The sequence below is a fragment of the Amblyomma maculatum genome, chromosome 3, assembly GCF_055883805.1.
Source record: "Amblyomma maculatum isolate TAMU_Amacu chromosome 3, ASM5588380v1, whole genome shotgun sequence".
Lineage (NCBI taxonomy): Eukaryota > Metazoa > Arthropoda > Arachnida > Ixodida > Ixodidae > Amblyomma > Amblyomma maculatum.
Genome location: NC_139346.1, coordinates 146420406 through 146492494, shown reverse-complemented (window position 1 = coordinate 146492494; position 72089 = coordinate 146420406). Strand labels below are relative to the sequence as shown.

General features: G+C 44.8%; 1 protein-coding gene across 1 annotated transcript; it reads right to left on the bottom strand.

Annotated features, from left to right (window-relative positions):
- Positions 1-33114: 33114 nt before the first annotated feature.
- LOC146196340 (uncharacterized) lies at positions 33115-57531 on the bottom strand. Its single transcript, XM_084596963.1, has 2 exons — positions 57451-57531; positions 33115-33588 (listed from the first exon to the last, which is right to left on the bottom strand). The coding sequence occupies exons 1-2, from the start codon at positions 57529-57531 to the stop codon at positions 33115-33117; spliced, it is 555 nt and encodes a 184-aa protein (XP_084453089.1).
- Positions 57532-72089: the final 14558 nt, after the last annotated feature.

Genomic DNA, 72089 nt, shown 5'->3' with positions numbered 1-72089 from the left:
TTTGGATTGTAGCCATTCTCCCTCTATCGAGCTACTATCGAAGCGAGCTGGTGTCAAGGCTTAGTCTCAGATCTTCGCCAGACGTCGTGGACACAATCACCGAACTGGAAATAGCACTGGACAAACAGCGTGTTGTTCCTTGTTTTGTGAAAGGTGCAGCAGTAGTAAGTGCGATCTTTAGCGACAAACACAGCCACAACTCCCTTTACGCAAAACTCTTATCTGCATACAAAGGAAGAATGAAGGGAATGTCCATGATGACTGAAAGCGCGGACTTCTGCTTGTCTATGGCCCAAGAAGGACAATGTGCCTGCATCATGGTAAAGCGTGCACCCTGCATCGCAAGGAAGTACGGACAATACCTCGTGGAATCAAGAGAGCCTTTTCACCAGATGTCGTTCACTACACCTGTCCACAAGAACTACCGGTTTTTACGAGAATACCACACTTTAATCCGCAGGATTGTTGAATCCTCATTACTGCAGCCGACCGAAACGAGGCTACGTATCGATTGCGAGAGGGAAGCAGCCAAGCTTCAAGGTTCAAGCGAGCAATTCGATGAATCTACTGAGCTAAACAATTTCTTTCTGCTATTCGTAGCTTTGTTAGGCATGTGTATTGTCGTTTTCTTTTTAGAGCTAAAGTATTAAAGCACGTACAGGCTTTATAGCTGATATCGTGTTACTAACTTGTGTTAGTGAACAGCCTGCATGTGTGAATACAGAAATGTGAAGCTTGTTTTGTCACTGTGTAAGACAACGTGCTACTTAACTTCTTTTCTTCCGCAAAACAACAATCCTTGTCAGCTTGTCAGCGAGATACCCTAGCGAAAACAATCCATAATTAGTGTTCACAACTTACTGTTTATCCCATTTGCACAGAGCGCACGTAATATGGCCCTCGGTCAACGCTTTTTCACATCCGATCATGTTCTCTGTTCATATCGGTAAACCACGTTCTACATTGAAGACCATCAATCATTTCTTTTTCAAGTAGCAGTAGTCCTTCAGTGAAAGTATGTATTGTGTGCACTATCGCTTACAACTTCATTCGTCATTGCCTTTTATCTGCGGTGATATTAAGCTTAACCTAGACCCATAAATTTATAAACCACGTTGAGGATATGGCAGAATAATCACAAGATCTCTGTAAAAGTCCGCTTTCAGAGACCTCTTCACAGAACTACTGGGTACACATGATCATTTCAGTCGATCCCATGCCGTTAGATGATCTCATGCCGTCCGCTAGTCGTGTCCGACTTCAAACAATTTTTATGTTCTGTGTTCATAATCGCTAAGGCAAGAAACTATGTTTCGGCCAAGCGGCACACTGCCCGCCCAAAATAATGCTGCCGTTTTTAAACAGGGATTTTGTCGCCTAATGAGTATTGGAACGAACAGCAATTTCAGATACGGAACGCATACCTAACGCCTACCTGTGAGCCGGTCTGTGCAACACAGATATCTCCTTGTTATCTTCAACCTGTTATTGCCTAAGCTGGCCTTCCCCTTATTTAGAAATACAGCAAATTTGTACCCATAGCGAAAGCTGATAATTCATTATTACGTTCGTCTTATAGGCCGGTATATTTATTGTATACATCTTCAATCAATCAATCAGTAAAACCCCCGCCGGGGTGGTGCAGTGGTTAGGGCACTTGACTACTGTGCCCAAGCAAGCGGGATTGAATCCCGGCCTCGGCGACCGCTTTTCAGTGCGGACGAGCAGCAACGTGCCCGTGTGCTGTGCGATATCAGTGCACGTTAAAGAACCCCAAGTGGCCGTAACTTCAGGAGTCCTTAACTACGGCGTCTCTCATAGCTTTAGTCGCTTTGAGGCGTTAAACCCCACAAACCAATCCAAATCAATCAGTCAGTAAATCAAATGGGTCTTTTACTTAAGCACGTGGCTGAACACTTTTTCAATCATATCTTGCCGTTTCTGAAAAAGGGCCAAATTACAGCCAGTAGGCAACACGAGTTTAGAAGAGGACATTCAGCTTTAGCGGCACTTCGAAGCTAGTTTACGTCTTCTAAGCATAGGGAAGTTTCATAGCGACATTGACATTCTATTTCTTTATTTCACAATATTCGCTCATCGAGTGTCACACCCTGAGCTTCAATAAAAACTGAAACCTCTGCAAAGAAATATTTTCCTAATTTTCTGTATTGATGCTTATGTTTCTGGTCGATGCCAGTATGTCGAAATTGAAGACATGTTCTCTACCCCTGCGCCTAAGTCGGCCGCGCAAAAGGGATCTGTTATTGACCCTTCGTTCTTTTTAATATTTATTAATGACATAGCTCACAGCCTGTCCGTGAAGGTAAAATTTTACACAAATGAATTTATAGGTCTTTAAGCCCATAATACAAGGAGCCTTGCTTTTATAGGCGATGCTTTAGGAAATATTGTGATCTGATGTCAAAACTGTGCAATAACAATACACAAAATAAATCAAATGTGTAAAGAGTAACAAGGAAGCAGCAATTGCCATTAACCCCTTTCTACTCCGCAGGTAATAACGCTCTAGAAAGGGCAAACATCCCTGATTCTTTATGCATACATATCACATAAGATTTAAGCTACAATTAGCATACGTGAGAAGTTGCGAAGGTAACGGCCAGAAAACCTGTTCACTGGAAAAAAGGTTGAAACAAGGTTCTCAACAAGAAACATTATTGACAATAAAATTTTAGCCCATATTTTTCTAGTATGCTGATCAATTACTTGCCACCCATCTACTCAAGGCAACCCAAACCAGCAGAAACCGGCCCAAAAGAAAGCTGCGATACTGGTATACAGTTCTCCTTCCTTGTGCATCTCCACGAATGTTCCGGTAAAATATGCGGGACAGAAAGCGCCGCCAACGTGGTGAGACATTGTTCCTGCATTTGCAGAAAACATTACACCTGTTAAGCAAGAACTCCTGTAAGTAGAGCCAGTATAACCACCCCAGCTGTTTCGTAATAGAAAATTCCAAGTTTCTTTGCCGTACGGAAGCCTTCACAACCGCAATTTTTCCTAAGACGTTACATTAGTGGAATCGGCTACTAGTCAGTGTTGTACGATAGCCAAACTGAAATATCCGAAAACTCATTTAGATACAATCTTCTCTCTGCTGTTTTCTTATCCGCGAGTGCATTTACTCTGCTGTTGATTTTAATTTTTACCCATAGGCATGTTGTACCTTGATATGCTTCTGCATTTATCCCCTGTGTTGTGTTCCATGCCTCCTACTCCCGCTTAATGCCTAATCTTGAGGCTAGCAATACTGTATAAAAGAAGCACAAATAAAGTATTTGCCTAATAAATAACCCTTGTTCGTCTACAAATTTTTTTCGTTTATTATTTTTCAATTTTGCACCCTTAAGGTCTTTGTGGTCATAAGGTTGCTTTTTGTGCAGGCAGAGAAATCACTTTGCTAGTATTCATGATCTGTGCAGCTCATTTCCATCACAGAAAAGGTTTTTTCCTGGCCACCTAGCGCATAACAGCCTGCCTAAGGCATGCTGTTCGCAAAATAAAAATGTATCTCCTCTTTTTATTTGCACTGTCATTTCTTCAGTACAGCAACATGAAACGCTCTAACATGTAAAATTACTTCTGTGGTTTTATTTGACCAGCCCTGAGTCCTTTTAGTGTAAACCAAAAAAAAAGCTTTCTGAATTGTGAGCGTTTTTGTTTTTTGTTTTTTCTATTTACAACTTAGGCCATCTGAATTTCGCTTAGCTTAGTGTTGGCTTAGTAGAGGCAGATCATTCTGGCATTTTTCAATTCGCAGTTTTCGCTTGGGTCACTGCCTTTATTTCCTAGCGGCGCAGCGAATCGTTGGCAAAGCTTGGCCTTGAAACGCTTAATCTGACTCTTCCAGGTGGTCGTTTCGGCCCGACTTTGTTAGGAGCAGGCCGCACCGGAGTTGGAGAAAAGCAAAGTCAAAGGAGGTCCAGGCGGTATTAAAGACAGTGCTGAAAATTTCATAAAGGATATAGTTGTCCTTATATTACTGGCTCCAGAAGGCAGTGTAGTAAATGTAGTTCTTATTAGGTGCAAGTAACACTTTTACGAAACTACGTTATAGCAATTAAGATAATGGAGATTCATTTTAACAAAAGTATACAGTAATAACAACCAAAATGGATGTTTTAAAAGAGAAAATCAATCAAACAATTCACAGCTTCTCTTGTTATGCTTTCTCACCATCGTTCGTTTTCATCCTTGTCTACACCCATGCAACACAGCAGTGCAAACAATCACCCACTCTCATCATTAGTGCAAGTTTATTGGCTTTGGCGCATTTAGAAAAAGACACATCATTCCGTCATCAGAGCTCTACGTAGTTATTTACTTGTAATCAAATAAATGTAATTACTTATATTTTCGAGGAACGATTTATTTAAAATAATTACTCTTCCAAACAACAGCGTTCCGAATAATTCAATTACTTTTCCTTTGTGATTGCTTACATTTAATCAATTACTTGTTCTCATAATGTAGGATTTGCCAATTTTGAAGTTTTCGAATATGAATCCAATGCGAATATGGTATACAATGCCCCGAATATCGAAATGAGCATTTTGATCAGTCATAAAAAACTCGAAATTGGAAATATACAACTTTGTGCGCCTTATTTGTCTTCCAATTCACGTGATATGTGATTTAAAACTAATCTAAAATTGCACAGTTACACCCCACTGAAATGGCAAGCGCATAAATTACGCAGAATTTGCTTTACCACATTTTGGTGCAGAATATAGCACATGAAAACAGGTGGAGCTCCTAAATCACTACTGAATGCAAAAAGCTTAATTCAACTTTCAAGGAGTGAGAGGTGGCGCTACAGTCACCGAGATTTTCTCAACGTGCTCCCATCGGCAGCGTCATCTTCACATGATTTGCAGTGATTTCTGACGATTTTCACCAAAATTCCTGCACGAACTGCTTCGTGAAGTTCCAAGGAGTTCGTGGATACCCAATTTTGAGGCAGGCTATCATTTCTGAAGAATCTACAAGTACTTTTCTGCCACGTCAATGCCGCCGCCGAACTAAGCCTAGGCGTGCACGCCAGGCGCTAGGGTCTCCGCCGACGCGGCAGCTGCGCGCCGGCCCAGGAAAGCGCTAGCTCGGCGAGACGCCACCCGCTCTTCGCACCGGGCGCGACACGAAGAGAATGGCAAATTCTACCGATGAAATGGATAGCTCTGTGGAGGATTTACCAGCAGCGTCGATTACTTCTGCAATAGCTAATAGCCAAGAAGACGAGACGGGCTTGAAATTGGTGACCAGCCAGAAAACGATGAAGATCGAACGCGCCCAACCTACTGCGCAACTTTCACAGCAAGCACAACATACAAGCGACGGGCAGGTGAGCTCTTCTCGCACGCCTCCTAACATTATGAGCGGATGATAAGAACCTCACGCAGGCTACCCCTGCCGCAAGACATCAAGATAGTGCTTCGCCAAAAGCGCAGGCTGAATGTACAAAACATCGGACCTACCTTAATAAGCAATGCCCTCTGGCAGCAGTTAACCTTGATCCACAGCAGGCCACGGAGGAAATAATACGTCCCAATTTTGCGCAGTATATCGTTGTGGTGAGCACGCCCTTTCGATAAAATGCAGACAAGTATGCGGACTTAACGGCTATCCGAATAGCCTGAAAAGAGTACGCAGTCAGCGCTTACGAAACTGCCCCAAGCGACACATGCAAAGGGGTAATCAGACACATCGACACTGCCGACGATCACAGGACTATTGAAAGAAACATTGTGAATGACCGCAACACCTTGGCACTAGCGGCGAAAAGAATCAAGAACACAGGATCAGTTATGATTGTGTTTGATGGTCTTCTCGTCCCAAACTTCGTTAGGTATGGATCCACACTGGTATCCAGCTACTTATATCGCAGACAAGTCGACATATGCTAGGTATGCGGCAAACTCGGACATCGTTCGGACGTTTGCCCCGAGCCGGCCTCCACCGAACTCAGAGATTGCGGATTTCCTAACCGTACCTCTTCCCACGTGTGCGATCCGAAATGCAGGCTTTACGGGGCTTGCACGTGACGGCGGACAAGGTGTGTAGGAAACACTATCTCATTCCATACGTAGTACCCGCACGACTAAACGAGCGTGACTGGAGCAACAAGAGCAAATATAACTAGTCGAAGAAGAAAAGCAGCACGCGGCACGACACCGATTAAGTCCATGACGCCGAAACGCGGCCCCTCTCGCTCTCAATAGAAGAGGGCACACATCCGATGACAAACAGGAGTCGTTCTCAGGGGCGCTTCGGTATAAAGGACAACGAAGGCTATGGCACGGGGGCGGACAAGGTAAGAGACGCTACGACACTAACGCCAAAGTCGCGCAACTCAGATAAAGAGCGAATAGGTATGTTAGAATAACTAAGAGGGTTAAAAGCCGCGTAAACTAAGTTAACACTACAAATAACTGCAATGGGTAAAGCGAACAGCAGTAAATAATCGCGCGCACCGGAGCCATCAACCGCTATCGAAATTCCCCAACTCGTAGAGACGAAGAAAAATCGAAGAATGCCCGCCTCCTAAGAAGCGCGCTTTAACGCCTTCGCGAATCACGAAGGACGCCATGGACGCCATGAACGAGAATATGAGGGTAATGCACGAGAGCATGGGGCGAATGAACGAGAAAATGCACATATTTAGCATACGAGCACAGAAAATGAAAATGTATCTAAACAATACGGTAGTATCGCCAATGGCGAGGAAGAGTTCACAACACATCGGTGCGCAAGGCCCACCTCGCGATGGTCTCACTGCAAGCAAAGGGTGCTACAACGACCAACATGGCAGTGCCGAATAAGACACGAAGTCTCCGCGTCTGGCAATGGAACTGCAGGGGGATCGCCTCAAAAAAGGCGGTCCTCTTGCAGATGGTCAAATCAGAAACCAGGAAGCCACACGTCATCATTCTACAAGAAGCACTCACAACCGAACTGCCCATCACGGGCTATCAAACAGAAACGAGCAAGGCAGAGGCATCGCTTTACTGATTGGAAAAAAGATCTCGTAAATTCGGCAAGAGATCCGCCACACAGCTTGCTATCTAGAACACCTCACGATCGAGACCATACCGAACGACCACGTTGGAGAAAAGCAAAGCATCTTGCTTACTAAACAATACAACAGCCCTAAACATACGAGGCAAGGTTTTTAGCACAATTCTGGCCAAGATTGCACACATGGCCAAAGATAGTCTGCTGATTGTAGGTGGAGATATTAATGCCCCACACCAGGCTCGGGGCTACGCGTATCCCTCTAGCAATCAAAGTCGTCTTCTCACGACAACCTCCTGTCTCGCTTTCACGCTGATCACAGACCCGGAGACCGCAGCCAGATGTGGCACTTCCACAAGGTGAGACACTACACCAGACCTTACTTTCGTCTGGGACCTAAAGAAATGCGCCTGGCACAACTCGGGCATAGACCTTGACAGTGACCACTATATTCTCCAAATTGAGGCAGATATACCGGGAACGAGGCAGAGGAAGCACAAACTTATCGATTGGGACATATTTCGTGCAATACGGGTGCAGCCATCCAACACATCAGGAGCAACCACACAGCACACGATAATGACCTCGACCGAACAGCTCAAAGCAGACATCGCAGCCACGGAACGAACGATTACCATGGAGGGTAGAGAGAATGGACAGCTGGCTAGCGAGTCTTCTCGAAGCTAAACATTCCATTCTAGCCAGGTGGAAGGGTCAACGTCTTAACACAAGACTACGAAGGAAACTTGCCGAACTCAACAAGACCATTGAGCAATGAGTGGTCCTCTCCCGACAACAATGGGACGAAGTCTGTAACTCCCTCAACGGGCAAATACGCAGAGGACGTTGATAGGGACTCATAAAACGCCTCCTCGACGAACACGGAACAAAGTCCAAAACTGTGCAACGGATCAGACGAAGTAAATTAGTACACCGCGCGAAGCAAACCAGTACTGACGAAGCCCTTGTGGATGACCTTGCCAAACTGTACTTACCACTTCAATCGGGGCTGCCCAGTACCTTTCAAAGAAGAACAATGACGGTGCCCCAAACTCAGAGCTTGATAGTGACTTCACAAGAAAGCGAAGTACGAGTCGCAATTCTCGAACTCAACAGTAACTCTGCATCAGGCCCCGAGGGTATCACAAGTCGGACCCTGACACTACACTGGTGCCGACACCACCATTGCGTTACACGACAGGGATGGAAATTGCATACCTACGGTTGATAAAATACGAATTCTAGGATTAATCATCTAAAGCAACAGGTCCAACTGAGCGATGCTGGACAGCATCATAATCAAGATTGCAAACGCGATCCCGATGTTTCGGCTCATCATGAATTGGCACAGGAGACTGAGCGAGGACAACGCCATTAAAATGGTCCACGCTTTTGTGCTTTGTCACATCACATACGCGGCTGCAATTCTAAACTGGAAAAAAAGAACATTAGAGAAGGCTTGAAGTACACATACGCCGAGCTATCAAGACAGCGTTGGGGTTCCCCTATAATTCCTCTACTGAACTACTCTTACAGCTGGGAGTGCACTATACCCTTGCCGAAATCATTGAGGCACAACACACGGCACAAATTGCACGCCTATCAAGCACCAAAGCGGGCAGAAATATTCTCGTCAAGCTAGGCCTGAACACCATAGCAGAAAGGGACAATTTCTTGCAGTTACCTAAAGTCATGAGAGAAGCAATCAAAGTGTCCCCCTCCCCAAGAAACATACACCATATCCACAATCAAGGAAGAAGACTCGCCTGCGCCAAAGCCCTCGCTGCGGACGCGGCAGTGTTTCCTGACCAGACAGCTTTTGTGGATACAGCCAACATACCAGGAAAGCATGCCTACTCGGTAGCAGTAGTCGATGGACACGGGCGTACGCTCAACTCACTTACACTTACACCAAGAAGCCAGAGGTAGCTGAACAAGCAGCGCGATAGCACTACAGTCCAGCCCACTTATAACCAACTTGATCGTCACGCGGGATTTGTTCGTTGTATCCAAAGATCGTAGTTAGTGGACCACCTATAATACGGGCAAAAAGAACAAGCGAGACGAAAGTTAACTGTATTTTTGAAATGAGACCGTGATGCATGTCTGCTTCTTCAAAGCTGATCGCATCACTGCCGTTTCTAGTTTTTCCAGCGCGGTAATATGTTCATCGCCAAGGCCTCTGCTGCGCACGAGTTCCTTAAGCGACGCGATGTAACTGATCGCGGTTGAAGCGTTCACAGCAACCGGCGGTAGAGCAGCATCTTCGTCATCGTCCTCGTCGGTCTCTGGGCAGTCAAGAAGGGCTCGCACTTCACGCACAATAGCTTCGTCAGTGCATGGCTCCTCAATGTCGGCGTCGTCATCAGCAGAAACGAAATCTCCCCAGGTAACGTCAGGTCCGGCCAGCTGCGTGTCAACTACGCGTTGCCACAAGTTCTCGTGCGACCGGCCTCCTTCCGGTGTGTGATCTATGGCGTCCTCGGTGCCTGGGCCCGTAAAACCCGCCTTGCGGAAGCAATTTGCTATGCACTCCGCGGTTTGCTATGCACTCCTATAATTATTGGGCAGAAGAATAAAGTATATTACCACGGCCTCGGAAAGCAACAGCAATTGATGATAGGTCGCGAGGTGTCAGAAGTGACAAGGGGCTATGTCTACTCAGGACTGGTACTAACCAAAATCCGGGCCACGATAAGAAAATAGCTAGAAGAGAGAAATTTCCTGGTATGGAGACATTTGGCAAGTATTCTGATTTGAATCCAATATAGCAGTTACATCACGTCGGTTCTCACCTTTGGGGATGAAGTGTAGATGCTAATGATAAGGGTTCTGCTTAATTTGAGGACCACCCGAGCGCCAATAAATGGAAGATACTCAATGTAACATATGGAGACAAACAGGCAGCGAGCAGAGTGGATCAAGGACAGAACGCGAATTACTTACATTTGCATCACAGTCAAGGAGAAGAAATGAATTTGGGCTGTGCGTGTAATGCGAAGGCAAAATAAATAACCGAATATCACTAAGAGGCACAAATAGACCAATCCCGCCGCACGATTTCATGTTCCCGCCGATGCCACGCTGCATGCCGGTGCACGGAAAATTTTTTGTGTAAACGCTTTTGAAGTATTGTTTTTTCTCCGCTCTTTAACATTTCACGAGGGTTTAACAGTATGGCAACAAAACAAAATAAAGAAATAAAGTGAAATTGGACACTAGACACAACTGCATTTTTACTACCACTGAAGAGTTTGGGCATTTACATATCAAAGATATTGTAGTCGCAAAACGAAGTTAGTAACAATATAGCGACCCCCCCCCCCCCCCTATATCAACGCAAAAAAATATTGCATTTTTGCTATTTTTCAGTGGTCGACTTCCCAGCAGCGTCTGGCTGCAGAAACACCATGGTTCAAGGCTAACATGATAATGATATTCGCATATCATCAAAGACATTGTAGTCGCAAAAGGAGGTCAGTAACAATATAGCGATATAACAATCTAGCCGCAAAAAGAAAAAAAAATGAATCTGTTTCGGATGTCAGGTTCTTGTTTGACATATCTACGCAAATTAACGCAACAAACTTACATGATTTGAAAAGTGTTTAAGGAAACAACTAGGCGAATAATACAAGATGGAAGAAATTTGGCAAGCACTCGAAGATTGTGACTAGCAGTTCCCCGGATGGCTTAGGAGTGAAATGAAAAGGGTTTAAGGATACAACTAGGCAAATAATGCTGGATGGAAGACATTTGACAAGTACTCGCAGATTGTGACTAACAGTTTACCGGTTCGCTTAAGAGGAAAGTATTTAACAGCTACATCTTACCTGTACTCACCTGTGGGGATGAAACGTGCAGGCTAACGAAAAAGGTTCTACTTAAGTTGAGGACAACGAAGAGGGCTATGGAACTAAAAATGCTGGGTGTAACGTTAAGAAACAGGAAATGTTCATAGTGGGTCAGAGAAATAACTCAAGAAGAATGGGCAGGGCATGTAGTGCGATGAGAGGATAACAGACCACGGGACTGCACCGCCGTTTTCTGTAGCTAGTTGAGTCGTTTTGTTGCTTTTGTGTTTCTTGTTGTTGCGACTGCAGAAAGAAAATGCACGAGCCTGCTAGTGGGTCTGCAGCTTAGCCACCTCCGCTGTCTCGTGCGCACAGAGGAGAAAAGACAGAAGAAAGAAACAAAAGAAGAGGGAGAAACAGGCGCGTCGTAAGAGCAGCGAAAAGATAATTTTTATATCTGTGTCAAACGGAAAGGCAACTTAGAACCTAGAGAAATAAACAGTGAAAAAAAAGATTGGTCTGGCTTAGCTTATGATTAAGCCTAGGATGCGAAGCATACTAGCCTAAAAATTTAAACATTACCTGGCTATACCTGGTTAGCCATTCATAGACAAGACATTACCTGGCTATACCCGGTTAGCTATTTCATAGACAAGAACAACTCATGTGTAACTCTGCTTCTTCCTTTATTTTTTTCATACCAGTAAATACACTATGATGATCAGTAAAGTAATGGCTCTTTGTTTGAACATCGCTTATATCATATTTTCTTGACAAATTTCGATGCGGTCTGGCGAGCCGCCCTCTCCCTGGCCGACATCTCGCTGCTCAACTGACTGTTGTTGTTGTTGTGGCTGTAGGAAGAAAGAAAAGAAAATGCACGGGCCTGCTACTGGCTCTGTAGCGCAGCCACCTCCGCTGCCTCGTGCAGATAGAAGAGAATATAGAGAAGAAAAGGAAGAGGGAAAGAAAGACGCGCGCCGCAACAACAGCCGTCGTCCACCACCAGCGGTGGCGTGTGCAATGACGGCCTAGAACAGATAAAAATTCGATGCCAGGCTAGCCTCCTGCCGCAAGCGGCAGTGACCCACCTGTACCAGCCCTATAAGGGGAAGCCTGCCTCGGATTGCACAGAGCTGACTCAACGAGTTCGTCGCCTTATATACAATTGCGTGACGTCCGTATCTCCTAACGGTAGGTACGGGAGTTATGCCGTCGGCGGAGGCTGCGCGTCCGCAAGCGAGTGCACGAGTTGAGCCCCAGCTTTCACAGCTGTTGTGACGTCATATCACGTGGTGCGCCGATGTAGGTCAAGTGGTAGCTACGCGGCCGCGCGCCGCGCAGCAAGGAAGAGCTCAGTTGTGCGGCTAGTATGCTTCGCATAAAATATCGTCAACCACAGAAGGCTCGTACAATTCATTCATCCGCAGTGCAGCTACTGAACGAACACAACTTCAGAAAAACTGGTATCCAAGACAGACGAATTTAATGAGGGCACGTGTTTCAGGCAGACGTGTGAGGCCTCAAGAAAAAGTGGCTTTCGGCTTATTACGACATGTCACACGTGTTTCGAAGTTTGGACATTTGCGCATATTCTGTGTGAGTTCGAAAGTATTAACTACACCATTCACGTTATTTTCCCTGGTTACAGTACGTTCTGCACAAGCGGTTCTAGCTTCCGTGGAGCACATGCAGGTACAACTACCAAAATAAATGAAAATCCGTATTACGAGGTTTCTCTCGGTGACCAGAGCTCATTAGCCCGCTTTATTGACGCAGACTAATCCGCTGAGAATTATGAACGGTGTCATGGCAGTATGCGCCACGAAAGAAAAGTTATAAGAAACAGAAAGCGATCCTATTGATTTATCGAGACGATAAACTTGCGACGTATATTTGAGTCCACTCCAAGCTCTGCTCAGCACACAACACCATACATGGAATGAATGCAGAATGCAGTTCGAGAGCGGGAGCGATAGGAATCATGCCATGTCGGGAATAAATGAATGTGTACCTGGTTTAATCCCGACCGCCAGCGGCTGCGTTCCGAGGGAGGCGAAACGGCGATGCGTCCGTGTGCTCTGCGGGATTGCAGTGTACTAGCGATGTCAAAAATATAGTTGTTGCGAATCTAGGAAGACTGAAAGAAGAACATACGGGCCTGCTACTGGCTCTGTAGCTGAACCACCTGCGCTGCCTCGTGCGGACTGAAAGGAAAATATTAAAGGGCCTCTTAGATGTTTCTTGGCAGGAGAATGACGAAAGCCTATCCGTCTTGTCCTATCATTTGCCTCTCATTGTTTACTTTTTATCGGCACTTGCTTTAGTGCTACATATGTTTAAAATTGGTTTACAGGAACGGCAAGGCGCAGTATCTGTCTCACTTTTTCCGACAAGTGTGCGTTCGTACTGTACACCATCGCTCCTGTCGCATGGCGTTCTTTAGTGCGCGTTCAAATGTGGGATTGCAGACTTCAGGAACGCTAGACAAGATGACCCTTCTGATTGGTCGCTTCAAATTTGGCAGCTGGTGACACGTGACAGCGGAAAGAAAAGACGCAGGATGTACTAATTGGTGACTTCAATGCCAGGAGACATCATGGCATTGCTTCTAGGAATAGCAGTGTGAAGTTACTAGTTGAGTTTTCAGAGCGAAATAACAAGAATCATGAACACCTTATTTGCAAACGGAAGTGGACCTGGAAAAACCCTGACGGGGAGAATAAAAATGAAATTGACTTCATAATGTGTTCTAACCCCGCCGTTGTACAGAACGTAGAGGTAATCGGGAAGGTGTGATGCAATGAGCACAGGATGGTAAGGTCTCGAATTATTTTAAATCTGGAAAGGGTACAAACCAGATTAATAAGAAAGAAGGTCATCAACGAATTAGCAGTGAGGAGGGAAGGGGGGCAGAAAACTTCAAGATCCCGCTACAGAATAGATATTTAGCTCTAGCCGATGTTGACGGCATTAACCTAGAAGCAATGAAAAATAATTTTTAGAGATATCATTACTGAGTGCACTGTAGATGTAGGTGGCAGGATAGTTAGAGAGGATACCGGTAAGCTGCCTAAGGAGACGAAGGAGACGAAGGATTTCATTAAGAAATGCCAATTAATGAAAGTTGCCAATAAACCAGACCAGATACAATTGGAAGATATCAAAGCTAATCAATAGCGCGAAGTGGAGATATAAGGATGTATAACATGGAGAAAATTGAGCATGCTGTAACGAACGGGGGAAGACTTACAGCGATGAAGAAAAAATTGTGCATAGTCAAAATTCAGATGTATGCGCTAAGGGACAAGGCGGGCAATGTCATCCCGAATCTGGACAAGATAGTCAAAGTAGCCGAGGAGTTCTATTTTGATCTCTTCAGTAGCCGAAGAAGTCAGGACAATAATGACATTGGCGGTAGGCAAATGCAATCAGGCGTTCCGCCAGTGCAGGAGGACGAATTTAAGCAAGCATTACAAACTATGAAAAGTCGGACAGCAGCTGGAGAGCAACAGGTAACTATACATTTGTTCAAGGACTGGGTGGTGCGAGAAAAACAGGCCACCTTGTATACGCAGTGCCTGGTGTCATCGACAATACCAGAACCATGGACGAACGCAAACATTATCCTTATTCATAGGAAAGCGGACGCTAAGGACCTTACAAATTACAGAAAATCAGCTTACTGTGGGGTACGTATAAAGTATTTAATAAGGTAATCGCTAAAAGAATCAGGACAACCTTAGACTGCTATCAAGCAAAAGATCAAGTAGGTTTTCGGAAACAGTACTCTACTATCAATCATATCCATACAATCAATCAGTTCATAGAAAAATGCTCGGAATATAAATATCCCTTATACATTGCATTCGTTGATAACAAAAAAGCCTTTGACAGAGTAGAAACCTCGGCGGTGATGCAGGCATTGCAAAATCAGGGGATACACAAGCCGTACGTGAAAGTATTGGAATATATATATATATATATATATATATATATATATATATATCTATAGTGGCTGCACAGCAACCATAGTTCTGCATGAAGAAGTAACAAAATTCCCATAAAGAAATGTGTCAGGCAAAGAGACATGATCTCCCCAGTACTATTCACAACTTGCTTAGATGAAGTATTCACAGACTTGGAATGGGAGCAGTTAAGGGATAAGGGTAGATGGAGAATACCCCAGTAATCTTCGATTTGCTGATGACATTGCCTTGATAAACAACTCGGGGGATGAACTGCAAATAATGATTGTTGACCTAGACAGCAAAAGTAGAAAGACAGGATTAAAAATCAATATGCAGAAGACTAAGGTAATGTTCAACAGCCTCGGGAAAAACAGCAGTTTACGTTAGGTAGCGAAGCACTGAAAGTAGTAAGCGAATATGTCTACTTCCGACAGGTAGTAACCGCAGATCCGGACCATGAAAAGGAAATAGCAAGAAGAATAAGATTGGGATGGAGCGCATTTGGCAAGCACTCGCAGATTATGACTAGCAGCTTACCGGTATCGCTCAAGAGGAGCGTACACAACCGTTGCATCTTACCGGTACTCGCCTATGGGGCAGGAACGTGGAGGCTAATTCTGAGAGGGTTCTGCTTAAGTCGAGGACAACGCAGAGGGTTATGGAACGTAACATGGTAGAGATAACATCAAGAAATAAGAAGCGTGCAGAGTGGTTCAGAGAAATAGCTCAAGTTAATGACATTCTAGTGGAAATCAAGAAGAAGAAATGGGCATTGGCAGGACATGTAGTGCGAAGAGAGGATAACCGATGGTCGCATAAAGTAACAAACTGAATTCCAAGGGCAGGAAAGCTTAGCGGGGTGTGGCAGAAAGTTAAGTGGGCGGATGAAGACGTTCGCAGGGGTCAAGTGGTTGCAGCTAGCACAGAACCGGGTTAACTGGTGAAATATGGAAGAGGCCTCCGGCCTGCAGTGGGTATAGTCAGGCTGATGATGATGATGATGATGAATGTCCCAAAGCATCTCAGGCTATTAGAGACGCCGTAGTGAAGGGCTCCGGATAATCGACCACCCAGGGTTCTTTAACATGCACTGACATCCCACCACACACGGATGCCTTGCTTTTCGCTACCATCGAAAAAGTAGCAGCCGCGGCCGGGATTCGATCCCGCAACCTTGCGCACAGAAGCCGAGCGCCCTAGTCAGAGCCCCAGGGAGTAACATACTTAAGTAACAATATTGCTTCTCTAGGTGTACTCTACCCTCTTCACTGCTCTAGTACACTGGTGCCCCATAGCCAACAGGAGCTGTGCAGCCATTTTTCAAGTCTTTTAAATGCGTAGTGTAACACAAGAAAAAAACCTGTCAGGTGCAGGTGCCCGCTGGAAATCCGCTAAAGGTCGCGAGCCTTTCCACTGGTATAAAAAAAAAATATGGAGCACACTTCATTATTATCATCATCATCATCATCATCATCATCATCATCAGCCATATTTTACCTACTTCATGGCGAATGCCTCTCCCATATTCCTCCAATTAACCCGTTGCTCTGCAAGCTGCATCCACTTAACCCCTGCGAACTTCTTAACCTCCTCCGCCCATCTAACTTTCAGCCGCCCCCTGCTACGCTTTCCTTCCCTTGGAATTCGGTTTGTTACCCTAAGCGACCATCGATTATCTTCTCTTCGCACTACATGTCCTGCCCATATTCGTTCTTTTTCTTGATTTCCACTTGAATGCCAGCAACTTGAGTTATTTCTCTAACCCACTCCGCACTTTTCCTATCTCCTAATGTTACCCCTACTATTTTTCGTTTCATAGCCCTCTGCGTTGTCATCAACTTAAGTAGAACCCGTTTTGTTAGCCTCCACGTTTCAGCCACATAGATGAGTACCAATAAGATGCAACTGTTGTATATTTTCCTCTCGAGCGATACCGGTGCTGCCAGTCATAATCTGCGAGTGCGCTTCAAATGCTCTCCATCCCAATCTTATTCTTCGTGTTATTGCCTTTCATGGTCCGGATATGCGGTTACTACCTTTACTAAGTAGACATATTCGCCTAGTACTTACAGTGCTTCGCTTTCTAACGTAAACTGCTGTTCCTTCCCAAGACTGCTGAACATTACCTTAGTCTTCTGCATATTGATTTTTATTCCCACGTTCCTACTTTTCCTCTCTAGGACACCAATCATTCTTTGCAGTTCATCCCCAGAGTTACTTAGCAAGGCAATGTCATCAGCAAATCGCAGATTACTGAGGTGTTCTCCATCTACCCTTACTCCTAACTGCTCTCATTTCAAGTCTCTGAATACTTCTTTTAAGCAAGCTGTGAATGTTGCTGCGAGGATCGTGTCTCCTCAACACATAAGCTCAGCCAATAATAGAGTAACAAGATATCGTGAACGGCCACTTTCTGCGTTGGTCCTTTCCGGATCTTCGTTCTCGTAGTACATGCGCTTCGCTAGTCACGTAATGTTACTTCGTAATTTTTGTCTCTGCTGTCCAAAAACATTCATTAGAATGCGATTGTAGCTACACGACCGAATTGTGAGCAGTATCGCCCAAAATCAATAACAAATCCGGTAGCATGTGCTAACGTGGCCTACGAATAGTGTAAATACGTCTACCTCCTCGCGAAGACTTCAGGTAGGCGTGGCTCCGTCTCATTCTCCCACCTGAAATGAGAAACCTGATTTGGCATTGTCTGTCTTGTTATATGGGCTCAAGATGACGCACAGCCCATGGAACAATCAGCATTCCGCCATGTCATCTGGTAACTATCATGATTTTCCGCTCACAATGCCTACATTGTCGGATATTCTGCAGAACGGGACCGTTAACACGTTGGCATTATAACAGGCAAAATCTGCAGCTGTTGTTGTCATTGTAGTGAGGGCATTAAATTAAATTTAGGTCTAGAGGAAACTAATGGAAACAAACAGCACAGCGCCAGCAGGCATGGCAGTAATTGAATTACAACGATGAAATTACTGTAATTTAATTACGTCCAGTAATCTGTTGTGTGGAAAATTAATTTTTTCAATTTGGTTATTTAGTAAAGGAATGTTATTTTACGACGGTAATTTCAGAACAAAAATATTCGCAGAATTCTAAATTACTTTTACAAAAGTGCGTCACTGCTTTTTGAATAGCCATCGCAGTGGTGTTCCGACAAACCGTGTGCTATGCGCGGCAAACGTAGGTGATTGTAGTGGATCGGCAAAAAGAGGGAGACAGTTGAGTGCAACTAAGTGTCTCAGACAAGTGGTGTCCTCTGTTTCCGGACTACTTAGTGCGGCTATCGTATGGCTAGCCGCAGCCATTCTCCAAGCAGCAAGATGGAAGGCGTCAAAATCCGCCGAAAGGACAGATAGTGAAAATGGCTCGAGTTCAAAATTTATTGCAAGCGCGTAGTAATACAACTGTTTAGTTTAGAACGAAGACTGAGACGAAGAAGGACAGAACAAGTGCTCCCACAAGAATATTTAGTTGTAGTGTAATACACCCTGTTGCATTATCTAGGGCATACTGGTTGCACTTGTCGCCACCAGGCGAGAGAGTGTTAGGGGGAAAAAGGGAGAGAAAAGCGGAAATGTGCATGACGGCAAAATTATTGAGCACCACGTGCCGAAGTGGAATACAGGGTCCATAAAAGCAATAAATAACCTGCCAGAGTACTTCAGATTGTGCAGACAGCTGCTGGCCCGCAAGACACTTGTTTCTCCGATTGTTCATGCCTTCGACCATGACTCTGATTTTGTTGCTTTGCGGCCATTGTCTGTTCTTCATACTAGTGCGCACTATATGAAAGAGTGAAGACTAGCTGTTAGGGACGACGGACTTTGGTAGGAAGACGAAAGAATGTACGCATCACGCGGGGAGAAAGGCTTTTGTTTTGAAATTGCATTACTCTGCCGTAGTACTGCAATGTAATCTCTTTACTCTCGGGAGCAGCAGTTAGCAAAGTATTTTATTCACGTATTGACAACTTTCAGTAATTAGTAAAGTAATTGAATTCCTTTTTTAAAGTAATTTTGTCATGTATGGCGGCAAGGAACAAGGAAAAAAAGGCCTGTGATAACTTGAGGAAGGTAGCGAAATGAACTTTTTATAAAGCAGGAAAGCAAATGGGTATTTAAACTAAAATTAAGAAACTGAACAGAACAGAGCGCCCTAATGTTTCAAAACTTCGCTTCCTTCCTCGCCTGAGTGCGCAAATTCATCATGACGTTGTTGACGGCCGCACTAACGCCTGCTGATATATCCGCAACAATCGATATTGATTTTTTCGGGTGGAATCAGTAATAGGCGCCAGGAGTAATAACACGAAATTATTTCATTTCAAACTCGCTCGCTTTATGTAAGTAGGCCTCAAGTCTTCCTTTTCCTGGAATCGACAGCTCTAAAGGACGGAAAGATCAGTTTACTCACGTCCAGAGCGATGCCACAGAGGCGCGCTGCCCACTAGGAAGAGGGATTAGACCTGCGTGAAAAAAAACTGCGATATGTTTGGTTATGAGACTTAACGTCCCATGGCAAAAAAGGCTGTGAAAGACGCCTTTGGTGAGCGCTTCTCATTATTCAGACCACCTGTGGCTTTTTAACGTGCTCGTAAACTGCACAGCACAGGGGCTCCATACTCTGCCGTCTCCTTGGACACACATTGGTCTCTAAGAATTCAAGAGAAATACATTCGAGCTCCCTGTCCACTCAGCCATCGTAATAAAGATGGGGGGGTATTAAGATGACTGAGGTATGATGGAGGCTTATTTTCGCTGTAATGTACCGGGATGGTCATTGACGTTATTCAGGCTATACACTAAAATGACCGGCATAAAATGAGTTGCAAAAGTAAATTGATAAAACTCGCTTTTCATTTTGGAAGTCATTTGAAGCGACAGACATAATAACCCCCTTCACCAGAAGATCTGGCGACGGCGCTGCAGGCGTCGGCGTTAGCGCCGTGAGCAAAATATCACAGGCATGGGTTTAGCGGTTGGAGGGTTGCAGGTGCCATGGTCGCGTACTGATTGATCTGTGGATTGTGTGATGTCGCAAGGTCTCAATACAAGGCCGAGCTGGTAGGTGCTACCAACTCGTTCTTCGCCGTTCTGTTGTAGGGGTGACATCGTAATACTTTTTTCCAAAGCGTTGGATCCTGAGTTTGGCGGGCTGCACACAGGCCACGCAAGTACATTCGTGCGGCTTGGTTAATGTGGGGCTTTGCAGCTATATCAAGTGGTCGTTGCAACAATATGTTAGGACTTTCTACAACAATTTTGCACTAATATGTATGGTCTAACGAAGGCACAAATGAAAATATTAGTAAATAACCCAATAACAAAGTGGATACACAAGAAAGGATCCGCCAGGATAGTATTAAAACGGGAGCCCTCAAAGGTATCCCGTCATACCCTCAATGGCGGAAAGTGAGTGTCATTCAGATTTTATCCAGATTTTAAGTTATTTTCCATATTCTGAAGATTCTTATATTCGACACGTGAAAGACACCTAGCCTAGATCTCGGCACTCTTGCTTAAATGGATTTTACTGCGTCCAAAACATAAAACTTATGTAATTTGCTCCTATTGATCGTTACAACAGGAAGCACCGCCATGACGCAATTGTGAATTTAACCGTAGGCATGTTTTAACCTGCTAGCTGGGACGCAAACAGAGCAGAATGAATGTTGATTGAACATACTCCCGTAAGTTCACCTTCGCTTACAGTTTTATCGGCAGTCCGAGGGGGGGGGGGGGGGGGGGGAGAGGCTGTAATAAATTGTTTATATAGGTCCCCTTGAGAAGATTTAAAGACCTAACTATAGGCGCTGAATGTCACCAATGAAAAGTAATTTATTTCGAGACAATATGGTCGCAATGTTTTGCCGCCTGTATTTATTTCACGAAATAACCAAGCTGACACAGCACACTAACATTTTAACGTGAAGTTATAACCTGCTTGAGCGAACAGATCTATTTTATCACTTATACGTCAGATCACAACCAACATCTTAAACTCGCGAATACATCGCATTGAATTAAAAGGAAGAAAAGCCGAAGATAATTCAGGCATCTCAAACCTGGATGGCATTCTGCGCGAGACTTCATTTGAATAACAAATTCGTTGAACCTCCCTTTATTATTGGCCAAAGAAACCATGCCTTGAATATGTCTCCAATGTGTCAAAGTGAGAAAAAAACAGCATGAACAGTAACGAAAACACAAAATATTTGAGGGGGGGGGGGGGGGGCAATCATGACGATGACGAGACCACGTTAATGGCTCTTGCCTGCGCTTATGTTCTGAATTCTCGTTCGCACGCACAACCTTGGCGAGTCGCTTAGTACTAAACGCTTTCTTTGTGTATCGTTTAATTTACATACATAGTGTTTACCTAACATGAGTAGACTACTGTGATATCTTACTAACCATCTGACTAATATGTTAAGACCTCCTTTCACGAAGTTTTACAGACGTGCCTCTGTTGTCTTGGAATAGTGTGTCTGACCACCGTGAAAACTGTCATAAAATTTGTAAGGCGTTCTACCATGTATACGCCAATAGCTGCCTAGCCCTAATACAAAATAATAACTAATACCGGAAAATGAAACTTTTCTAGTGTTTTTCTGATCTTCAAAAGGCACCCGGTTTCTACCCTACTGCCATGGTTATCATTGATGGCTTCATGGCCATTATTATTTCGAAATTTCATAGCACCTACACATTAAATAATGCTTTCAGTCCAAGCAGGCGGCTTTATCCCAAAGCTTCGCCCTCTTTAAGAAACGTGTTCCACGAGGAATGAACGCAAGGACATGCTTATTGTCAGCATGTAGAGAGTTATATCTCTCTAGGGATGAGCTGAAATACACGGGTTGGAATGCCCATTCATCACTCCCATCTTTTCTCATATGAACATAATGCTCAGAAGCATATCAGCTCCCGACCAAGCACTGCAGTTTCACTACCAATATGCCGCTCATGGCGCACACATCTGGCAGATTCAGGATGTATTCCACTAAAAATACCATTGACGTCTCGATCAGGTCGTACCATGAGGCACCGGTGAACGAAACGGCCCTGCAGCACTATAGTCAACAAGCCGGTACAAAGAATAAGTAATGTAATACTTTTAATTTCCGTTCGATACGCTACAAAACAATCTGCTGTGACCCAGATTTGCGTGTAAACACGAATGCGAATAGATACCTTCGTGCCGTACGCTTGACAGTGTCCCAAAACCGCCTACAGCGGCAGACCATCCTGATCATATCGAGGATTACGTCTACGCTTTTCTGATTTGTTTTCGTTGTTGCCAAGGGATACCCTCCTAAGACATATCTAGGATGTAACATATCTAGGATGTGTCCAGGATGTAAAACGTCATTTTAGCGGTTGGGCCGTTTGGTATCGTACTCCAAACGGGTGCACACATACCACTAAGTGGCGCTATTCAGTCACAAGCTGTTCAACGTGCTGCAGACGCTTGGCTAACTAGGACACGATCATGTAATTTCGATCCGAAGAATTCGCTTCATTGGGAGGAAAATATTGGACTGAGCAACCATTGCATTTGCAAATTGTACAGCGCTGAATTTCTGCATTGCCGACGTCCTTTCATTGTTTCAGTTATACTTCGTACCAGTGGTTGCTACGAGATTGGAAACAGCCCGAGCCGGCTTAACACTGAGATGTGAACACTGCAGGTAATTTGCTGCACGCAGTAATTGTTTTTGTGCATTTTGTGTTAGCAAGAATCGCAACCTATTTTCCTTTACTGCGCCCCTTCGAAGCACCACAAATGTGTTAAGCACACCTATTTTCCTTTACTGCGCCCCTTCGAAGCACCACAAATGTGTTAAGCACGTATCCGTTAAAACTTGTGGAATTATTTGAATCAGTTGCGCCAAAGTAGCCAATTAACTACTCACCTCAATTCATTTCGAGAGGGCTGCCGTCAAGAGTTTTGAAGTTGGATTCGTGTTAGTTCTGCTTCCATCACTGTTTAGTAACCATTCCATAGTAGAAGTGAATATCACCCATACAGGATTGTATTCAAGTATTTTTAGAAGACACTACCCGATGAAACGACTGAGGAATGTGCCTATTACGTACCAATTAACAATGTTTTTCTTCTCGATACAGAATGTTTTCACTAATCCCTACGCTTTCTCTGACGGCCATACGGAGCACATCCTAAGCACAGTTGAGTCTCACGTTTCCCGACATCACCACGTAGCATTCGCCACATGCAGTGGACACTGGAGCTCGTGTGACAAAGTTTGGCTGCAGCATCTTCATTGGCCTGTGACACTATGGTCCCTGCCCCTTACAGACATATATGCGACATACGTAGGGAGAAACACCGATTACGGCATTAAGACCAAAGTGCTGACTTTAAATCTGCGCCGGTACTCATCTGCATGCCCTATATGGGCACTTGCTTCGCCATTAATTTTTTACTTAGCGGAAATGATAGTAATAGACGGCAACGGCCATGCAAGAACTATGAAGGAGCATATATGCAAATTTCATCCACAATATTGTCCGTGTGGAATGAGCGAAAAGCCCAACCAAGCAGGCGTAATGAACAAAACAAAAAAATATTCTCGCGTAAGGCTCCTGGAGGGCAGGTGTCTGGATTCGCAGAACAAATTCAGGGAGCCGAAACACGGTCAATTCTTCAACAGTGTTGTGCATTTCGCGTGCTTTTCGATTGAAAAAGGCAAAAGTGGCCCGGAACAAGCTTTTGAAGGATACATGGAGCCTGTCTTTAAAGCACTTTCTGTGTATAACGTCACAGTAAAGCGGACATTGTTCACAGATTATTACAGTGCCTTCAAAGAGCTAGCCGCTGGCAACATTGACATCTACGGATCTCTTTTGCCGGTTGTCAGGGAACTAACAAAACACTTCTCCATGCCCGCGTCCGTTTTGCTTGCGGAGGAGACATTTTATATCAAACGAGGCCAACTTGAACTGCTATCTTTCTACAGCATCCTTGCCGAATCTAAGGCCGGTATTTGTCTCCTCTTAAGTGCGTTGGTTGCCTCTGTCGTTGTGCTTTGCGCCGCAGATTTGATGAAATCAAATTTTTCAATACTGGAAAGCGTCTTTGATTGGTTGATGTTTCTTCTGGCCTCTTTCTTCTCCAATTCTACACCGATTTCTCGCCGTAAGCGCTGTGCTGTAGCAATCACTGTAGTGGGTGGCGTTTGGATTGTAGCCATTCTCCCTCTATCGAGCTACTATCGAAGCGAGCTGGTGTCAAGGCTTAGTCTCAGATCTTCGCCAGACGTCGTGGACACAATCACCGAACTGGAAATAGCACTGGACAAACAGCGTGTTGTTCCTTGTTTTGTGAAAGGTGCAGCAGTAGTAAGTGCGATCTTTAGCGACAAACACAGCCACAACTCCCTTTACGCAAAACTCTTATCTGCATACAAAGGAAGAATGAAGGGAATGTCCATGATGACTGAAAGCGCGGACTTCTGCTTGTCTATGGCCCAAGAAGGACAATGTGCCTGCATCATGGTAAAGCGTGCACCCTGCATCGCAAGGAAGTACGGACAATACCTCGTGGAATCAAGAGAGCCTTTTCACCAGATGTCGTTCACTACACCTGTCCACACGAACTACCGGTTTTTACGAGAATACCACACTTTCATCCGCAGGATTGTTGAATCCTCATTACTGCAGCCGACCGAAACGAGGCTACGTATCGATTGCGAGAGGGAAGCAGCCAAGCTTCAAGGTTCAAGCGAGCAATTCGATGAATCTACTGAACTAAACAATTTCTTTCTGCTATTCGTAGCTTTGTTAGGCATGTGTATTGTCGTTTTCTTTTTAGAGCTAAAGTATTAAAGCACGTACAGGCTTTATAGCTGATATCGTGTTACTAACTTGTGTTAGTGAACAGCCTGCATGTGTGAATACAGAAATGTGAAGCTTGTTTTGTCACTGTGTAAGACAACGTGCTACTTAACTTCTTTTCTTCCGCAAAACAACAATCCTTGTCAGCTTGTCAGCGAGATACCCTAGCGAAAACAATCCATAATTAGTGTTCACAACTTACTGTTTATCCCATTTGCACAGAGCGCACGTAATATGGCCCTCGGTCAACGCTTTTTCACATCCGATCATGTTCTCTGTTCATATCGGTAAACCACGTTCTACATTGAAGACCATCAATCATTTCTTTTTCAAGTAGCAGTAGTCCTTCAGTGAAAGTATGTATTGTGTGCACTATCGCTTACAACTTCATTCGTCATTGCCTTTTATCTGCGGTGATATTAAGCTTAACCTAGACCCATAAATTTATAAACCACGTTGAGGATATGGCAGAATAATCACAAGATCTCTGTAAAAGTCCGCTTTCAGAGACCTCTTCACAGAACTACTGGGTACACATGATCATTTCAGTCGATCCCATGCCGTTAGATGATCTCATGCCGTCCGCTAGTCGTGTCCGACTTCAAACAATTTTTATGTTCTGTGTTCATAATCGCTAAGGCAAGAAACTATGTTTCGGCCAAGCGGCACACTGCCCGCCCAAAATAATGCTGCCGTTTTTAAACAGGGATTTTGTCGCTTAATGAGTATTGGAACGAACAGCAATTTCAGATACGGAACGCATACCTAACGCCTACCTGTGAGCCGGTCTGTGCAACACAGATATCTCCTTGTTATCTTCAACCTGTTATTGCCTAAGCTGGCCTTCCCCTTATTTAGAAATACAGCAAATTTGTACCCATAGCGAAAGCTGATAATTCATTATTACGTTCGTCTTATAGGCCGGTATATTTATTGTATACATCTTCAATCAATCAATCAGTAAAACCCCCGCCGGGGTGGTGCAGTGGTTAGGGCACTTGACTACTGTGCCCAAGCAAGCGGGATTGAATCCCGGCCTCGGCGACCGCTTTTCAGTGCGGACGAGCAGCAACGTGCCCGTGTGCTTTTCGATATCAGTGCACGTTAAAGAACCCCAAGTGGCCGTAACTTCAGGAGTCCTTAACTACGGCGTCTCTCATAGCTTTAGTCGCTTTGAGGCGTTAAACCCCACAAACCAATCCAAATCAATCAGTCAGTAAATCAAATGGGTCTTTTACTTAAGCACGTGGCTGAACACTTTTTCAATCATATCTTGCCGTTTCTGAAAAAGGGCCAAATTACAGCCAGTAGGCAACACGAGTTTAGAAGAGGACATTCAGCTTTAGCGGCACTTCGAAGCTAGTTTACGTCTTCTAAGCATAGGGAAATTTCATAGCGACATTGACATTCTATTTCTTTATTTCACAATATTCGCTCATCGAGTGTCACACCCTGAGCTTCAATAAAAACTGAAACCTCTGACAAGAAATATTTTCCTAATTTTCTGTATTGATGCTTATGTTTCTGGTCGATGCCAGTATGTCGAAATTGAAGACATGTTCTCTACCCCTGCGCCTAAGTCGGCCGCGCAAAAGGGATCTGTTATTGACCCTTCGTTCTTTTTAATATTTATTAATGACATAGCTCACAGCCTGTCCGTGAAGGTAAAATTTTACACAAATGAATTTATAGGTCTTTAAGCCCATAATACAAGGAGCCTTGCTTTTATAGGCGATGCTTTAGGAAATATTGTGATCTGATGTCAAAACTGTGCAATAAGAATACACAAAATAAATCAAATGTGTTAAGAGTAACAGGGAAGCAGCGATTGCCATTAACCCCTTTCTACTCCGCAGGTAATAACGCTCTAGAAAGGGCAAACATCCCTGATTCTTTATGATTCTTTAAATCTTATATCACATAAGACTTAAGCTACAATTAGCATACGTGTGAAGTTGCGAAGGTAACGGCCAGAAAACCTGTTCACTGAAATAAAGGTTGAAACAAGGTTCTCAACAAGAAACATTATTGGCAATAAAATTTTAGCCCATATTTTTCTAGTATGCTGATCAATTACTTGCCACCCATCTACTCAAGGCAACCCAAACCAGCAGAAACCGGCCCAAAAGAAAGCTGCGATACTGGTATACAGTTCTCCTTCCTTGTGCATCTCCACGAATGTTCCGGTAAAATATGCGGGACAGAAAGCGCCGCCAACGTGGTGAGACATTGTTCCTGCATTTGCAGAAAACATTACACCTGTTAAGCAAGAACTCCTGTAAGTAGAGCCAGTATAACCACCCCAGCTGTTTCGTAATAGAAAATTCCAAGTTTCTTTGCCGTACGGAAGCCTTCACAACCGCAATTTTTCCTAAGACGTTACATTAGTGGAATCGGCTACTAGTCAGTGTTGTACGATAGCCAAACTGAAATATCCGAAAACTCATTTAGATACAATCTTCTCTCTGCTGTTTTCTTATCCGCGAGTGCATTTACTCTGCTGTTGATTTTAATTTTTACCCATAGGCATGTTGTACCTTGATATGCTTCTGCATTTATCCCCTGTGTTGTGTTCCATGCCTCCTACTCCCGCTTAATGCCTAATCTTGAGGCTAGCAATACTGTATAAAAGAAGCACAAATAAAGTATTTGCCTAATAAATAACCCTTGTTCGTCTACCAATTTTTTTCGTTTATTATTTTTCAATTTTGCACCCTTAAGGTCTTTGTGGTCATAAGGTTGCTTTTTGTGCAGGCAGAGAAATCACTTTGCTAGTATTCATGATCTGTGCAGCTCATTTCCATCACAGAAAAGGTTTTTTCCTGGCCACCTAGCGCATAACAGCCTGCCTAAGGCATGCTGTTCGCAAAATAAAAATGTATCTCCTCTTTTTATTTGCACTGTCATTTCTTCAGTACAGCAACATGAAACGCTCTAACATGTAAAATTACTTCTGTGGTTTTATTTGACCAGCCCTGAGTCCTTTTAGTGTAAACCAAAAAAAAGCTTTCTGAATTGTGAGCGTTTTTGTTTTTTGTTTTTTCTATTTACAACTTAGGCCATCTGAATTTCGCTTAGCTTAGTGTTGGCTTAGTAGAGGCAGATCATTCTGGCATTTTTCAATTCGCAGTTTTCGCTTGGGTCACTGCCTTTATTTCCTAGCGGCGCAGCGAATCGTTGGCAAAGCTTGGCCTTGAAACGCTTAATCTGACTCTTCCAGGTGGTCGTTTCGGCCCGACTTTGTTAGGAGCAGGCCGCACCGGAGTTGGAGAAAAGCAAAGTCAAAGGAGGTCCAGGCGGTATTAAAGACAGTGCTGAAAATTTCATAAAGGATATAGTTGTCCTTATATTACTGGCTCCAGAAGGCAGTGTAGTAAATGTAGTTCTTATTAGGTGCAAGTAACACTTTTACGAAACTACGTTATAGCAATTAAGATAATGGAGATTCATTTTAACAAAAGTATACAGTAATAACAACCAAAATGGATGTTTTAAAAGAGAAAATCAATCAAACAATTCACAGCTTCTCTTGTTATGCTTTCTCACCATCGTTCGTTTTCATCCTTGTCTACACCCATGCAACACAGCAGTGCAAACAATAACCCACTCTCATCATTAGTGCAAGTTTATTGGCTTTGGCGCATTTAGAAAAAGACACATCATTCCGTCATCAGAGCTCTACGTAGTTATTTACTTGTAATCAAATAAATGTAATTACTTATATTTTCGAGGAACGATTTATTTAAAATAATTACTCTTCCAAACAACAGCGTTCCGAAAAATTCAATTACTTTTCCTTTGTGATTGCTTACATTTAATCAATTACTTGTTCTCATAATGTAGGATTTGCCAATTTTGAAGTTTTCGAATATGAATCCAATGCGAATATGGTATACAATGCCCCGAATATCGAACTGAGCATTTTGATCAGTCATAAAAAACTCGAAATTGGAAATATACAACTTTGTGCGCCTTATTTGTCTTCCAATTCACGTGATATTTGATTTAAAACTAATCTAAAATTGCACAGTTACACCCCACTGAAATGGCAAGCGCATAAATTACGCAGAATTTGCTTTACCACATTTTGGTGCAGAATATAGCACATGAAAACAGGTGGAGCTCCTAAATCACTACTGAATGCAAAAAGCTTAATTCAACTTTCAAGGAGTGAGAGGTGGCGCTACAGTCACCGAGATTTTCTGAACGTGCTCCCATCGGCAGCGTCATCTTCACATGATTTGCAGTGATTTCTGACGATTTTCACCAAAATTCCTGCACGAACTGCTTCGTGAAGTTCCAAGGAGTTCGTGGATACCCAATTTTGAGGCAGGCTATCATTTCTGAAGAATCTACAAGTACTTTTCTGCCACGTCAATGCCGCCGCCGAACTAAGCCTAGGCGTGCACGCCAGGCGCTAGGGTCTCCGCCGACGCGGCAGCTGCGCGCCGGCCCAGGAAAGCGCTAGCTCGGCGAGACGCCACCCGCTCTTCGCACCGGGCGCGACACGAAGAGAATGGCAGATTCTACCGATGAAATGGATAGCTCTGTGGAGGATTTACCAGCAGCGTCGATTACTTCTGCAATAGCTAATAGCCAAGAAGACGAGACGGGCTTGAAATTGGTGACCAGCCAGAAAACGATGAAGATCGAACGCGCCCAACCTACTGCGCAACTTTCACAGCAAGCACAACATACAAGCGACGGGCAGGTGAGCTCTTCTCGCACGCCTCCTAACATTATGAGCGGATGATAAGAACCTCACGCAGGCTACCCCTGCCGCAAGACATCAAGATAGTGCTTCGCCAAAAGCGCAGGCTGAATGTACAAAACATCGGACCTACCTTAATAAGCAATGCCCTCTGGCAGCAGTTAACCTTGATCCACAGCAGGCCACGGAGGAAATAATACGTCCCAATTTTGCGCAGTATATCGTTGTGGTGAGCACGCCCTTTCGATAAAATGCAGACAAGTATGCGGACTTAACGGCTATCCGAATAGCCTGAAAAGAGTACGCAGTCAGCGCTTACGAAACTGCCCCAAGCGACACATGCAAAGGGGTAATCAGACACATCGACACTGCCGACGATCACAGGACTATTGAAAGAAACATTGTGAATGACCGCAACACCTTGGCACTAGCGGCGAAAAGAATCAAGAACACAGGATCAGTTATGATTGTGTTTGATGGTCTTCTCGTCCCAAACTTCGTTAGGTATGGATCCACACTGGTATCCAGCTACTTATATCGCAGACAAGTCGACATATGCTAGGTATGCGGCAAACTCGGACATCGTTCGGACGTTTGCCCCGAGCCGGCCTCCACCGAACTCAGAGATTGCGGATTTCCTAACCGTACCTCTTCCCACGTGTGCGATCCGAAATGCAGGCTTTACGGGGCTTGCACGTGACGGCGGACAAGGTGTGTAGGAAACACTATCTCATTCCATACGTAGTACCCGCACGACTAAACGAGCGTGACTGGAGCAACAAGAGCAAATATAACTAGTCGAAGAAGAAAAGCAGCACGCGGCACGACACCGATTAAGTCCATGACGCCGAAACGCGGCCCCTCTCGCTCTCAATAGAAGAGGGCACACATCCGATGACAAACAGGAGTCGTTCTCAGGGGCGCTTCGGTATAAAGGACAACGAAGGCTATGGCACGGGGGCGGACAAGGTAAGAGACGCTACGACACTAACGCCAAAGTCGCGCAACTCAGATAAAGAGCGAATAGGTATGTTAGAATAACTAAGAGGGTTAAAAGCCGCGTAAACTAAGTTAACACTACAAATAACTGCAATGGGTAAAGCGAACAGCAGTAAATAATCGCGCGCACCGGAGCCATCAACCGCTATCGAAATTCCCCAACTCGTAGAGACGAAGAAAAATCGAAGAATGCCCGCCTCCTAAGAAGCGCGCTTTAACGCCTTCGCGAATCACGAAGGACGCCATGGACGCCATGAACGAGAATATGAGGGTAATGCACGAGAGCATGGGGCGAATGAACGAGAAAATGCACATATTTAGCATACGAGCACAGAAAATGAAAATGTATCTAAACAATACGGTAGTATCGCCAATGGCGAGGAAGAGTTCACAACAGATCGGTGCGCAAGGCCCACCTCGCGATGGTCTCACTGCAAGCAAAGGGGGCTACAACGACCAACATGGCAGTGCCGAATAAGACACGAAGTCTCCGCGTCTGGCAATGGAACTGCAGGGGGATCGCCTCAAAAAAGGCGGTCCTCTTGCAGATGGTCAAATCAGAAACCAGGAAGCCACACGTCATCATTCTACAAGAAGCACTCACAACCGAACTGCCCATCACGGGCTATCAAACAGAAACGAGCAAGGCAGAGGCATCGCTTTACTGATTGGAAAAAAGATCTCGTAAATTCGGCAAGAGATCCGCCACACAGCTTGCTATCTAGAACACCTCACGATCGAGACCATACCGAACGACCACGTTGGAGAAAAGCAAAGCATCTTGCTTACTAAACAATACAACAGCCCTAAACATACGAGGCAAGGTTTTTAGCACAATTCTGGCCAAGATTGCACACATGGCCAAAGATAGTCTGCTGATTGTAGGTGGAGATATTAATGCCCCACACCAGGCTCGGGGCTACGCGTATCCCTCTAGCAATCAAAATCGTCTTCTCACGACAACCTCCGGTCTCGCTTTCACGCTGATCACAGACCCGGAGACCGCAGCCAGATGTGGCACTTCCACAAGGTGAGACACTACACCAGACCTTACTTTCGTCTGGGACCTAAAGAACCTGGCACAACTCGGGCATAGACCTTGACAGTGACCACTATATTCTCCAAATTGAGGCAGATATACCGGGAACGAGGCAGAGGAAGCACAAACTTATCGATTGGGACATATTTCGTGCAATACGGGTGCAGCCATCCAACACATCAGGAGCAACCACACAGCACACGATAATGACCTCGACCGAACAGCTCAAAGCAGACATCGCAGCCACGGAACGAACGATTACCATGGAGGGTAGAGAGAATGGACAGCTGGCTAGCGAGTCTTCTCGAAGCTAAACATTCCATTCTAGCCAGGTGAAAAGATCAACGTCTTAACACAAGACTACGAAGGAAACTTGCCGAACTCAACAAGACCATTGAGCAATGAGTGGTCCTCTCCCGACAACAATGGGACGAAGTCTGTAACTCCCTCAACGGGCAAATACGCAGAGGACGTTGATAGGGACACATAAAACGCCTCCTCGACGAACACGGAACAAAGTCCAAAACTGTGCAACGGATCAGACGAAGTAAATTAGTACACCGCGCGAAGCAAACCAGTACTGACGAAGCCCTTGTGGATGACCTTGCCAAACTGTACTTACCACTTCAATCGGGGCTGCCCAGTACCTTTCAAAGAAGAACAATGACGGTGCCCCAAACTCAGAGCTTGATAGTGACTTCACAAGAAAGCGAAGTACGAGTCGCAATTCTCGAACTCAACAGTAACTCTGCATCAGGCCCCGAGGGTATCACAAGTCGGACCCTGACACTACACTGGTGCCGACACCACCATTGCGTTACACGACAGGGATGGAAATTGCATACCTACGGTTGATAAAATACGAATTCTAGGATTAATCATCCAAAGCAACAGGTCCAACTGAGCGATGCTGGACAGCATCATAATCAAGATTGCAAACGCGATCCCGATGTTTCGGCTCATCATGAATTGGCACAGGAGACTGAGCGAGGACAACGCCATTAAAATGGTCCACGCTTTTGTGCTTTGTCACATCACATACGCGGCTGCAATTCTAAACTGGAAAAAAAGAACATTAGAGAAGGCTTGAAGTACACATACGCCGAGCTATCAAGACAGCGTTGGGGTTCCCCTATAATTCCTCTACTGAACTACTCTTACAGCTGGGAGTGCACTATACCCTTGCCGAAATCATTGAGGCACAACACACGGCACAAATTGCACGCCTATCAAGCACCAAAGCGGGCAGAAATATTCTCGTCAAGCTAGGCCTGAACACCATAGCAGAAAGGGACAATTTCTTGCAGTTACCTAAAGTCATGAGAGAAGCAATCAAAGTGTCCCCCTCCCCAAGAAACATACACCATATCCACAATCAAGGAAGAAGACTCGCCTGCGCCAAAGCCCTCGCTGCGGACGCGGCAGTGTTTCCTGACCAGACAGCTTTTGTGGATACAGCCAACATACCAGGAAAGCATGCCTACTCGGTAGCAGTAGTCGATGGACACGGGCGTACGCTCAACTCACACTTACACCAAGAAGCCAGAGGTAGCTGAACAAGCAGCGCGATAGCACTACAGTCCAGCCCACTTATAACCAACTTGATCGTCACGCGGGATTTGTTCGTTGTATCCAAAGATCGTAGTTAGTGGACCACCTATAATACGGGCAAAAAGAACAAGCGAGACGAAAGTTAACTGTATTTTTGAAATGAGACCGTGATGCATGTCTGCTTCTTCAAAGCTGATCGCATCACTGCCGTTTCTAGTTTTTCCAGCGCGGTAATATGTTCATCGCCAAGGCCTCTGCTGCGCACGAGTTCCTTAAGCGACGCGATGTAACTGATCGCGGTTGAAGCGTTCACAGCAACCGGCGGTAGAGCAGCATCTTCGTCATCGTCCTCGTCGGTCTCTGGGCAGTCAAGAAGGGCTCGCACTTCACGCACAATAGCTTCGTCAGTGCATGGCTCCTCAATGTCGGCGTCGTCATCAGCAGAAACGAAATCTTCCCAGGTAACATCAGGTCCGGCCAGCTGCGTGTCAACTACGCGTTGCCACAAGTTCTCGTGCGACCGGCCTCCTTCCGGTGTGTGATCTATGGCGTCCTCGGTGCCTGGGCCCGTAAAACCCGCCTTGCGGAAGCAATTTGCTATGCACTCCGCGGTTTGCTATGCACTCCTATAATTATTGGGCAGAAGAATAAAGTATATTACCACGGCCTCGGAAAGCAACAGCAATTGATGATAGGTCGCGAGGTGTCAGAAGTGACAAGGGGCTATGTCTACTCAGGACTGGTACTAACCAAAATCCGGGCCACGATAAGAAAATAGCTAGAAGAGAGAAATTTCCTGGTATGGAGACATTTGGCAAGTATTCTGATTGGAATCCAATATAGCAGTTACATCACGTCGGTTCTCACCTTTGGGGATGAAGTGTAGATGCTAATGATAAGGGTTCTGCTTAATTTGAGGACCACCCGAGCGCCAATAAATGGAAGATACTCAATGTAACATATGGAGACAAACAGGCAGCGAGCAGAGTGGATCAAGGACAGAACGCGAATTACTTACATTTGCATCACAGTCAAGGAGAAGAAATGAATTTGGGCTGTGCGTGTAATGCGAAGGCAAAATAAATAACCGAATATCACTAAGAGGCACAAATAGACCAATCCCGCCGCACGATTTCATGTTCCCGCCGATGCCACGCTGCATGCCGGTGCACGGAAAATTTTTTGTGTAAACGCTTTTGAAGTATTGTTTTTTCTCCGCTCTTTAACATTTCACGAGGGTTTAACAGTATGGCAACAAAACAAAATAAAGAAATAAAGTGAAATTGGACACTAGACACAACTGCATTTTTACTACCACTGAAGAGTTTGGGCATTTACATATCATCAAAGATATTGTAGTCGCAAAACGAAGTTAGTAACAATATAGCGACCCCCCCCCCCCCCTATATCAACGCAAAAAAATATTGCATTTTTGCTATTTTTCAGTGGTCGACTTCCCAGCAGCGTCTGGCTGCAGAAACACCATGGTTCAAGGCTAACATGATAATGATATTCGCATATCATCAAAGACATTGTAGTCGCAAAAGGAGGTCAGTAACAATATAGCGATATAACAATCTAGCCGCAAAAAGAAAAAAAAATGAATCTGTTTCGGATGTCAGGTTCTTGTTTGACATATCTACGCAAATTAACGCAACAAACTTACATGATTTGAAAAGTGTTTAAGGAAACAACTATGCGAATAATACAAGATGGAAGAAATTTGGCAAGCACTCGCAGATTGTGACTAGCAGTTCCCCGGATGGCTTAGGAGTGAAATGAAAAGGGTTTAAGGATACAACTAGGCGAATAATGCTGGATGGAAGACATTTGACAAGTACTCGCAGATTGTGACTAACAGTTTACCGGTTCGCTTAAGAGGAAAGTATTTAACAGCTACATCTTACCTGTACTCACCTGTGGGGATGAAACGTGCAGGCTAACGAAAAAGGTTCTACTTAAGTTGAGGACAACGAAGAGGGCTATGGAACTAAAAATGCTGGGTGTAACGTTAAGAAACAGGAAATGTTCATAGTGGGTCAGAGAAATAACTCAAGAAGAATGGGCAGGGCATGTAGTGCGATGAGAGGATAACAGACCACGGGACTGCACCGCCGTTTTCTGTAGCTAGTTGAGTCGTTTTGTTGCTTTTGTGTTTCTTGTTGTTGCGACTGCAGAAAGAAAATGCACGAGCCTGCTAGTGGGTCTGCAGCTTAGCCACCTCCGCTGTCTCGTGCGCACAGAGGAGAAAAGACAGAAGAAAGAAACAAAAGAAGAGGGAGAAACAGGCGCGTCGTAAGAGCAGCGAAAAGATAATTTTTATATCTGTGTCAAACGGAAAGGCAACTTAGAACCTAGAGAAATAAACAGTGAAAAAAAAGATTGGTCTGGCTTAGCTTATGATTAAGCCTAGGATGCGAAGCATACTAGCCTAAAAATTTAAACATTACCTGGCTATACCTGGTTAGCCATTCATAGACAAGACATTACCTGGCTATACCCGGTTAGCTATTTCATAGACAAGAACAACTCATGTGTAACTCTGCTTCTTCCTTTATTTTTTTCATACCAGTAAATACACTATGATGATCAGTAAAGTAATGGCTCTTTGTTTGAACATCGCTTATATCATATTTTCTTGACAAATTTCGATGCGGTCTGGCGAGCCGCCCTCTCCCTGGCCGACATCTCGCTGCTCAACTGACTGTTGTTGTTGTTGTGGCTGTAGGAAGAAAGAAAAGAAAATGCACGGGCCTGCTACTGGCTCTGTAGCGCAGCCACCTCCGCTGCCTCGTGCAGATAGAAGAGAATATAGAGAAGAAAAGGAAGAGGGAAAGAAAGACGCGCGCCGCAACAACAGCCGTCGTCCACCACCAGCGGTGGCGTGTGCAATGACGGCCTAGAACAGATAAAAATTCGATGCCAGGCTAGCCTCCTGCCGCAAGCGGCAGTGACCCACCTGTACCAGCCCTATAAGGGGAAGCCTGCCTCGGATTGCACAGAGCTGACTCAACGAGTTCGTCGCCTTATATACAATTGCGTGACGTCCGTATCTCCTAACGGTAGGTACGGGAGTTATGCCGTCGGCGGAGGCTGCGCGTCCGCAAGCGAGTGCACGAGTTGAGCCCCAGCTTTCACAGCTGTTGTGACGTCATATCACGTGGTGCGCCGATGTAGGTCAAGTGGTAGCTACGCGGCCGCGCGCCGCGCAGCAAGGAAGAGCTCAGTTGTGCGGCTAGTATGCTTCGCATAAAATATCGTCAACCACAGAAGGCTCGTACAATTCATTCATCCGCAGTGCAGCTACTGAACGAACACAACTTCAGAAAAACTGGTATCCAAGACAGACGAATTTAATGAGGGCACGTGTTTCAGGCAGACGTGTGAGGCCTCAAGAAAAAGTGGCTTTCGGCTTATTACGACATGTCACACGTGTTTCGAAGTTTGGACATTTGCGCATATTCTGTGTGAGTTCGAAAGTATTAACTACACCATTCACGTTATTTTCCCTGGTTACAGTACGTTCTGCACAAGCGGTTCTAGCTTCCGTGGAGCACATGCAGGTACAACTACCAAAATAAATGAAAATCCGTATTACGAGGTTTCTCTCGGTGACCAGAGCTCATTAGCCCGCTTTATTGACGCAGACTAATCCGCTGAGAATTATGAACGGTGTCATGGCAGTATGCGCCACGAAAGAAAAGTTATAAGAAACAGAAAGCGATCCTATTGATTTATCGAGACGATAAACTTGCGACGTATATTTGAGTCCACTCCAAGCTCTGCTCAGCACACAACACCATACATGGAATGAATGCAGAATGCAGTTCGAGAGCGGGAGCGATAGGAATCATGCCATGTCGGGAATAAATGAATGTGTACCTGGTTTAATCCCGACCGCCAGCGGCTGCGTTCCGAGGGAGGCGAAACGACGATGCGTCCGTGTGCTCTGCGGGATTTCAGTGTACTAGCGATGTCAAAAATATAGTTGTTGCGAATCTAGGAAGACTGAAAGAAGAACATACGGGCCTGCTACTGGCTCTGTAGCTGAACCACCTGCGCTGCCTCGTGCGGACTGAAAGGAAAATATTAAAGGGCCTCTTAGATGTTTCTTGGCAGGAGAATGACGAAAGCCTATCCGTCTTGTCCTATCATTTGCCTCTCATTGTTTACTTTTTATCGGCACTTGTTTTAGTGCTACATATGTTTAAAATTGGTTTACAGGAACGGCAAGGCGCAGTATCTGTCTCACTTTTTCCGACAAGTGTGCGTTCGTACTGTACACCATCGCTCCTGTCGCATGGCGTTCTTTAGTGCGCGTTCAAATGTGGGATTGCAGACTTCAGGAACGCTAGACAAGATGACCCTTCTGATTGGTCGCTTCAAATTTGGCAGCTGGTGACACGTGACAGCGGAAAGAAAAGACGCAGGATGTACTAATTGGTGACTTCAATGCCAGGAGACATCATGGCATTGCTTCTAGGAATAGCAGTGTGAAGTTACTAGTTGAGTTTTCAGAGCGAAATAACAAGAATCATGAACACCTTATTTGCAAACGGAAGTGGACCTGGAAAAACCCTGACGGGGAGAATAAAAATGAAATTGACTTCATAATGTGTTCTAACCCCGCCGTTGTACAGAACGTAGAGGTAATCGGGAAGGTGTGATGCAATGAGCACAGGATGGTAAGGTCTCGAATTATTTTAAATCTGGAAAGGGTACAAACCAGATTAATAAGAAAGAAGGTCATCAACGAATTAGCAGTGAGGAGGGAAGGGGGGCAGAAAACTTCAAGATCCCGCTACAGAATAGATATTTAGCTCTAGCCGATGTTGACGGCATTAACCTAGAAGCAATGAAAAATAATTTTTAGAGATATCATTACTGAGTGCACTGTAGATGTAGGTGGCAGGATAGTTAGAGAGGATACCGGTAAGCTGCCTAAGGAGACGAAGGAGACGAAGGATTTCATTAAGAAATGCCAATTAATGAAAGTTGCCAATAAACCAGACCAGATACAATTGGAAGATATCAAAGCTAATCAATAGCGCGAAGTGGAGATATAAGGATGTATAACATGGAGAAAATTGAGCATGCTGTAACGAACGGGGGAAGACTTACAGCGATGAAGAAAAAATTGTGCATAGTCAAAATTCAGATGTATGCGCTAAGGGACAAGGCGGGCAATGTCATCCCGAATCTGGACAAGATAGTCAAAGTAGCCGAGGAGTTCTATTTTGATCTCTTCAGTAGCCGAAGAAGTCAGGACAATAATGACATTGGCGGTAGGCAAATGCAATCAGGCGTTCCGCCAGTGCAGGAGGACGAATTTAAGCAAGCATTACAAACTATGAAAAGTCGGACAGCAGCTGGAGAGCAACAGGTAACTATACATTTGTTCAAGGACTGGGTGGTGCGAGAAAAACTGGCCACCTTGTATACGCAGTGCCTGGTGTCATCGACAATACCAGAACCATGGACGAACGCAAACATTATCCTTATTCATAGGAAAGCGGACGCTAAGGACCTTACAAATTACAGAAAATCAGCTTACTGTGGGGTACGTATAAAGTATTTAATAAGGTAATCGCTAAAAGAATCAGGACAACCTTAGACTGCTATCAAGCAAAAGATCAAGTAGGTTTTCGGAAACAGTACTCTACTATCAATCATATCCATACAATCAATCAGTTCATAGAAAAATGCTCGGAATATAAATATCCCTTATACATTGCATTCGTTGATTACAAAAAAGCCTTTGACAGAGTAGAAACCTCGGCGGTGATGCAGGCATTGCAAAATCAGGGGATACACAAGCCGTACGTGAAAGTATTGGAATATATATATATATATCTATAGTGGCTGCACAGCAACCATAGTTCTGCATGAAGAAGTAACAAAATTCCCATAAAGAAATGTGTCAGGCAAAGAGACATGATCTCCCCAGTACTATTCACAACTTGCTTAGATGAAGTATTCACAGACTTGGAATGGGAGCAGTTAAGGGATAAGGGTAGATGGAGAATACCCCAGTAATCTTCGATTTGCTGATGACATTGCCTTGATAAACAACTCGGGGGATGAACTGCAAATAATGATTGTTGACCTAGACAGCAAAAGTAGAAAGACAGGATTAAAAATCAATATGCAGAAGACTAAGGTAATGTTCAACAGCCTCGGGAAAAACAGCAGTTTACGTTAGGTAGCGAAGCACTGAAAGTAGTAAGCGAATATGTCTACTTCCGACAGGTAGTAACCGCAGATCCGGACCATGAAAAGGAAATAGCAAGAAGAATAAGATTGGGATGGAGCGCATTTGGCAAGCACTCGCAGATTATGACTAGCAGCTTACCGGTATCGCTCAAGAGGAGCGTACACAACCGTTGCATCTTACCGGTACTCGCCTATGGGGCAGGAACGTGGAGGCTAATTCTGAGAGGGTTCTGCTTAAGTCGAGGACAACGCAGAGGGTTATGGAACGTAACATGGTAGAGATAACATCAAGAAATAAGAAGCGTGCAGAGTGGTTCAGAGAAATAGCTCAAGTTAATGACATTCTAGTGGAAATCAAGAAGAAGAAATGGGCATTGGCAGGACATGTAGTGCGAAGAGAGGATAACCGATGGTCGCATAAAGTAACAAACTGAATTCCAAGGGCAGGAAAGCTTAGCGGGGTGTGGCAGAAAGTTAAGTGGGCGGATGAGGTTAAGACGTTCGCAGGGGTCAAGTGGTTGCAGCTAGCACAGAACCGGGTTAACTGGTGAAATATGGAAGAGGCCTCCGGCCTGCAGTGGGTATAGTCAGGCTGATGATGATGATGATGATGAATGTCCCAAAGCATCTCAGGCTATTAGAGACGCCGTAGTGAAGGGCTCCGGATAATCGACCACCCAGGGTTCTTTAACATGCACTGACATCCCACCGCACACGGATGCCTTGTGTTTCACTGCCATCGAAACAGTAGCAGCCGCGGCCGGGATTCGATCCGGCAACCTTGCGCACAGAAGCCGAGCGCCCTAGTCAGAGCCCCAGGGAGTAACATACTTAAGTAACAATATTGCTTCTCTAGGTGTACTCTACCCTCTTCACTGCTCTGGTACACTGGCGCCCCATAGCCAACAGGAGCTGTGCAGCCATTTTTCAAGTCTTTTAAATGCGTAGTGTAACACAAGAAAAAAACCTGTCAGGTGCAGGTGCCCGCTGGAAATCCGCTAAAGGTCGCGAGCCTTTCACTGGTATAAAAAAAAAATATGGAGCACACTTCATCATCATCATCATCATCATCATCATCAGCCATATTTTACCTACTTCATGGCGAATGCCTCTCCCATATTCCTCCAATTAACCCGTTGCTCTGCAAGCTGCATCCACTTAACCCCTGCGAACTTCTTAACCTCCTCCGCCCATCTAACTTTCAGCCGCCCCCTGCTACGCTTTCCTTCCCTTGAAATTCGGTTTGTTACCCTAAGCGACCATCGATTATCTTCTCTTCGCACTACATGTCCTGCCCATATTCGTTCTTTTTCTTGATTTCCACTTGAATGCCAGCAACTTGAGTTATTTCTCTAACCCACTCCGCACTTTTCCTATCTCCTAATGTTACCCCTACTATTTTTCGTTTCATAGCCCTCTGCGTTGTCATCAACTTAAGTAGAACCCGTTTTGTTAGCCTCCACGTTTCAGCCACATAGATGAGTACCAATAAGATGCAACTGTTGTATATTTTCCTCTCGAGCGATACCGGTGCTGCCAGTCATAATCTGCGAGTGCGCTTCAAATGCTCTCCATCCCAATCTTATTCTTCGTGTTATTGCCTTTCATGGTCCGGATATGCGGTTACTACCTTTACTAAGTAGACATTTTCGCCTAGTACTTACAGTGCTTCGCTTTCTAACGTAAACTGCTGTTCCTTCCCAAGACTGCTGAACATTACCTTAGTCTTCTGCATATTGATTTTTATTCCCACGTTCCTACTTTTCCTCTCTAGGACACCAATCATTCTTTGCAGTTCATCCCCAGAGTTACTTAGCAAGGCAATGTCATCAGCAAATCGCAGATTACTGAGGTGTTCTCCATCTACCCTTACTCCTAACTGCTCTCATTTCAAGTCTCTGAATACTTCTTTTAAGCAAGCTGTGAATGTTGCTGCGAGGATCGTGTCTCCTCAACACATAAGCTCAGCCAATAATAGAGTAACAAGATATCGTGAACGGCCACTTTCTGCGTTGGTCCTTTCCGGATCTTCGTTCTCGTAGTACATGCGCTTCGCTAGTCACGTAATGTTACTTCGTAATTTTTGTCTCTGCTGTCCAAAAACATTCATTAGAATGCGATTGTAGCTACACGACCGAATTGTGAGCAGTATCGCCCAAAATCAATAACAAATCCGGTAGCATGTGCTAACGTGGCCTACGAATAGTGTAAATACGTCTACCTCCTCGCGAAGACTTCAGGTAGGCGTGGCTCCGTCTCATTCTCCCACCTGAAATGAGAAACCTGATTTGGCATTGTCTGTCTTGTTATATGGGCTCAAGATGACGCACAGCCCATGGAACAATCAGCATTCCGCCATGTCATCTGGTAACTATCATGATTTTCCGCTCACAATGCCTACATTGTCGGATATTCTGCAGAACGGGACCGTTAACACGTTGGCATTATAACAGGCAAAATCTGCAGCTGTTGTTGTCATTGTAGTGAGGGCATTCAATTAAATTTAGGTCTAGAGGAAACTAATGGAAACAAACAGCACAGCGCCAGCAGGCATGGCAGTAATTGAATTACAACGATGAAATTACTGTAATTTAATTACGTCCAGTAATCTGTTGTGTGGAAAATTAATTTTTTCAATTTGGTTATTTAGTAAAGGAATGTTATTTTACGACGGTAATTTCAGAACAAAAATATTCGCAGAATTCTAAATTACTTTTACAAAAGTGCGTCACTGCTTTTTGAATAGCCATCGCAGTGGTGTTCCGACAAACCGTGTGCTATGCGCGGCAAACGTAGGTGATTGTAGTGGATCGGCAAAAAGAGGGAGACAGTTGAGTGCAACTAAGTGTCTCAGACAAGTGGTGTCCTCTGTTTCCGGACTACTTAGTGCGGCTATCGTATGGCTAGCCGCAGCCATTCTCCAAGCAGGAAGATGGAAGGCGTCAAAATCCGCCGAAAGGACAGATAGTGAAAATGGCTCGAGTTCAAAATTTATTGCACGTAGTAATACAACTGTTTAGTTTAGAACGAAGACTGAGACGAAGAAGGACAGAACAAGTGCTCCCACAAGAATATTTAGTTGTAGTGTAATACACCCTGTTGCATTATCTAGGGCATACTGGTTGCACTTGTCGCCACCAGGCGAGAGAGTGTTAGGGGGAAAAAGGGAGAGAAAAGCGGAAATGTGCATGACGGCAAAATTATTGAGCACCACGTGCCGAAGTGGAATACAGGGTCCATAAAACAATAAATAACCTGCCAGAGTACTTCAGATTGTGCAGACAGCTGCTGGCCCGCAAGACACTTGTTTCTCCGATTGTTCATGCCTTCGACCATGACTCTGATTTTGTTGCTTTGCGGCCATTGTCTGTTCTTCATACTAGTGCGCACTATATGAAAGAGTGAAGACTAGCTGTTAGGGACGACGGACTTTGGTAGGAAGACGAAAGAATGTACGCATCACGCGGGGAGAAAGGCTTTTGTTTTGAAATTGCATTACTCTGCCGTAGTACTGCAATGTAATCTCTTTACTCTCGGGAGCAGCAGTTAGCAAAGTATTTTATTCACGTATTGACAACTTTCAGTAATTAGTAAAGTAATTGAATTCCTTTTTTAAAGTAATTTTGTCATGTATGGCGGCAAGGAACAAGGAAAAAAAGGCCTGTGATAACTTGAGGAAGGTAGCGAAATGAACTTTTTATAAAGCAGGAAAGCAAATGGGTATTTAAACTAAAATTAAGAAACTGAACAGAACAGAGCGCCCTAATGTTTCAAAACTTCGCTTCCTTCCTCGCCTGAGTGCGCAAATTCATCATGACGTTGTTGACGGCCGCACTAACGCCTGCTGATATATCCGCAACAATCGATATTGATTTTTTCGGGTGGAATCAGTAATAGGCGCCAGGAGTAATAACACGAAATTATTTCATTTCAAACTCGCTCGCTTTATGTAAGTAGGCCTCAAGTCTTCCTTTTCCTGGAATCGACAGCTCTAAAGGACGGAAAGATCAGTTTACTCACGTCCAGAGCGATGCCACAGAGGCGCGCTGCCCACTAGGAAGAGGGATTAGACCTGCGTGAAAAAAAACTGCGATATGTTTGGTTATGAGACTTAACGTCCCATGGCAAAAAAGGCTGTGAAAGACGCCTTTGGTGAGCGCTTCTCATTATTCAGACCACCTGTGGCTTTTTAACGTGCTCGTAAACTGCACAGCACAGGGGCTCCATACTCTGCCGTCTCCTTGGACACACATTGGTCTCTAAGAATTCAAGAGAAATACATTCGAGCTCCCTGTCCACTCAGCCATCGTAATAAAGATGGGGGGGTATTAAGATGACTGAGGTATGATGGAGGCTTATTTTCGCTGTAATGTACCGGGATGGTCATTGACGTTATTCAGGCTATACACTAAAATGACCGGCATAAAATGAGTTGCAAAAGTAAATTGATAAAACTCGCTTTTCATTTTGGAAGTCATTTGAAGCGACAGACATAATAACCCCCTTCACCAGAAGATCTGGCGACGGCGCTGCAGGCGTCGGCGTTAGCGCCGTGAGCAAAATATCACAGGCATGGGTTTAGCGGTTGGAGGGTTGCAGGTGCCATGGTCGCGTACTGATTGATCTGTGGATTGTGTGATGTCGCAAGGTCTCAATACAAGGCCGAGCTGGTAGGTGCTACCAACTCGTTCTTCGCCGTTCTGTTGTAGGGGTGACATCGTAATACTTTTTTCCAAAGCGTTGGATCCTGAGTTTGGCGGGCTGCACACAGGCCACGCAAGTACATTCGTGCGGCTTGGTTAATGTGGGGCTTTGCAGCTATATCAAGTGGTCGTTGCAACAATATGTTAGGACTTTCTACAACAATTTTGCACTAATATGTATGGTCTAACGAAGGCACAAATGAAAATATTAGTAAATAACCCAATAACAAAGTGGATACACAAGAAAGGATCCGCCAGGATAGTATTAAAACGGGAGCCCTCAAAGGTATCCCGTCATACCCTCAATGGCGGAAAGTGAGTGTCATTCAGATTTTATCCAGATTTTAAGTTATTTTCCATATTCTGAAGATTCTTATATTCGACACGTGAAAGACACCTAGCCTAGATCTCGGCACTCTTGCTTAAATGGATTTTACTGCGTCCAAAACATAAAACTTATGTAATTTGCTCCTATTGATCGTTACAACAGGAAGCACCGCCATGACGCAATTGTGAATTTAACCGTAGGCATGTTTTAACCTGCTAGCTGGGACGCAAACAGAGCAGAATGAATGTTGATTGAACATACTCCCGTAAGTTCACCTTCGCTTACAGTTTTATCGGCAGTCCGAGGGGGGGGGGGGGGGGGAGAGGCTGTAATAAATTGTTTATATAGGTCCCCTTGAGAAGATTTAAAGACCTAACTATAGGCGCTGAATGTCACCAATGAAAAGTAATTTATTTCGAGACAATATGGTCGCAATGTTTTGCCGCCTGTATTTATTTCACGAAATAACCAAGCTGACACAGCACACTAACATTTTAACGTGAAGTTATAACCTGCTTGAGCGAACAGATCTATTTTATCACTTATACGTCAGATCACAACCAACATCTTAAACTCGCGAATACATCGCATTGAATTAAAAGGAAGAAAAGCCGAAGATAATTCAGGCATCTCAAACCTGGATGGCATTCTGCGCGAGACTTCATTTGAATAACAAATTCGTTGAACCTCCCTTTATTATTGGCCAAAGAAAACATGCCTTGAATATGTCTCCAATGTGTCAAAGTGAGAAAAAAACAGCATGAACAGTAACGAAAACACAAAATATTTGAGGGGGGGGGGGGGGGGGGGCAATCATGACGATGACGAGACCACGTTAATGGCTCTTGCCTGCGCTTATGTTCTGAATTCTCGTTCGCACGCACAACCTTGGCGAGTCGCTTAATACTAAACGCTTTCTTTGTGTATCGTTTAATTCACATACATAGTGTTTACCTAACATGAGTAGACTACTGTGATATCTTACTAACCATCTGACTAATATGTTAAGACCTCCTTTCACGAAGTTTTACAGACGTGCCTCTGTTGTCTTGGAATAGTGTGTCTGACCACCGTGAAAACTGTCATAAAATTTGTAAGGCGTTCCACCATGTATACGCCAATAGCTGCCTAGCCCTAATACAAAATAATAACTAATACCGGAAAATGAAACTTTTCTAGTGCTTTTCTGATCTTCAAAAGGCACCCGGTTTCTACCCTACTGCCATGGTTATCATTGATGGCTTCATGGCCATTATTATTTCGAAATTTCATAGCACCTACACATTAAATAATGCTTTCAGTCCAAGCAGGCGGCTTTATCCCAAAGCTTCGCCCTCTTTAAGAAACGTGTTCCATGAGGAATGAACGCAAGGACATGCTTATTGTCAGCATGTAGAGAGTTATATCTCTCTAGGGATGAGCTGAAATACACGGGTTGGAATGCCCATTCATCACTCCCATCTTTTCTCATATGAACATAATGCTCAGAAGCATATCAGCTCCCGACCAAGCACTGCAGTTTCACTACCAATATGCCGCTCATGGCGCACACATCTGGCAGATTCAGGATGTATTCCACTAAAAATACCATTGACGTCTCGATCAGGTCGTACCATGAGGCACCGGTGAACGAAACGGCCCTGCAGCACTATAGTCAACAAGCCGGTACAAAGAATAAGTAATGTAATACTTTTAATTTCCGTTCGATACGCTACAAAACAATCTGCTGTGACCCAGATTTGCGTGTAAACACGAATGCGAATAGATACCTTCGTGCCGTACGCTTGACAGTGTCCCAAAACCGCCTACAGCGGCAGACCATCCTGATCATATCGAGGATTACGTCTACGCTTTTCTGATTTGTTTTCGTTGTTGCCAAGGGATACCCTCCTAAGACATATCTAGGATGTAACATATCTAGGATGTGTCCAGGATGTAAAACGTCATTTTAGCGGTTGGGCCGTTTGGTATCGTACTCCAAACGGGTGCACACATACCACTAAGTGGCGCTATTCAGTCACAAGCTGTTCAACGTGCTGCAGACGCTTGGCTAACTAGGACACGATCATGTAATTTCGATCCGAAGAATTCGCTTCATTGGGAGGAAAATATTGGACTGAGAACCATTGCATTTGCAAATTGTACAGCGCTGAATTTCTGCATTGCCGACGTCCTTTCATTGTTTCAGTTATACTTCGTACCAGTGGTTGCTACGAGATTGGAAACAGCCCGAGCCGGCTTAACACTGAGATGTGAACACTGCAGGTAATTTGCTGCACGCAGTAATTGTTTTTGTGCATTTTGTGTTAGCGAGAATCGCAACCTATTTTCCTTTACTTCGCCCCTTCGAGGCACCACAAATGTGCTAAGCACGTATCCATTAAAACTTGTGGAATTATTTGAATCAGTTGCGCCAAAGTAACCGATTAACTACTCACGTCAATTACTTCATTTCGAGAGGGCTACCGTCAAGACTTTTGCAGTTGGATTCTTGTTAGTTCTGCTTCCATCACTGTTTAGTAACCATTCCATAGTAGAAGGGAATATCACCCATACAGGATTGTATTCAAGTATTTTTAGAAGACACTACCCGATGAAACGACTGAGGAATGTGCATATTACGTACCGATTAACAATGTTTTTCTTCTCGATACAGAATGTTTTCACTAATCCCTACGCTTTCTCTGACGGCCATACGGAGCACATCCTAAGCACAGTTGAGTCTCACGTTTCCCGACATCACCACGTAGCATTCGCCACATGCAGTGGACACTGGAGCTCGTGTGACAAAGTTTGGCTGCAGCATCTTCATTGGCCTGTGACACTATGGTCCCTGCCTCTTACAGACATATATACGACATACGTAGGGAGAAACACCGATTACGGCATTAAGACCAAAGTGCTGCCTTCAAATCTGCGCCGGTACTCATCTGCATGCCCTATATGGGCACTTGCTTCGCCGTTATTTTTGTACTTAGCGGAAATGATAGCAATAGACGCCAACGGCCATGCAAGAACTATGAAGGAGCATATATGCAAATTTCATCCACAATATTGTCCGTGTGGAATGAGCGAAAAGCCCAACCAAGCAGGCGTAATGAACAAAACAAAAAAATATTCTCGCGTAAGGCTCCTGGAGGGCAGGTGTCTGGATTCGCAGAACAAATTCAGGGAGCCGAAACACGGCCAATTCTTCAACAGTGTTGTGCATTTCGCGTGCTTTTCGATTGAAAAAGGCAAAAGTGGCCCGGAACAAGCTTTTGAAGGATACATGGAGCCTGTCTTTAAAGCACTTTCTGTGTATAACGTCACAGTAAAGCGGACATTGTTCACAGATTATTACACTGCCTTCAAAGAGCTAGCCGCTGGCAACATTGACATCTAAGGATCTCTTTTGCCGGTTGTCAGGGAACTAACAATACACTTCCCCATGCCCGCGTCCGTTTTGCTTGCGGAGGAGACATTTTATATCAAACGAGGCCAACTTGAACTGGTATCTTTCTACAGCATCCTCGCCGAATCTAAGGCCGGTATTTGTCTCCTCTTAAGTGCGTTGGTTGCCTCTGTCGTCGTGCTTTGCGCCGCAGATTTGATGAAATCAAATTTTTCAATACTGGAAAGCGTCTTTGATTGGTTGATGTTTCTTCTGGCCTCTTTCTTCTCCAATTCTACACCGATTTCTCGCCGTAAGCGCTGTGCTGTAGCAATCACTGTGGTGGGTGGAGTTTGGATTGTAGCCATTCTCCCTCTATCGAGCTACTATCGAAGCGAGCTGGTGTCAAGGCTTAGTCTCCGATCTTCGCCAGACGTCGTGGACACAATCACCGAACTGGAAATAGCACTGGACAAACAGCGTGTTGTTCCTTGTTTTGTGAAAGGCGCAGCAGTAGTAAGTGCGATCTTTAGCGACAAACACAGCCACAACTCCCTTTACGCAAAACTCTTATCTGCATACAAAGGAAGAATGAAGGGAATGTCCTTGTTGACTGACAGAGTGGACTCCTGCTTGTCTATGGCCCAAGAAGGACAATGTACCTGCATCATGGCAAAGCGTGCACCCTGCATCGAAAGGAAGTACGGACAATACCTCGTGGAATCAAGAGAGCCTTTCCACCAGACGTCGTTCAGTACACCTGTGCACAAGGACTACCAGTTTTTACGAGAATACCACACTTTCATTCGCAGGATTGTTGAATCCTCATTACTGCAGCCGACCGAAACGAGGCTACGTATCGATTGCGAGAGGGAAACAGCCAAGCTTCAAGGATCAAGCGAGCGCTTCGATGAATCTACTGAACTAAACAATTTATTTCTGCTCTTCGTAGCTTTGTTAGGCATCTGTATTGTCGTTTTCTTTTTAGAGCTAAAGTTGTAATGCTTGTACAGGCTTTATAGCCGATATTGTGTTACTAACTTGTGTTAGTGAACAGCCTGCATGTGTGAATACAGAAATGTGAAGCTTGTTTTGTCACTGTGTAAGACCACCTGCTACTGAACTTCTTTTCTTCCGCAAAACAACAATCCTTGTCAGCTTGTCAGCGAGATACCCTAGCGGAAACAATCCATAATTAGTGTTCACAACTTAGTGGTTATCCCATTTGCACAGAGCGCACGTAATATGGCCCTCGGTCAACGCTTTTTCAAATCCGATCATGTTCTCTGTTCATATCGGTAAACCACGTCCTACATTGAAGACCATCAATCATTTCTTTTTCAAGTAGCAGTAGTCCTTCAGTGAAAGTATGTATTGTGTGCACTATCGCTTACAACTTCATTCGTCATTGCCTTTTATCTGCGGTGATATTAAGCTTAACCTAGACCCATAAATTTATAAACCACGTTGAGGATATGGCAGAATAATCACAAGATCTCTGTAAAAGTCCGCTTTCAGAGACCTCTTCACAGAACTACTGGGTACACATGATCATTTCAGTCGATCCCATGCCGTTAGATGATCTCATGCCGTCCGCTAGTCGTGTCCGACTTCAAACAATTTTTATGTTCTGTGTTCATAAACGCTAAGGTAAGAAACTATGTTTCGGCCAAGCGGCACACTGCCCGCCAAAAATAATGCTGCTGTTTTTAAACAAGGATTTTGTCGCCTAATGAGTATTGGAACGAACAGCAATTCCAGGTACGGAAGGCATACCTAACGCCTACCTGTGAGCCGGTCTGTGCAGCACCGATATCTCCTTCTTATCTTCAACCTGTTATTGCCTAAGCTGGCCTTCCCCTTATTTAGAAATACAGCAAATTTGTACCCATAGCAAAAGCTGACAATTCATTATTACGTTCGTCTTATAGGCCGGTATATTTATTGTATACATCTTCAATCAATCAATCAGTAAATCCCCCGCCGGGGTGGTGCAGTGGTTAGGGCACTTGACTACTGTGCCCAAGCAAGCGGGATTGAATGCCGGCCTCGGCGACCGCTTTTCACTGCGGACGAACAGCAACGTGCCCGTGTGCTGTGCGATATCAGTGCACGTTAAAGAACCCCAAGTGGCCGTAACTTCCGGAGTCCTTAACTACGGCGTCTCTCATAGCTTTAGTCGCTTTGAGGCGTTCAACCCCACAAACCAATCCAAATCAATCAGTCAGTAAATAAAATGGGTCTTTTACTTAAGCACGTGGCTGAACACTTTTTTCAATCATATCTTGCAGTTTCTGAAAAAGGGCCAAATTACAGCCAGTAGGCAACACGAGCTTAGAAGAGGACATTCAGCTTTAGCGGCACATCGAAGCTATTTTACGGCTTCTAAGAATAGGGAAACTTCATAGCGACATTGACATTCTATTTCTTTATTTCACAATATTCGCTCATCGAGTGTCACACCCTGAGCTTCAATAAAAACTGAAACCTCTGCAAAGAAATCATTTCCTCCTTTCCTGTATTGATGCTTCTGTTTCTGGTCGATGCCAGTATGTCGAAATTGAAGACATGTTCTCTACCCCTGCGCCTAAGTCGGCCGCGCAAAAGGGATCTGTTATTGACCCTTCGTTCTTTTTAATATTTATTAATGACATAGCTCACAGCCTGCCCGTGAAGGTAAAATTTTACGCAAATGAATTAATAGGTCTTTAAGCCCATAATACAAGGAGCCTTGCTTTTATAGGCGATACTTTAGGAAATATTGTGATCTGATGTCAAAACTGTGCAATAACAATACACAAAATAAATGAAATGTGTTAAGAGTAACAGGGAAGCAGCAATTGCCATTAACCCCTTTCTACTCCGCAGGTAATAACGCTCTAGAAAGGGCAAACATCCCTGATTCTTTATGCATACATATCACATAAGATTAAGGCTACAATTAGCATACGTGAGAAGTTGCGAAGGTAACGGCCAGAAAACCTGTTCACTGAAAAAAAGGTTGAAACAAAGTTCTCAACAAGAAACATTATTGGCAATAAAATTTTAGCCCATATTTTTCTAGTATGCTGATCAATTACTTGCCACCCATCTACTCAAGTCAACCCAAACCAGCAGAAACCGGCCCAAAAGAAAGCTGCGATACTAGTATACAGCTCTCCTTCCTGGTGCATCTCCACGAATGTTCCGGCAAAATATGCGGGACAGAAAGCGCCGCCAACGTGGTGAGACATTGTTCCTGCATTTGCAGAAAACATTACACTTGTAAAGCAAGAACTCCTGTAAATAGAGCCAGTATAACCACCCCAGCTGTTTCGTAATAGAAAATTCCAAGTTTCTTTGCCGTACGGATGCCTTCACAACCGCAATTTTTCCTAAGACGTTACATTAGTGGAATCGGCTACTAGTCAGTGTTGTACGATAGCCAAACTGAAATATCCGAAAACTCATTTAAATACAATCTTCTCTCTGCTGTTTTCATATCCGCGAGTGCATTTACTCTGCTGTTGATTTTAATTTTTACTCATAGGCATGTTGTACCTTGATATGCTTTTGCATTTATCCCCTGTGTTGTGTTCCATGCCTCCTACTCCCGCTTAATGCCTAATCTTGAGGCTAGCAATACTGTATAAAAGAAGCACAAATAAAGTATTTGCCTAATAAATAACCCTTGTTCGTCTACCAATTTTTTTCGTTTATTATTATTCAATTATGCACCGTTAAGGTCTTTGTGGTCATAAGCTTGCTTTTTGTGCAGGCAGAGAAATCACTTTGCTAGTATTCATGATCTGTGGAGCTCATTTCCATCACAGAAAAGGTTTTTTCCTGGCCACACAGCGCATAACAGCCTGCCTAAGGCATGCTGTTCGCAAAATAAAAATGTATCTCCTCTTTTTATTTGCACTGTCATTTCTTCAGTACAGCAACATGAAACGCTCTAACATGTAAAATTACTTCTGTGGTTTTATTTGACCAGCCCTGAGTCCTTTTAGTGTAAACCAAAAAAAAAAGCTCTCTGAATTGTGAACGTTTTTGTTTTGTTTTTTTCTATTTAAAACTCAGGCCATCAGAATTTTGCTTAGCTTAGTGTTGGCTTAGTAGAGGCAGATCATTCTGGCATTTTTCAATTCGCAGTTTTCGCTTGGGTCACTGCCTTTATTTCCTAGCGGCGCAGCGAATCGTTGGCAAAGCTTGGCCTTGAAACGCTTAATCTGACTCTTCCAGGTGGTCGTTTCGGCCCGACTTTGTTGGGAGCAGGCCGCATCGGAGTTGGAGAAAAGCAAAGTCAAAGGAGGTCCAGGCGGTATTAAAGACAGTGCTGAAAATTTTATAAAGGATATAGTTGTCCTTATATTACTGGCTCCAGAAGGCAGTGTAGTAAATGTAGTTCTTATTAGGTGCAAGTAACACTTTTACGAAACTACGTTATAGCAATTAAGATAATGGAGATTCATTTTAACAAAAGTATACAGTAATAACAACCAAAATGGATGTTTTAAAAGAGAAAATCAATCAAAAAAATCACAGCTTCTCTTGTTATGCTTTCTCACCATCGTTCGTTTTCATCCTTGTCTACACCCATGCAACACAGCAGTGCAAACAATAACCCACTCTCATCATTAGTGCAAGTTTATTGGCTTTGGCGCATTTAGAAAAAGACACATCATTCCGTCATCAGAGCTCTACGTAGTTATTTACTTGTAATCAATTAAATGTAATTACTTATATTTTCGAGGAACGATTTATTTAAAATAATTACTCTTCCAAACAACAGCGTTCCGAATAATTCAATTACTTTTCCTTTGTGATTGCTTACATTTAATCAATTACTTGTTCTCATAATGTAGGATTTGCCAATTTTGAAGTTTTCGGATATGAATCGAATGCGAATATGGTATACAATGCCCCGAATATCGAACTGAGCATTTTGATCAGTCATAAAAAACTCGAAATTGGAAATATACAACTTTGCGCGCCTTATTTGTTTTCCAATTCACGTGATATTTGATTTAAAACTAATCTAAAATTGCACAGTTACACCCCACTGAAATGGTTAGTGCATAAATTATGCAGAATTTGCTATACCACATTTTGGTGCAGAATATAGCACATGAAAACAGGTGGAGCTCCTAAATCACTGCTGAATGCAAAAAGCTTAATTCAACTTTCAAGGGGGTGAGAGGTGGCACTTAAGTCACCGAGATTTTGTGGACGTGCTCCCATCGGCAGCGTCATCTTCACATGATTTGCAGCTATTTCTGACAATTTTCGCCGAAATTCTTGCACAAACAGTTTCGTGAAGTTGCACGAAATTCGCGGATACCCAATTTTGAGGCAGGCCATCATTTTTGAAGAATCTACAAGTACTTTTCTACCATGTCAACGCCGCCGCCGAACTAAGCCTAGGCGTGCACGCCAGGCGCTAGCGTCTCCGCCGACGCGCCAGCTGCGCGCCGGCCCAGGAAAGCGCTAGCTCGGCGAGACGGCACCCGTTCTTCGCACCAGGCGCGACACGAAGAGAATGCAACTTCTGCCGATGAAATGGATAGCTCTGCGGAGAATTTACCAGCAGCGTCGATTACTTCAGCAATAGCTAATAGCCAAGAATACGAGACGGGCTGGAAAGTGGTGACCAGCCTGAAAACGATGAAAATGGAACGCGCCCAACCTACTGCGCAACTTTCACAGCAAGCACAACATACAAGCGACGGGCAGGTGAGCTCTTCTCGCACGCCTCCTAACATTATGAACCGGATGATAAGAACCTCACGCAGCCCACCCCTGCCGCAAGACAACATCAAGATAGTGCTGCGCCCAAAGCGCAGGTTGAACGTACAAAACATCGGACCTACCATAATAAGCAAAGCCCTCAGGCAGCAGTTAACCTTGATCCACAGCTGGCCACAGAGGAAATAATACGTCCCAATATTGCAATATATCGTTCTGGTGAGCACGCCCTTTCGATAAAATACAGACAAGTATGCGGATTTCAGGGCTATACGAATAGCCTGAAAAGAGTACGCAGTCAGCGCTTACAAAACTGCCCCAAGCGACACCTGCAAAGGGGTAATCAGACACATCGACACTGCCGACGGTCACAGGACTATTGAAAGAAACATTGTTAATGACCGCAACCCCTTGGCACTAGCGGCGAAAAGAATCAAGAACACAGGATCAGTTATCATGTGTTTGATGGTCTTCTCGTCCAAAACTTCGTTAGGTAAGGACCCACACTGGTATCCAGCTACTTATATCGCAGACAAGTCGACTTATGCTAGGTATGCAGCAAACTCGGACATCGTGCGGACGTTTGCCCCGAGCCGGCCTCCACCGAACTCAGAGATTGCGAATTTCCTAACCGTACCTCTTCCCACGTGTGCGATCCGAAATGCAGGCTGTACGGGGCTTGCACGTGACGGCGGACAAGGTGTGTAGGAAACACTATCTCATTCCATACGTAGTACCCGCACGACTAAACGAGCGTGACTGGAGCAACTAGAGCAAATACAACTAGTCGAAGAAGAAAAGCAGCACGCGGCACGACACCGATTAAGTCCATGACGCCGACACGCGGCCCCTCTCGCTCTCAATAGAAGAGCGCACACATGCGAGGACAAATAGGAGTCGTTCTCAGGGGCGCTTTCGGTGCAAAGGACAACGAAGGCTATGGCACGGGGGCGGACAAGGTCACAGACGCTCCGACACTAACGACAAAGTCGCGCAACTCAGATAAAGAGCGAATAGGTATGTTAGAATAACTAAGAGCGCTAAAAGCCGCTTACACTACGTTAACACTACAATTAACTGCAATGGGTAAAGCGAACAGCAGTAAATAATCGCGCGCACCCGACCCATCAACTGCTATCGAAATTCCCCAACTCGTAGAGACGAAGAAAAATCTAAGAATGCCCGCCTCCTAAGAAGCGCGCTTTAACGCCTTCGCGAATCACGAAGGATGCCATGGACGCCATGAACGAGAATATGAGGGTAATACACGAGAGCATGGGGCGAATGAACGAGGAAATGCACATATTTAGCATACGAGCACAGAAACTGGAAATGTATCTAAACTATACCGTAGTATCGCCAATGGCGAGGAAGAGTTCACAACATATCGGTGCGCAAGGCCCACCTCGCGATGGTCTCACTGCAAGCAAAGGGGGCTACAACCACCAACATGGCAGTGCCGAATAAGACACGCAGTCTCCACGTCTGGCAATGGAACTGCAGGGGGATCGCCTCAAAAAAGGCGGTCCTCTTGCAGATGGACAAATCAGAAACAGGGAAGCCACACGTTAGAAACCGGGAAGCCATCAAACAGAAACGAGCAAGGCAGAGGCATCGCGTTACTGATTGGAAAAAAGAACCCGTAAATTCGGCAAGAGATCCGCAACACAGCTTGCTATCTAGAACACCTCACGATCGAGACCATACCGAACGACAACGTTGGAAAAAAGCAAAGCATTTTGCTTACTAAACAATACAACAGCCCTACAGATACGAGGCAAGGGTTTTAGCGCAATTCTGGCCAAGATTGCACACATGGCCAAAGATAGTCTGCTGATTGTAGGCGGAGACATTAATGCCCCACACCAGGCTTGGGGCTACGCGTATCCCTCTAGCAATAAAAATCGTCTTCTCACGACAACCTCCGGTCTCGCTTTCACGCTGATCACTGACCCGGAGACCGCAGCCAGATGTGGCACTTCCACAAGGTGAGACACTACACCAGACCTTACTTTCGTCTGGGACCTAAAGAACCTGGCACAACTCGGGCATAGACCTTGACAGGGACCACTATATTCTCCAAATTGAGGCAGATATACCGGGAACGAGGCAGAGGAAGCACAAACTTATCGATTGGGACATATTTCGTGCAATACGGGTGCAGCCATCCAACACATCAGGAGCAATCACACAGCACACGATAATGACCTCAACCGAACAGCTCAAAGCAGACATCGCAGCCACGGACCGAACGATTACCATGGAAGGTAGAGAGAATGGACAGCTGGCTAGCGAGTCTTCTCGAAGCTAAACATTCCATTTTAGCCAGGTGGTAAGGTCAACGTCTTAACAGAAGACTACGAAGGAAACTTGCCGAACTCAACAAGACCATTGAGCAATGAGTGGTCCTCTCCCGACAACAATGGGACGAAGTCTGTAACTCCCTGAACGGGCAAATACGCAGAGGACGTTGATAGGGACTCATAAAACGTCTCCTCGACGAACACGGAACAAAGTCCAAAACTATGCAACGGATCAGACTAAGTAAATTAGTACACCGCGCGAAGAAAACTAGTACTGACGAAGCCCTTGTGGATGACCATGCCAAACTGTACCTACCGCTTCAATTGGGGCTGCCCAGTACCTTTCAAAGAAGAACTATGACGGTGCCCCAAACTCAGAGGTTGATAGTGACTTCACAAGAAAGCGAAGTACGCTTCGCAATTCTCGAACTCAACAGTAACTCTGCATCAGGCCCCGATGGTATCACAAATCGGGCCCTAACACCACACTAGTGCCGACACCACCATTGAGTTACACGACAGGGATGAAAATTGCATACCTACGGTTGACAAAATACGAATTCTAGGATTAATCATCCAAAGCAACGGGTCCAACTGAGCGATGCTGGACAGCATCACAATCAAGATTGCAAACGTGATCCCGATGTTTCGGCGCATCATGAGTAGGCACAGGAGACTCAGCGAGGAAAACGCCATTAAAATGGTCCACGCTTTTGTGATCTGTCACATCACATACGTGGCTGCAATGCTGAACTGGAAAAAAGAACATCAGAGAAGGATTGAAGTACACATATGCCGAGCTAGACAGCGTTGGGGTTCCCCGATAATGCCTCTACTGAACTACTCTTACAGCTAGGACTGCATTATACCCTTGCCGAAACCACTTAGTCACAGCACACGGCACAAATTGCACGCCTATCAAGCACCAAAGCGGGTAGAAAGATTCTCGTCAAGCTACGCCTGAGCACCACAGCAGAAAGGGACAATTTCTTGCAGTTACCTAAAGTCATGAGAGAAGCAATCAAAGTGTCCCCCTCCCCAAGAAACGTACACCATATGCACAATCAAGGAAGAACACTCGCCTGCGCCAAAGCCCTCGCTGCGGACGCGGCAGAGTTTCCCGACCAGACAGCTTTTGTGGATACAGCCTACATACCAGGAAAGCACGCCTACTCGGTAGCAGTAGTCGATGGACACGGGCGTACGCGCCACTCCCTTACACTTTACACCAAGAAGCCAGAGGTAGCTGAACAAGCAGCGCGATAGCACTAGCTCTTAAAGACTCGAGCTTCACAACTGTATACAGCGACACTAGAGCAGCCGCTCGAGCCGCCATGAGTGGGATCGACAAGACGACGCTACGGATCTTAGGTGGAAGTAACATCACCGATCATTCCATCGTATGGTTCCCGGCACACATGGGCAGCTTAGTTGGCGGCCTGCGGAATCTCAACAAGATCGCACACAAGGCGGCGCGAGGACTCATCGATAGCGTCCCTCCGATATCCCCTGCTACTTCACATATCGAGTACCGATAACAATTATTCACGTACAACGAGACTAAGCACTTTTATCTAGGTAGACGAGTATTCCCCCTCCCGGATAAGATATTAACCTGCAGCGAGTCAGTCATGTTACGCTTTCTCCAGAAGAACTCATACCACAACCCCTGGCCCATGATGTAAATCGACCCAGACAACGACGGACAACATGTATTTGAACGGTGCAGTGACAGTAGTCTTTAACCATATGCAGTGTGGTTGTGCATCGAAACACGCCTACGCCAACAACAAGGAACACTGGGAAAAAGTGCTAAACAGTGCTTCACTACATGATCAGCTTCGGGCTGTCCAGGAGGCCCGGGCGGCGGTGGAGAGCTTCGGGCTCTCTGTGCTGATGTGGGAGCTGCCATCTACACCTGGCGCCTAGCCGAGTGCTCTTCAGGACCCCTACTGGGGGAAATAAAGCTTTACCAAACCAAAAAAAAAAAAATCGTTCTGTCCGTTTTATTCTTAACAATTATAATCTTACTGATAGCGACATCGATGTGAAAACTGCACTTGACCTTCGTCTTCTTTTCTTACACAGTAAGCTGTCGCGGCTTTCCCTCTTTCACAAAATCTACCATCATAACCATATACTTAAGTCACGGTTCATTACACCAGCTTCTTATATCTCTCCAAGTTCATGTACCTTAGCTGCGCACAGTCACCTACTTTTTCTTATTCCTGCTAAGGACATGTCGCGAGTAGAAGCACCTGCCTGCGTCTTTAGTTGCTATCAACAACACCGATCAGTTTCGCAAATCACTCACAAATACTTTACAAAGGAACTTTATCACTGTATAGAACCCTTTTTTTTCTGTTAGTATTTGCTTCCTGTACTTCTTTTTTCGAGTACTGTAGTTTTATCAATTTTTTTTGTCTATTTTGTTCCTTTGCCACTGTACTCATTTGTCTCCATGTTTTTGAGGCAATCATGTTCTTCACCTTGTTTGTTTTTCATACATAGCATGATGTTAAAAGCCCCTCCCCTTTATAACGCTTCTTGTAAGCCCTGAGCGTACAAATAAAATAATAAAATGTTCGCATCTTTTATCACATATATTTTGTATGCGTAGTACCTAAGTATGCCATGATAATCTTCAAAACTGGGCCCACTGCCGGCAGAATCCTGCCTCAATCAACTCAGATTACGCCTATCCTGTGACAGGTGTAAGCAGTTTATTACCGGAGAAACAAAGCTCTGCACATATGACTCAGTGTCACCTCCTGCTAAGATTTCGCTCTCTTGAACTCCCCTCCGATACTTTAATGATCCACATTTCATGTTTCCTTCGAACTACATGCCCTGCTATGCATTTTTTCGGCCTGGTAAACATATGCACGAGTAATAATAAAAGCTTATTTTCTCTTTAGGGTTAGTATTTGGAATGAGAAAAAAAAATTATTTTCAGAAACTGACACCAATAAATGAATGTGATGTTTTTATATCTTGCCTGACAAACCAAAATATAGCAGGTTGGTAACAAGCGCGTAACGCGAATGTTTGAGCTCTAGCTGTGATGTGACAACATACCTTTTGCAAAAAAAGAATTGATGTCATCACATCATGGACGGCGCAACTCAAAGAGCCCTGGTTTTATTCGCACTTCCGAAGACTGCAAGCATGCTATGAAATGAACGTCATAGGGAACATTGCGCGCAGCTGCATTATTGATAGAGGTTCGCCTGTCCTCCGCATTCCTTCAGTATTGCCATTGCTTCTTCCTTCCACACTAATAAAAATCAGTGACGCTCCCGTAGCTAACAAGATACCGTTGCGAAAATCTACGCTCTCGCGAATCTGATGGACCATTCCTATAGAGATAAAACCTAACGCTTCCGCGTACTGTTCACTTTTAGTGCACTCTAAACAACTCAATGTGGTGTAAAACTTTTAGGGGACACTGGACCACTGAAGTGTGATGAGGCGAAAACTTTACAGCGCGGATGTCTGTTGCACTCCACAACGGCACTTCTTTCTCTGTCTTGTTTTCCATTTTCACTTATTCCTCTCTTTCCTTACGGCGCGGATTAGTTGTCAGCAAAGGTGTGTTGCAGATACTGCGCCTTTTCTTTCTTGTAAATCAATTCGAAATGCCGCTGATTCCTGCTTTATTGTGTCTGTTTCCGTATTTTGTGCTGAGGCGTTCGATGAAATGCCTAATGGAAGGCAAAGCACAGACGCATGGATCGACGCCCGGCAAGATCAGCTTCGTATATGCGTAAATCAGAATCTCGCGGTACCCGCGGAATCTCGGAAAGAAGTGTTACACTTAACACGGACTCCCTCACGGAAGGACACTTATGAGCCTCTAAATGTTTCCGGAGGTCTTGTTGTGCCTGGCCAAAGCCGCCTAGAAATTCAGCCGGACGCCAAACTTCTTCGGCGAACGCCTCCTTCACAAACTTTGGATACTTCTCTGCAAAGCACCAATGCACTGGAGGCGAGCCGTACCAAAGGGACAGAAGCGACGTGTTTTAACATGCACTGAACGTCCAGACAGCACGGCGCGCCGTGGCCCTGACGGTGAACCCCTTCTCGCCCCGCGGCATATTTGAAGCGAGAGCGCAGCAAGCTCTCCCATTGGCCCTGCGAAAGTGCTGCCGTCGGATTGGACCATTTTGAGCGTCAACGGTTCTCGGCAACGGAGTCTCAAGTGCTTCCGTTCCAGACTCCGAGTGTGAGTTCGTCACGAGCGTCCATCGGGAGCAGTTCGCCTCCTGACAGTGCGGACGCGGCGGAATCTCCCCGGCCGTCGCTGCGCGAGAACAGTCGCGTATGGCTATGTTAGCTTTCGGCCCCAGAGCCGATCTTGTTGTGTAAATACATGTAAATAGTGTATAAAGCCTTTTCTTCCTCTCACCAACGCCGACTCGGATTCATCGCTACCGCCCAGGGAGCTGACAGCCCTCGTTCACGAAACGGGTGACGAGCGCTGCGTTACCAACTCCTTGGCACAACCCTGTTGACGGTGGGCTACTGAGTGATAACCCCACCGGCACAACATTGGTGGCAGTTGCAGGATCCACTGGCACAACCCTGTTGACGGTGGGCTACTGTGTGATAACCCCACCGGCACAACATTGGTGGCAGTTGCAGGATCCACTGGCACAACCCTGTTGACGGTGGGCTACTGTGTGATAACCCCACCGGCACAACAGTCTCTACTAAAGTGTCACTCATAGCGGTTTTTGGTTTGGAAAGCTAAAGGCTGATAAACCAAATAAAACCATTTCCTAGAGCCGAATGTGTCGTAACCTTCTACCACGCAGAAGTATGTGATGCGAATACACCATGCGCTGGAGCTTTCTTCGCACTCTTAAGTGCTGACGTGACAACGCAGGTGAGTCTGACAAGCCCTCCACGCCCGGGTGGTGCAGTGGTAAGACGCCCGACTACTGTGCCGGGGTACCCGGGTTTGAACCCGACCTCGGCGGCTGCGTTTCGATGGAGACGAAACGAAGAGGCGTACGTGTGCTGTGCGATGTCAGCGCACGTTAAAGATCAACACGTGGTCGAAATTACTCCGAAGCCCTCCACTACGGCTCCTATTTTTTTCTCTTCCCACTTTCACTTCCACCTTCCTCCCTTCCCTTACAGCGTGGTTGAGGTGCCCACAGACAGCAAATTGAGACAGTTACTGCGTCTTTCCCTTCCTATAAATCAATTAGACAAGCACCTCTTCCCGGCCAGGCCAGAAAAGCCCCTCTACAGATCATCAAAATTAAACGCAAGATCACTCACCAATACTTTCTAGGAAGCCACCCAAGACATTCAAGGAGAGTTCAAGCCTCTCTGAGCATTCAACCGACGTTCGTGCCTCCACGAGTGCCTGTGCTACGGGCGTGCGTCGAAGCTCGAAGCCAAGAACGTGATCGCTCGTCGTATCGACCAGTTACAACGGCGCGTGTTGGAGTGCCGGGCTTCGGATATGAACATCTCCCAAGGTAAGGCACAGCGCTCCTCAGAAGTGCACTCAGGGATGAAGTGGCTGCACACAAAGATGCAAGCTCCGATGACCTAAGACGATTCATCACTGCACGTGACTTTACAAACTTCTGAGGCATCGTTCTCTGTCAGAGTAAGAACTGGGACGTGTCGTGGTTTGCGAAGTCTCGTTCGGTTAATTGAAGCAGGTTGTTGTGTTGTTGGGGGCTCTGGGAATAAAGTAGATAGGCGTTGGTTATTGCGTACCGCCATAATGATTGTGTGTGTTACCAGCGATATAGCTGTAAAAGAAACTTTTTTGACGCAGAATAAAGTTAAGGAGTGGCACTACACTAGTGCTGTAGAGAGATCAGTTGAGTACAGTAGTAACTTTCTGCGCTCCTTCCTTCTGCGCTCCGGACTCCTAATGTTGTCTGCATGTTATAACCAAATATATGTGAAATTCTGAAAAGGAAGGCACAGTAAGAAAATGATTACAGCCGTGTTCAATAGTTCCTGGGAGCCTCAGTAAATGAGGTTATTGCGATTGAAAACTATCTCCAAGAACGTGCCTTCAAGTTCATGCTGGAAGCAAATTATCAAGCATGTTAGGCAGAGTTGCAGCGATTCTCAAGGTGGCATTCTCACATGAATATTTCTCATCCTTTAAATCAATTTGAAACCCATGTTATCAACGTATATTTGTCACACTATTTCTCGCGTTCGTGCGCCGACCACGTTTGCCAGAAGTTCAATCGGCGAATCTTTGTTAGTGTCAACAGGCTGGCGGCGAAGACGAAAGTTTGAATAAACAGAACGGAAATAAAACAACACCCTTTTTAGCCTTGTAAAGATAGCCTGGCTAGCAAGAGCGAGTTTTATACCTTTTTCAATTTATGTTTTGAAAACAATGATATAACTATAACTCTGAGAGGCTTCCGTGGGTGCCATTTACAGCATCATATACGTGGTAAAGCTAGATGATTAGACAATACATAACTATAATTATTGAAACACCTTTTAATTCTTACATCTCAAGGGGAAACAATAGACATTCTAAGGGCTGTATAAATCATATTGGCTAATTGGTAAATTGAAGCCCGTCAACATCAACAGTGAGCCTCGATCTTTAAAATTTCTTATTCGATCAATTATCGAACGTGGATAATAGGTATTTGAAAACTCTTCACTACTTTCCTTTGGTATATTCTCCAAATGATGACTATTGAAATTATTACGCAAGAAATATGAACTACGTTTGAGTATTCGATAATGTTGAATAATTTAACATTGTTGTGGTGATCTTGTATCCCCTAATGACAGTTCAGTTCAGGCGTTCAGTCGTGTCCGACTCTTCGTGACCCTATGGACCATGTCACGCCACGCTTTCCGGTCTCTCACTATCTTCTTAACATCACATAGCTTCATCTGCAATGCCTCGAGAATGCCTTCTAACCATCGCGTTCGCTGCCTACCCCTTCTCCGGCGACCCTCAACCTTTCCCAACATCAAATCTTTCTCCAGCGACTCCTCTCTTCTCATCAGATGACCAAAGTAGCTGAGCTTTAACTTTAGAATTTGACCCTCCAATGAGCAGTCAGGGTTTATGGTCGACAATATCGACTGATTTGATCTTCTGGCAGTCCAAGGAACTCTTAAGAGTCTTCGCCAGCACCACAATTCAAACGCGTCAATTCTTCGGCGGTCAGCCTTTTTCACAGTCCAACTCTCGCATCCATACAACACAACTGGAAAGACCATAGCACGGGTTATACGGATCTTGGTTGGCAGACTAATGTCTCTGCTCTTTACTAGGCGGTCAAGGCTAACCATTGCTCTCTTTCCCAGAAGCAGGCGTCTCCTAATTTCATGGCTGCAGTCTCCTTCCGAGGTAATCTTGGCGCCCAAGAACAGAAAATCTGTCACAGCTTCCACTTCTTGTCCATTGATGCTCCAGGACTTGATAGGGCAAGACGCCATGATCTTCGTCTTTTTAATGTTCAGTTTAAGCCCAAACTTCTCACTCTCTTCTTGTACGCGCATCAGAAGTCTCTTGAGTTCCACTTCACTTTCTGCCATTAAAGTGGTATCATCCGCATATCTAAGGTTGTTGATACGTTTTCCAGCAATCTTCACTCCAGCTGAAGACTCGTCCAGACCGGCCTTCCTCATGATGCACTCTGCATATAGGTTAAATAGGCAGGGCGACAGTATGCAGCCTTGCCTCACCCCTTTCTCAATCGGAAACCAATCAGTAAGACCATGCCCAGTTCTGACTGTGGCCTCTTGCCCTTCATAAAGGTTCCTGGGGAGACAGATGAGGTGAATTGGAACTCCCATCTCTTGGAGAGCTTGCCACAATCTGCTGTGATCTACGCAGTCGAACGCTTTCGCATAATCAATAAAGCAGAAGTAAATGGATTTCTGGAACTCTCTTGCTTTTTCCATGATCCAGCGAAGGTTGGCAATTTGGTCTCTAGTTCCTCTGCCCTTGCGAAACCCAGCTTGCACGTCCGGAAGCTCCCGATCCACATACTGCTGCAGCCTACCTTGCAGGATTTTTAACATCACCTTGCTAGCATGCGAAATAAGCGCGATCGTGCGGTAGTTGGAACAATCTTTGGCACTGCCTTTCTTTGGAATTTAACAAAACTTGAAGTTGGGCTAGATGGTGCATTGTAATTTGACTGAAGATGAAGCGCACGGGAAGACGCACACAAGAGAAGAGTGTCCTGTGTCTTCTTCTCTTGTGTGCGTCTTCCCGTGCGCTTCATCTTCAGTCAAATTTCTTTGGAATGGGGATGTAAACTGACCTCTTCCAATCCTGTGGCCACTGCAGGGTTGTCCAAATCTTTTGACATAATGTATGCAGTGTGTTAACAGCGTCGTGGTTGAGGTTTTGAAGCAACTCAGCTGGAATACCATCAATTCCGCTAGCTTTGTTCTTAGCAAGGCTGGCTAAGGCCCATTCAACTTCGCTCTTCAGGATGCCCGGCTCGAGATCAGTAATCACAACTGTCCTATGTTGGGTTTGCACATCCGGGTCCTTCTTGTACAGTTCTTCTGTGTATTCCTGCCACCTCTTCTTTACCTCTGAGGCTTCAGTGAGGTCCTTGCCTCTTTTGTCCTTTATCACGCCCAGCTTAGCACAGAAGCTTCCTTTGATATCTTTGATTGTCTTATACAGAGCTCTTGTGTTCCTTAATTGGCTGTTGTCCTCAACTGCTTGACACTGTATGTTCAGGAAGGCATTCTTATCTCTCCTTGCTATTTTCTGAAAATCCGCATTGAGAACCTTGTATCTTTCTCTTTCCCCCATACCTTTCGCCATCCTCCTTTCCTCAGCTATTTGCAAAGCCTCTTCAGATAACCAGTTTGCTTTTTTGCATTTCTTTTGCTTTGGAACTACCTTGGTAGCAACTTCTTGTATTATATCACGAACATCAGTCCACATCTCTTCGGGCTCTTTGTCTTCTAGATCTAATTCTTGAAATCGATTCCTCACTTCCACAGCATATTCTAATGGAATCTGATCCAGATCATACCTGAAAGGCCTTCTAGTTTTCTGCGTTTTCCTCAATCGAAGCTTAATTTTGGCAACAAGAAGCTGATGATCGGTGCCACAATCGGCCCCAGGCCTTGTTTTTACTGCTTGTATAGCGCTTCTCCATCTCTGCCGGCAAATAATATAATCGATCTGATTCCTGTACAGACCGTCCGGTGAAATCCATGTGTACAGGCGCCTCTTGTGCTGTTGAAAATGAGTATTCGCTATGGTCAGGTTGTTTTCTTGACAGAACTCTACTAGCCTCTGCCCAGCTTCATTTGGCTCACCAAGACCGAACTTGCCTGTAATTCCGGATATTTCTTCACTCCCGACCTTAGCATTCCAGTCTCCTATGAGAAAAACGACGTCTGATGATGGGGTGCGGTCTAAAAGGCATTGTAGGTCCGCATAAAATCTCTCAACGTCAGCTTCTTCAGCAGCAGTGGTCGGTGCATAGACTTGGATAACTGTTATGTTGAAAGGGTGACCTTGGATCCGAAGTGAAATCATTCGGTCGTTTTTGGGGTTGTACCCTAGCACTGCTTTGCCCATTCTTCTGTTTACTATGAGAGCGACCCCATTCCTTCTCTTGGATTCGTGCCCACAATAAAAGACATAATGGTCGCCGGAGTTAAATTCTCCCATTCCGGTCCACTTGAGCTCGCTGATACCCAAGATATCAATGTTCAATCTGTCCATTTCTCGCTTGACGATATCCAGTTTACCTTGCGTCATAGATCTTACATTCCATGTTGCTATGTGATATATCTCCTTGCAACATCGGACTTTCCGGTCGCTTCCCGACACATCCACAACTGAGCGTCCTTTTGGCTTTAGCCCAGCCGCTTCATTCGTCCTGGAGCTACTAGGAATCACCCTTTGTTCATCCCCAGTAACATGTGGGACGCCTTCCAACCTGGGGGGCTCATCTTCCGGCGCCATATCGATAATGGTATTGTGACTGGCCATAGGGTTTTCTTGGCAGGAAATACTGGAGTGGGTTGCCATTACCTTCTCCAGTGAATCACATTTTGTCAGAACTCTCTGCCGTGACCTGTCTATCTTGGGTGGCCCTACACGGCAGAGCTCACGACTTCATCGAGTTTCGCAAACCCCTCCGCCACGACAAGGCAGTATCATTATAAAATTATCAAAAAAATCATTATAAAATAAATAACATTATGCATTACATTTTCAAAACACACTGAATACTAAAAACTCTTAAACGGGCCTCACATTTGATGTTGACAGCTATAATTTTGATATACTATACTAATGTCGTAAAAATCCGATACACGAACTTGATAACTTAATTTTAGATGAATAATCGACTAATTACCCGGCCCTATCATGTATGTACATGGTCCTCACCTCATTGCAAAACTTTCTGCACAAATCGCACTCATACGTTAAACGCAATTTTAAAATTAATGTTTATAAACGTTTCAAAGTTATACTTAAGAAAATACTAAGTGATTTAGGCGCGCAAAGCAGAACAATAGGCCTATAATTATTGGGCAGAAGATTAAAGTATACTTCCACGGCCCCGGAAAGAAAAAGCAATTGATGATAGGTCGCTAGGTGCTAGAATTGGTAAGGGGCTATATCTCGTGCCCCAATAAGAAAATAGAAGAGAGAAATTTCATGCTACGGAGACATTTGACAGGTATTCTGATTTTAATACAATATAGCAGTTACATCACGCCGGTTCACACCTTTGGAGATGAATTGTGGAGGCTAGTGATAAGGGTTCTGCTTAATTTGAGGACCACGCGGAGCGCCAATAAATGGAAAATATTTAATGTAACATAAGGAGACAGACAGGCAGCGAGCAGAGTGGATCAAGGAAAGAACGTGAATTAGTTAGATTTGCATCAAAGTCAAGGACACGAAATGAATGTGGGCAGTACCTGTAATGCGGAGGCAAAATAAATAACCGAATGTCACAAACAGGCACAAAGAGGCACATATAGAACAATCCCACCGCACGATTTCACGTTCCCGCCGCTGCCACGCTGCATGCCGGTGCTTAGAAAAGTTGTTGTTTTTTTGTATAAACGCTTTTGAAGTATTGTTTTTTTCTCCACTCTTTAGCAGTTTACGAGAGTGTAACAGTATGGCAATAAAACAAACTACAGAAATAAATTGAAATTGGACAGTAGCCACAAATGCATTCTTATTACCACTGAAAAGTTTGGGCATTGGCATATCAGCAAAAACATTGTAGTCGCAAAACGAGGTTAGTAAGAATATAGCGACCCCTCCCCCCCCCTCCCCATTTGAACGAACAAAATATTGGATTTTTTCTCTTTCTTAGTGGTCGACTTTACAGCCGCGTCTGGCTGCAGAGACACCATGGTTCAAGGCTAGCATGATAATGATGGCGAATATTGTGGTACAGGGGGAAATTTCGGTCTAACGCCAGAACAATATAATACTGCGCATAACATATTCACCGCTCCATATCTATGCATTTACCTCCAATAGAGCTGACACCAGGCTGCGGAAATATCTCTATTCACTGAATCACCTTTGGCGACTCGGGCTGCAGTGAATCTGGCACCGCTCCTCCCATATGTCAGAAGGATGTTCGAGCCCCTAGGCCATCAGGAAACCCCTGCCCGTTGGAATAGGCTTCTATAATAATGTATATATTATACATTGAACACAAAGAAATTTAAAGAAAAGAAAAGGTAATGCTTTACTCAGTTAACAAATATAGAAGAAGTGGCAGCTTAAAAAACTTCAAGTACATCTCGACAGGCGCGTTACCTCAGCTGCCTTTGTTTTAAAATTAACCTTTATGCACTGTGTGCACTTCTATAGTTTGAATATAGGCGGAAGACCGTTGCTGGACGCGTTTGGGTGTGAAGGGTTGATAAAAACCATTTTCAAAGGCATCTTACACTGTCGTCTGAGAGAGAAAGGTGCGTTGAGTAGGAACATGAGCCGAACAAAACAAAACGAAACAAGCTACAAGAAACGTTTGCGGCATTTGACCGCTTTCTTATTTTGCTAGGCGCCACAAAAAGAAAAAAAAAAAGAATCTGTTTCGGATGTCGAGCTCTTGTTTGACATATGTACGCAAATTAACGTAATAAAACATACATAATTTGAAAAGGGTTTAAGGAAACAACTCGGCGAATAATACTGGATGGAAGACATTTGGCAAGTACTCGCAGATTGCGACTAGCGGTTTACCGGTTCGCTTAAGAGGAAAGTATTTAACAGCTACATCTTACATGTGCTCACCTGTGGGGCTGAAACGTCGAGAAGAGTTCTACTTACGTTGAGGAGAACGCAGAGGGCTATGGAACAAAAAATGGTAGCTGTAACATTAGGAAACAGGAAATGTTCCATAGTGAATAAGAGAAATAGCTCAAGAAGAATGGGCAGGGTTGTAGTGCGAAGAGAAGATGACAGACCACGGGACTGCACCGCTGCTGTCTGTAGCTAGTTGAGGCGTTTTGTTGTTGTTGCTGTGTTTGTTGTTGTTGCGACCGTAGGAAGAAGGAAAAGAAAATGCACGAACCTGCTAGTAGGTCTGTAGCTGAGCCACCTCCGCTGTCTCGCGCGGACAGAGAAGAAAATAGGGAGGAAACAAAGAAAAGTTGAGAAACAAAGACACGCTTCGCAACAGCAGCGAAAATATCGTTTTTATATTTGTGTCAAACGCTAAGGCACCTTTTAGCCTAGAGAAATGAACAGTGAAAAATAGCGTCAAAAACAGAAGGCTCGTACAGCACTTCATCCATGCGCAGTGCAGCTACTTAACGAACACAACTTCAGAAAACGCTGGCATCCAAGACAGACGAATTTGTTGAGAGCAGGTGTTTCAGGTAGACGTGTGAGGCCCTGAGAGGAACTTGCTTTCATATTATTCCGACATGTCGCAGGTGTATGGGAGTTTGAACATTCGCACATATTTTGTGTGAGTTCGGAGGTATTTAACTATACCAGTCACGTTATTTTCCATCGTTACAGTACGTTCTGCACAAACGGTTCTGGCTTCCGTGGATCACACGTGGGGTACAACTACCAAAATAAATGGAAGTCCGTATTATGCGGTTTCTCTCGGTGACCAGGCCTGACTAGCCCGCTTTTTTGAGGCAGACTAATCCGCTGAGAATTATGAACGGTGCCGCGGCATTATGCGCAATGGAAGAAAAGTTATAAGAAACAGAAAGCGATCCAATTGATTTATCCTGACGATAAACTTGCGACGTATATTTCAGTCCAATCCAAGCTCTGTTCAGCACACAACACCATACATGGAATGATTACAGACTATAGTTCGAGAGCGGGAGCGATAGGAATCGCCATGTCGGGAATAAATGAATGTGTAACCCTGATTTAATCCTGACCGCCGGCGGCTGCGGTCCGAGAAAAGCAAAACGGAGAGGCACCCGTGCGCTATGCGATCTTACAGTGTACTAGCGATGTTGAAAATATTGTTGCGACTGTAAGAAAAATAAAAAGAGAACGCACGGGCCTGCTATTGGCTCTGTAGCTGAACCATCTGCTCTGCCCCGTGCGGACAGAAGGGAAAAAATTAGAGCGCCTATTAGATGTCTCATAAGAGGAGAATGACGAAAGCCTACCCTTCCTGTCCCATCATTTGCCTCTCATTGTTTACCTTTTGTCGGCGTTCGTTGTAGTGCTACATTTTAATTATAACCGGTTTACAGGAACGGAAAGGTGCAGTATCTGTTAAACTTTCTCTGACAAGTATGCGTTTGGACGGTACACCATCGCTCCTGTCGCGTGGCGTTCCTTAGCGCGCGTTCAAGTGTGGGACTGCTGATGGCAGGAACGCCATACGAGATGAGATGTCTTTTATCGCCGTTCGAGGCAGTGCTACATATAATTATATTTCGTTTATAGAAACCGCAAGGTGCAGTATCTCTTACTTTCTCCGACAAGTGTGCGTTTGGACGGTCCACCATTGCTCCTGTCGCGTGGCGTTCCTTAGCGCGCGTTCAAGTGTGGGATTGCTGATGGCAGGAACGCTATACAGGATGAGACGTCTTTTATCGGTGTTCGTGGCAGTGCTACATATAATTATAATTCTTCTACAGAAACGGCAAGTTGCAGTATCTGTTAGCCCCGCCGGGGTGGTGCAGTGGTAAGACGCCCGACTACTGTGCCGGAGTTCCCGGGATCGAATCCCGGCCTCGGCGGCTGCGTTTCGATGGAGGCGAAACGAAGTGGCGTCCGTGTGCTGTGCGATGTCAGCGCACGTTAAAGATCCCCAGGTGGTCGAAATTACTCCGTAGCCCTCCATTACGGCCCCCCTTTCTCTCTTTCCACTTTAACTCCCACCTTCCTCCCTTCCCTTACGGCGCGGTTCAGGTGTCCACAGACTCAAGTGTGACAGATACTGCGCCTTTCCCTTCCTGTGAACCAATTATTATTATTATTATCTGTTACACTTTCTCCGAGAAGTGTGCGTTTGGACGGTACACCATCGCTCCTGTAGCGTGGCGTTCCTTAGCGCGCGTTCAAATGTGGGATTGCTGATGGCAGGAACGCTATACAAGATGAGACGTCTTTTATCGGCGTTCGTTTCAGTGCTACATATAATTATAATTGGTTTACAGAAACGGCAAGGTGCAGTATCTGTTACACTTTCTCCGATAAGTGTGCGTTTGGACGGTACACCATCGCTCCTGTCGCGTGGCGTTCCTTGGCGCGCGTTCAAGTGTGGGATTGCTGATGGCAGGAACGCTATACAAAATGAGACGTCTTTTATCAGCGTTGGTTGCAGTGCTACATATAATTATAATTGGTTTACAGAAACGGCAAGGTGCAGTATCTGTTACACTTTCTCCGATAACTGTACGTTTGGACGGTACACCATCGCGCCTGTTGCGTGGCGTTCCTTGGCGCGCGTTCAACTGTGGGGTTGCAGAGGGCAGGAACGCTAGACAAGATGAGCCTTCTGGTTGGTCGCTTCAAATTTGGCAGCGACTCGGAAAAGGAAGACGCAGTATAGTGTACTAATGGGTGACTTCAATGAAGGTAGGGAAAACGAAGAGAGGATACCAGGCATTGGGTGATTATGGCATTGATTCTAGGAATAGCCGGGGGGAGTTACTAGTTGAATTTGCAGAGCGAAATAATTTATTAATCATAAACACCTTCTTCTGAAAACGGAAGTGGCATGAAAAAGACCTGACGGGGAGACTAAAAATGAAATTGACTTCATAATGCGTTCTAACCCCGCCATTGTACAGGACGTAGAGGTAATCGGGAAGGTGCGATGCAATGAGCACAGGATGGTAAAGTCTCGAATAGTTTAAATCTGAAAAGGGAAATAACCAGATTAGTAAGAAAGAAGTTAGGAAAGGAGGGGGCAGAAAACTTGAAGATCTCGGTACAGAAAAGATATTTAGCTCTAGCCGAGGTTGACGGCATTAACCTAGAAGCAATGAACAATAATTTTAGAGATATCATTACTGAGTGCACTGTAGAAGTAGGTGGCAGGATAGTTAGACAGGATACCGGTAAGCTCTCTAAGGAGACGAAGGATTTCATTCAGAAATGCCAAATTATGAAAGCTTCTATAAACAGACCAGATACAATTGGCAGAGATATCAAAGGTAATCAATAGCGCAAAGCGGCCGATATAAGAAAGTATAAAATGTAGAAAAATGAGCACGCTGTAAAGAACGGGAGAAGGCTTAAAGCGACAAAGAAGAAATTGGGCATAGGCAAACTTCAGATGTATGCGCTAAGGGACAAGGCGGGCAATGTCATCAAGGATGTGGACAAGATAGTCAAAGTAACCGAGGAGCTCTATACTGATCTCTTCAGTAGCCGAAGACGTCAGGACAATAATGAGATTGGCGGTAGGCAAATGCAATCAGACGTTCCGCCAGTGACGAAGGACAAATTTAAGCAAGGATTACAAACTATGAAAAGTGGGACAGCAGCTGGAAAAGATCAGGTACCTATATATTTGTTGAAGGACGGTGGGGGGGGGGGGGGGATATCATGAAAAAAAATGGCCACTTTGTATACGCAGTGCCTGGTGTCATCGACAGTACCAGAACCATGGAAGACCGCAAACAATATTCTCATTCACAAGAAAGGGGACGCTATTACTGACCAATCACCTTACTGTCAGTTAGGTATAAGTTATTGACTAAGGTAACCGCTAATAGAATCAGGACACCTTAAACTGCAATCAAGCAAAAGAACGAGTAGGTTTTCCGAAACGGTACTCTACAATCGATCATATCCATGCCATCAACCAGGTAAAAAAATTTCTCCGAATATAAACAGCCCTTAAACATAGCATTTATTGTTTACAAAAAAGATTTCAGACAGTAGAAACCTCGGCGGTGATGAAGGCATTGCGAAATCCGGGGACAAGCCGTACGTTAAAGTGCTGGAAGATATATATAGCGGCTGCACAGCAACCATAGTTCTGCATAAAGAAAGTAACA

Excerpts from the sequence above, each read along its gene's own strand:
- LOC146196340 (XM_084596963.1), bottom strand. The coding sequence starts at position 57,531 with ATGGCAGCTCCCACATCAGCACAGAGAGCCCGAAGCTCTCCACCGCCG. Across the intron at positions 33,589-57,450 it reads GACAGCCCGAAGCTGATCAT|CAAACCGCGGAGTGCATAGC; the intron begins GTAGTGAAGCAC and ends AGGAGTGCATAG.